Genomic DNA, 72,089 nt, shown 5'->3' on the forward strand with positions numbered 1-72,089 from the left:
TACCTGCTCTGGCCCAGACTTTTGCCTGTCGCAAATATCAAGTTGCCGGTGATCGCTGCCCACCTTTTTGGATCGTCAAAACAGTTCACTGCACGCACTCCTTGAGGGTTGCAACGTCGTCCCGAGCTAAAACTCGCACTCACGAGAATGCCGCTCGAGTGGTCTCGTACCTGCTCTGGCCCAGACTTTTGCCTGTCGCAAATATCAAGTTGCCGGTGATCGCTGCCCACCTTTTTGGATCGTCAAAACAGTTCACTGCACGCACTCCTTGAGGGTTGCAACGTCGTCCCGAGCTAAAACTCGCACTCACGAGAATGCCGCTCGAGTGGTCTCGTACCTGCTCTGGCCCAGACTTTTGCCTGTCGCAAATATCAAGTTGCCGGTGATCGCTGCCCACCTTTTTGGATCGTCAAAACAGTTCACTGCACGCACTCCTTGAGGGTTGCAACGTCGTCCCGAGCTAAAACTCGCACTCACGAGAATGCCGCTCGAGTGGTCTCGTACCTGCTCTGGCCCAGGCTTTTGCCTGTCGCAAATATCAAGTTGCCGGTGATCGCTGCCCACCTTTTTGGATCGTCAAAACAGTTCACTGCACGCACTCCTTGAGGGTTGCAACGTCGTCCCGAGCTAAAACTCGCACTCACGAGAATGCCGCTCGAGTGGTCTCGTACCTGCTCTGGCCCAGACTTTTGCCTGTCGCAAATATCAAGTTGCCGGTGATCGCTGCCCACCTTTTTGGATCGTCAAAACAGTTCACTGCACGCACTCCTTGAGGGTTGCAACGTCGTCCCGAGCTAAAACTCGCACTCACGAGAATGCCGCTCGAGTGGTCTCGTACCTGCTCTGGCCCAGGCTTTTGCCTGTCGCAAATATCAAGTTGCCGGTGATCGCTGCCCACCTTTTTGGATCGTCAAAACAGTTCACTGCACGCACTCCTTGAGGGTTGCAACGTCGTCCCGAGCTAAAACTCGCACTCACGAGAATGCCGCTCGAGTGGTCTCGTACCTGCTCTGGCCCAGGCTTTTGCCTGTCGCAAATATCAAGTTGCCGGTGATCGCTGCCCACCTTTTTGGATCGTCAAAACAGTTCACTGCACGCACTCCTTGAGGGTTGCAACGTCGTCCCGAGCTAAAACTCGCACTCACGAGAATGCCGCTCGAGTGGTCTCGTACCTGCTCTGGCCCAGGCTTTTGCCTGTCGCAAATATCAAGTTGCCGGTGATCGCTGCCCACCTTTTTGGATCGTCAAAACAGTTCACTGCACGCACTCCTTGAGGGTTGCAACGTCGTCCCGAGCTAAAACTCGCACTCACGAGAATGCCGCTCGAGTGGTCTCGTACCTGCTCTGGCCCAGGCTTTTGCCTGTCGCAAATATCAAGTTGCCGGTGATCGCTGCCCACCTTTTTGGATCGTCAAAACAGTTCACTGCACGCACTCCTTGAGGGTTGCAACGTCGTCCCGAGCTAAAACTCGCACTCACGAGAATGCCGCTCGAGTGGTCTCGTACCTGCTCTGGCCCAGACTTTTGCCTGTCGCAAATATCAAGTTGCCGGTGATCGCTGCCCACCTTTTTGGATCGTCAAAACAGTTCACTGCACGCACTCCTTGAGGGTTGCAACGTCGTCCCGAGCTAAAACTCGCACTCACGAGAATGCCGCTCGAGTGGTCTCGTACCTGCTCTGGCCCAGACTTTTGCCTGTCGCAAATATCAAGTTGCCGGTGATCGCTGCCCACCTTTTTGGATCGTCAAAACAGTTCACTGCACGCACTCCTTGAGGGTTGCAACGTCGTCCCGAGCTAAAACTCGCACTCACGAGAATGCCGCTCGAGTGGTCTCGTACCTGCTCTGGCCCAGACTTTTGCCTGTCGCAAATATCAAGTTGCCGGTGATCGCTGCCCACCTTTTTGGATCGTCAAAACAGTTCACTGCACGCACTCCTTGAGGGTTGCAACGTCGTCCCGAGCTAAAACTCGCACTCACGAGAATGCCGCTCGAGTGGTCTCGTACCTGCTCTGGCCCAGACTTTTGCCTGTCGCAAATATCAAGTTGCCGGTGATCGCTGCCCACCTTTTTGGATCGTCAAAACAGTTCACTGCACGCACTCCTTGAGGGTTGCAACGTCGTCCCGAGCTAAAACTCGCACTCACGAGAATGCCGCTCGAGTGGTCTCGTACCTGCTCTGGCCCAGACTTTTGCCTGTCGCAAATATCAAGTTGCCGGTGATCGCTGCCCACCTTTTTGGATCGTCAAAACAGTTCACTGCACGCACTCCTTGAGGGTTGCAACGTCGTCCCGAGCTAAAACTCGCACTCACGAGAATGCCGCTCGAGTGGTCTCGTACCTGCTCTGGCCCAGGCTTTTGCCTGTCGCAAATATCAAGTTGCCGGTGATCGCTGCCCACCTTTTTGGATCGTCAAAACAGTTCACTGCACGCACTCCTTGAGGGTTGCAACGTCGTCCCGAGCTAAAACTCGCACTCACGAGAATGCCGCTCGAGTGGTCTCGTACCTGCTCTGGCCCAGACTTTTGCCTGTCGCAAATATCAAGTTGCCGGTGATCGCTGCCCACCTTTTTGGATCGTCAAAACAGTTCACTGCACGCACTCCTTGAGGGTTGCAACGTCGTCCCGAGCTAAAACTCGCACTCACGAGAATGCCGCTCGAGTGGTCTCGTACCTGCTCTGGCCCAGGCTTTTGCCTGTCGCAAATATCAAGTTGCCGGTGATCGCTGCCCACCTTTTTGGATCGTCAAAACAGTTCACTGCACGCACTCCTTGAGGGTTGCAACGTCGTCCCGAGCTAAAACTCGCACTCACGAGAATGCCGCTCGAGTGGTCTCGTACCTGCTCTGGCCCAGGCTTTTGCCTGTCGCAAATATCAAGTTGCCGGTGATCGCTGCCCACCTTTTTGGATCGTCAAAACAGTTCACTGCACGCACTCCTTGAGGGTTGCAACGTCGTCCCGAGCTAAAACTCGCACTCACGAGAATGCCGCTCGAGTGGTCTCGTACCTGCTCTGGCCCAGACTTTTGCCTGTCGCAAATATCAAGTTGCCGGTGATCGCTGCCCACCTTTTTGGATCGTCAAAACAGTTCACTGCACGCACTCCTTGAGGGTTGCAACGTCGTCCCGAGCTAAAACTCGCACTCACGAGAATGCCGCTCGAGTGGTCTCGTACCTGCTCTGGCCCAGGCTTTTGCCTGTCGCAAATATCAAGTTGCCGGTGATCGCTGCCCACCTTTTTGGATCGTCAAAACAGTTCACTGCACGCACTCCTTGAGGGTTGCAACGTCGTCCCGAGCTAAAACTCGCACTCACGAGAATGCCGCTCGAGTGGTCTCGTACCTGCTCTGGCCCAGACTTTTGCCTGTCGCAAATATCAAGTTGCCGGTGATCGCTGCCCACCTTTTTGGATCGTCAAAACAGTTCACTGCACGCACTCCTTGAGGGTTGCAACGTCGTCCCGAGCTAAAACTCGCACTCACGAGAATGCCGCTCGAGTGGTCTCGTACCTGCTCTGGCCCAGGCTTTTGCCTGTCGCAAATATCAAGTTGCCGGTGATCGCTGCCCACCTTTTTGGATCGTCAAAACAGTTCACTGCACGCACTCCTTGAGGGTTGCAACGTCGTCCCGAGCTAAAACTCGCACTCACGAGAATGCCGCTCGAGTGGTCTCGTACCTGCTCTGGCCCAGGCTTTTGCCTGTCGCAAATATCAAGTTGCCGGTGATCGCTGCCCACCTTTTTGGATCGTCAAAACAGTTCACTGCACGCACTCCTTGAGGGTTGCAACGTCGTCCCGAGCTAAAACTCGCACTCACGAGAATGCCGCTCGAGTGGTCTCGTACCTGCTCTGGCCCAGACTTTTGCCTGTCGCAGATATCAAGTTGCCGGTGATCGCTGCCCACCTTTTTGGATCGTCAAAACAGTTCACTGCACGCACTCCTTGAGGGTTGCAACGTCGTCCCGAGCTAAAACTCGCACTCACGAGAATGCCGCTCGAGTGGTCTCGTACCTGCTCTGGCCCAGACTTTTGCCTGTCGCAAATATCAAGTTGCCGGTGATCGCTGCCCACCTTTTTGGATCGTCAAAACAGTTCACTGCACGCACTCCTTGAGGGTTGCAACGTCGTCCCGAGCTAAAACTCGCACTCACGAGAATGCCGCTCGAGTGGTCTCGTACCTGCTCTGGCCCAGGCTTTTGCCTGTCGCAAATATCAAGTTGCCGGTGATCGCTGCCCACCTTTTTGGATCGTCAAAACAGTTCACTGCACGCACTCCTTGAGGGTTGCAACGTCGTCCCGAGCTAAAACTCGCACTCACGAGAATGCCGCTCGAGTGGTCTCGTACCTGCTCTGGCCCAGGCTTTTGCCTGTCGCAAATATCAAGTTGCCGGTGATCGCTGCCCACCTTTTTGGATCGTCAAAACAGTTCACTGCACGCACTCCTTGAGGGTTGCAACGTCGTCCCGAGCTAAAACTCGCACTCACGAGAATGCCGCTCGAGTGGTCTCGTACCTGCTCTGGCCCAGGCTTTTGCCTGTCGCAAATATCAAGTTGCCGGTGATCGCTGCCCACCTTTTTGGATCGTCAAAACAGTTCACTGCACGCACTCCTTGAGGGTTGCAACGTCGTCCCGAGCTAAAACTCGCACTCACGAGAATGCCGCTCGAGTGGTCTCGTACCTGCTCTGGCCCAGGCTTTTGCCTGTCGCAAATATCAAGTTGCCGGTGATCGCTGCCCACCTTTTTGGATCGTCAAAACAGTTCACTGCACGCACTCCTTGAGGGTTGCAACGTCGTCCCGAGCTAAAACTCGCACTCACGAGAATGCCGCTCGAGTGGTCTCGTACCTGCTCTGGCCCAGACTTTTGCCTGTCGCAAATATCAAGTTGCCGGTGATCGCTGCCCACCTTTTTGGATCGTCAAAACAGTTCACTGCACGCACTCCTTGAGGGTTGCAACGTCGTCCCGAGCTAAAACTCGCACTCACGAGAATGCCGCTCGAGTGGTCTCGTACCTGCTCTGGCCCAGGCTTTTGCCTGTCGCAAATATCAAGTTGCCGGTGATCGCTGCCCACCTTTTTGGATCGTCAAAACAGTTCACTGCACGCACTCCTTGAGGGTTGCAACGTCGTCCCGAGCTAAAACTCGCACTCACGAGAATGCCGCTCGAGTGGTCTCGTACCTGCTCTGGCCCAGGCTTTTGCCTGTCGCAAATATCAAGTTGCCGGTGATCGCTGCCCACCTTTTTGGATCGTCAAAACAGTTCACTGCACGCACTCCTTGAGGGTTGCAACGTCGTCCCGAGCTAAAACTCGCACTCACGAGAATGCCGCTCGAGTGGTCTCGTACCTGCTCTGGCCCAGACTTTTGCCTGTCGCAAATATCAAGTTGCCGGTGATCGCTGCCCACCTTTTTGGATCGTCAAAACAGTTCACTGCACGCACTCCTTGAGGGTTGCAACGTCGTCCCGAGCTAAAACTCGCACTCACGAGAATGCCGCTCGAGTGGTCTCGTACCTGCTCTGGCCCAGGCTTTTGCCTGTCGCAAATATCAAGTTGCCGGTGATCGCTGCCCACCTTTTTGGATCGTCAAAACAGTTCACTGCACGCACTCCTTGAGGGTTGCAACGTCGTCCCGAGCTAAAACTCGCACTCACGAGAATGCCGCTCGAGTGGTCTCGTACCTGCTCTGGCCCAGACTTTTGCCTGTCGCAAATATCAAGTTGCCGGTGATCGCTGCCCACCTTTTTGGATCGTCAAAACAGTTCACTGCACGCACTCCTTGAGGGTTGCAACGTCGTCCCGAGCTAAAACTCGCACTCACGAGAATGCCGCTCGAGTGGTCTCGTACCTGCTCTGGCCCAGGCTTTTGCCTGTCGCAAATATCAAGTTGCCGGTGATCGCTGCCCACCTTTTTGGATCGTCAAAACAGTTCACTGCACGCACTCCTTGAGGGTTGCAACGTCGTCCCGAGCTGAAACTCGCACTCACGAGAATGCCGCTCGAGTGGTCTCGTACCTGCTCTGGCCCAGACTTTTGCCTGTCGCAAATATCAAGTTGCCGGTGATCGCTGCCCACCTTTTTGGATCGTCAAAACAGTTCACTGCACGCACTCCTTGAGGGTTGCAACGTCGTCCCGAGCTAAAACTCGCACTCACGAGAATGCCGCTCGAGTGGTCTCGTACCTGCTCTGGCCCAGGCTTTTGCCTGTCGCAAATATCAAGTTGCCGGTGATCGCTGCCCACCTTTTTGGATCGTCAAAACAGTTCACTGCACGCACTCCTTGAGGGTTGCAACGTCGTCCCGAGCTAAAACTCGCACTCACGAGAATGCCGCTCGAGTGGTCTCGTACCTGCTCTGGCCCAGACTTTTGCCTGTCGCAAATATCAAGTTGCCGGTGATCGCTGCCCACCTTTTTGGATCGTCAAAACAGTTCACTGCACGCACTCCTTGAGGGTTGCAACGTCGTCCCGAGCTAAAACTCGCACTCACGAGAATGCCGCTCGAGTGGTCTCGTACCTGCTCTGGCCCAGACTTTTGCCTGTCGCAAATATCAAGTTGCCGGTGATCGCTGCCCACCTTTTTGGATCGTCAAAACAGTTCACTGCACGCACTTCTTGCAGAATTGCAACGTCGTTTCGAGCTAAAACACGCACTCACGAGAATGCCGCTGCATTGGCGGCCGCCATTACAAACAGAGTCCCCATGCTCGTCCTGGCTACCTTGACTTGAGCGTTCGCCTTGCGTCGGCGCGTCGGCTTCCAGTGATGTTCGGTGTCCGGCAAACGAGAGTGGCTCCCGGTAGGATTCCAGCGGCGGGTAATCGAAAGTGGCTCTGGTATAACTTCCAGCAAAAGTGGCTACGCCGGTTTCTGGTGAAAATGAGTGGAAATTAACCCGTTTCCACCGAATCTAACTGGAAGTTTTTGCCGGATTTTAACCGTAAGTGGCTCCGGTAAAAGGTCCAGCGAAATCTGGTCACTGGAAGTGGCGGCCGGTAATGTTTCCAGCAAAAAACTGGTGAACTACGCTGGTTTCTGGTGAAAATGAGTGGAAGTTAACCCGTTTCCACCCAATGTCACTGGAAGTTTTTGCCGGATTTTTCAATAGGGTAGGTTCTCTATAAAGGCATTCGATAATCCGGGGTCGGTAAAACGGCGTTCGCTAAAACGAGCTTCTCTAAACCGCATGCCACCGCTTCCAGGGATTTTGGATTCGCGGGTAGCGAGAAGCATGCCTTTGAGATTCGCGTCCGTCTGAAGCGCGATTGAGCAATTTAAGTTTGGAACTGTTGGGATTCACCTGACTATATTGTTCGGTGCCGATGGAATTTGGATACTGCGACTGATGGCATTGACTTCAAGATCAGATATTTGTTTAAGGCTCTCCCCAATCACTTATACACGTAATCGAAGATAAAAATGCCCGAAAAGATTTTCGGCGCATATTTAAGATAATTTGGGGGTGCATTTACTTAGGATGTATACCTTTAAAATAAATCTTTATATGAAGCGGTTCTGTAATTAAGTAAAGCCACTTGAATCGTCTTCACTTGGCCTCTAGGATCACGAATATCGAGATTATTTTACAATCTGGTGCACGGGGGCTGCAGAAAATCAATTTCAAAGTACCGTTGAAGTCCTTCCTTCCCGGAGCGTTACGCCATAAAGGAGTTTTTGGAATCTCCATTCTCGCGCATCTTCAGCACCCATCAAAGCTATGCACGCGCACTCTTGCTATTTTCAAGAAGGTCAAAAAAAGACGTTACGACTGGTGTCTGGCAAGCTATAGCAACACGCACTTGGCGGTAGGGTGACCACCTTCCTGCCGGCGAAATGCGGGACACCCTGACCGGGAAATGTGTGTGTGTGTGTGTGTGTGGGGGGGGGGGGGGGGGGTAGTAAGAGAAGAACGATATTTTCGTGACTCAAAAAAAAAAAAAAACAGTATAAAAGGAAATTCACCAACACGCACAACCCGAAATTCTGCGCTGTCCGAAACCATATTATACACCTAAAACTTCTGTTTAGGCAATTAAGCTAAAAATAATTTTTCTCTCAGAGTGATATAGTGTGAACGACTTAATTTTCGCGAGAGGCTAATTTTCGTGAATTTAGCGAGTCGCCTACGATTCGCGAAAAATGGGTTCCGTGAACAATTCTCGTAATATGTAATTACATTGGAATCTATATGGAGATCCCACCGCTCCGAAAAAATTAGAACCCGCGAATTATTCCAAAACTTCACCTTTGACCTAAATCGCGAAATACTGAGCCCGCGAAAAATAAGTCGTTTACGGTATTTTGTTTAATTGTAGTTGTAAACATATTTATTAAATGCGTCTAAGTTGAAAACATAAAAATCGACTGCAGCAGACCCCAAGGCATCAAAAGGAAATAAGAAACAGTAAATCTTCTTCGTATTTCCCGTGGATACTTACTCTTATACTAACATGCTCCAAAACAAAAATAAGAACCTTATTTTGTTGTTTTTTTCGACCGTTGTGAGTTGCATTGCCTTCTGTGGCCGTCTTCACTACAAAAAAAAAAAAAAAAAATATATATATATACAGGGATGGGCAGTATTTAAAATACAAGTATTTGAAATACGTATTTAAAATACTTTGTGTATTTTGTATTTAATTACAAATTGGGTAATGTATTTGGCGTGTGTATTTAAGTACTAAAACGTGGGTATTTCAAATACATTTGTAATTAAATACAATTTTGTGGGCGAAAATACATTCTCAAATTTATTGTCACTGTCCAGAGCAGGAAGAAAACTACGTTCTGCACCGAATGTAGTGTCTCTCAATCAAGCACAAGCGTTTAGTGACTTTGTGATTACGGTGCTAGTTTAGGGCAAGAATAGTGACGAAATCGACGTTCACAGGCAGACTGGCTAAATAAGTGCCTGTAACAACTTGTGATGCTTTCCAGCCTGATTTCCATCCATATTTTTGCCTGGAACATTCTAAGTGCGCGGGTCGTCCAGATTTTTGTAACTGGTGCGAGTTGCAACAATAAAAAATTCTCTAGCTAGTGCTGCGCGTCTTGGTCGTCTCGGTTCTTTGTTGGTCCATACCAAAATGTAATCGACAAAAAAAGCTGCTTGAAGCTCTGTACTTTTTTTTCACCTATTACGTCCATGCTGATTACATTTGTTTTTTTGTGATTATATTTCTATTACGGTACTAGAGCCTCGCACACTAACTCCCGAGTGTGCGATGCAAAGGTAAAATGAGATACCCAGAAACCCGTTGCAGGTGCCCTGAAGTCGCTGACGCAGATTTTGAGGAATGTATCTGGAAAAGTATTTGGAGGAGACCAAATACATTTGGTTGTATTTGTATCTTGTATTTAAATGCTTTTTTTGGAAATGTAATTAGATTTGTAATTAAATACTTTTTTGACGAAGTATTTTGTATTTGTATTTCGATACATATTTGCATGTATTTTGCCCATCCCTGTATATCTATATATATATATATATATATATATATATATATATTTCTAGACAACCTTTTCACATGACACAGTAAGATTTGCAAATAATCGCAATAGTGTATTTTTCAACTTTTGGAGGGAGATTTTTGCTCGCAATATTTTGCCACCAAGGGAAGAGGCAGAACGGCGCATGCGCGTCTGTCTCCTGCAAGAACGACGATCGCTTCCCGCAGAGCTTGGACAGAAAATGGCATACCATCGAGATTGACAGGTTTATCAGCGACCTCCGCGCTTCCCCGTACCCCGTTGTTCGGAAGCGCCATAGTTTGCGTAGTTTATGTTACGTCGATGTAAAATGCGGGACATTTTGAAGATTTGAGAATTTCTTGCGGGACGCGGGACACGAGCCCTCAATGCGGGACAGTCCCGCGAGTCGCGGGACGGGTGCTCACTCTACCTGGCGGCCGAAACATCCTTTTATGACGATACAACTGGTCGGAGTTTTTTCCGTATTTTCTCGCGTGTAGTTATATCTTCGGGGAAAACTAGAGTGATATTAGGGAGTTTTCATAGCCAGCGTTTCTCCCTCCGCTAAGCTTTCCGCGACGAAGAAACCGATACTGCGCCTGCGCGCCTATGGCCATGACCGTAGAGTTTTGGATATCGCAGCGGATTGCGTAAAGCGTTGCGGGGCGGCAAAAACCATCTACGAAAACTCCCTGTTCAGATTCACGGAATAAATATACTCCAAAACTCACCGCTAACTCGTTTTTTTTTTTCTTTTTTTTTTTCTTTTTTTTTTCTTTTTTTTTTTTAAAGCTGAAGCACTTTGAAGAAATCTGTGTTAGGAGCGGATTACAGCTTTTTGTCCGTGAATTCAGTTATCCCACTTATCTTGGGCAGGAGTAAACGTAAACTGCCGTAGTTCGGTTTGGACCGAGACGCGGGAGCCGTGATCCGTCATGAACAACACAAGTGGACTGACTAACGAAGACAGGACTAGGGATGCCGCGAACTTTTTTCGAATCGAAGTTTCGATGATCGAATCAAGCGCTTCGAAAGTTTTCGAACTTTTCATATCGAGAAATTCGACGGAAGTTGAATTTTCGAACTTATTAAACTAAGAAGTTCGACGTTTTTCGAACTTATTACGCTGCAAAATTCGATGCTTGTCGAACTTCTGAACTTTATAGACTAAACAATTCGATGATTTTCGAACTTTCGAACTTCCTGCACTAAAAAGTTCGAAGGTTTTCGAACTTCCTGCGTTAAAGGGACACTGACAGGGTATTTATGCTCGCCGAGGTTTTTAGTTGTACGTGTCATATGAGAGCTCAACTACCCAGAACAGAATTTGCGGCTCGAAATTCGGTTTCTTTCCGCCCGAAAACCGCCGATCAAGAACTGGCCGGTTCGAGTCTCGCTCACTCTCTTTTCCGCGGTCACGGGCCGTTTTCTAAGGTATCGATGCGACCACCAAATTTAATCAAAGTCGTGGGTCACTGAAAGCACACACTCAATATTAAAAATAGAAAAAAATATAAAACCCATTTTTTGTGGCTTCTAAAAAGCTGTAAATACGTTGATTGAAAAAAAAAAAGTTCCACAGACAACCGGAAGCATTCTTTGCGTGCGTCGTTTCGCGAATCGCGTATCGTGGGACTCGCAGGGACGGCGATGGCAGCGGACGACGGGCGTGGGACCTCTATTTCAGAACTGTCGTTCGCGGTACCGGCGAATTTTGTCTGCCTTTAAAAGAGAAATTTGGGACTGGTCAAAAGAATTGGTATATTCATCCCGTACGACACGCCCGACCACCAAGCCGATTTGCACGAAGACGTCGCCTAGCCGTCGCTCCCTTCTCGTGGCTGAAGACATCACTCGCGCAAACGTCAAGCGCGACGTGTCTACTTCGAGTGGAATATGCACGCGTACGATTTCTTTACTAGGTGAGAATGTCGCCAATGCGTGGTGCATCCCGACTTCGACCCGGGAGTGCTTTTGCTAGAGGAAAATCGGCAGCAAACTTTCCAACTTACAGTTTATCGGCTGAATTATTACTAAGGAAAGAGATCCCCAAGACAGTAATGCCCCAGTAGTTCAGTGGGAAAGACGTCCGTTTCCCACGCGGTAGGACCGGGTTCGATCCCCCGTGTAACTTTTTTTTTTTTTTTTTTCTAAATATTTTTTGATGTCTACATTTCTTTTTTTTTTTACAATTATTACTGAAGAAACAAAAAAAATAAGAAACAAATGTTGTGGACGACACGTCGCTGAATTAGATATCCTTTTTGACACCTGCGAACTCAATGTAATCACTTTCCACAAAATGCAAGGAGCATATAAATCAGGTAGCGTCCGCTTTCCGAGGTGCCCGTAAATGGTCTACAGGAATTGCAGCCAGCCATTGGTACCGATCCCGTTGATCTTTCGGAAACTCTGTCGTACAATGCCACTTCTGTTTCGGACGCGGGACATGTGAGCCAGCTCTTCACGCAACATCTTGGGTGTATTCTTTTCGGAGCCGATCAAAATTCACCACGGGCACTCACTACTCATCTCCAACTCCTCAATGTACAAAACAACTCATCTTGGAGTAGAGAACAACGAGCGGAACATACATAACTGCAAAAGAATCCCACGGCGAGCAGTTCCCATACGCCGCATGTCGTCTGCTACCGGAAAAGAGAAAAAAAAAAAAAAAAAAAACACGGTCGGGTGTAGCCACGTGACTTCCGCCACTCACTCTCTTCTCTCCACTTCTCCGACCTCCGTCGGGTTTCGGTTTCGGTTTCGAGCAGTTGCGTCTTTTGATTTTATTAAAAAAATACGCTACTCTGTTGCAAAATATTAATTGGGTAGTCCTCCGACACCATAATGAAGCGCCTGGCAAAAAATTAAAAAAAAATTTTGGGGGGTGTCAGTGTCCCCCTTCGATAATTTTCGAACTTTCGAATTTATTAATCTAAAGAATTCGAAAATTGTCGAACTCTCGATTCCAGAAAAGTCAAAAGTTCGACGAACTTCGAAAGATCGGCGGGCGGTTTCATTTGTATTCAAGCAGTAAGGTACATTCGTAATTTTTTTTTCTTTCGCAATTTTACATGGGTGCCGCATTCCTTGCGAAAGACAATGCCGATTATTTCAATCATCTGGCATGCTTGGTTTTAGAAAAATATATCCCGAAGGAGCGAGGAAGGACGACGACGGACGCGCTATAGCCGAAGCTATTTATGGTAGAGATGTTAAACTTTTCAAGAACGATCTATGTATAGCCTAGGTAAGTGTCGTCTTAAGATATGATTATTGTTGTTTAAGACGAGTTTCGAAAAAAATATCCAAACATGTACCTGCGGACAATTATGCCCTAAACTTGGTAATTTTGTTCGCCTACATTGTTTGGGGTATCGCATTTAAATTAACACCAGAGACAGTACGTATCATTACCATCTGCAGAATACAAAATAATGCATTTATTTTTTTATTTTTTTTTACGTTGAGGAATAAATTATCTCGTGGGGGAAGATTTCTAAAATTGTTCAAGTTCAGTGCGTCATAAAAAATTTTTTTCTCATTTTACGTTTTTGGGACGTGTTTCTTTTGGCCTGTACACATTTTGGTAGGAGAAACTTCGTTTCACACGCACACGCACTGGCACCGTTCGAGTTCTCTCCCAGAATGCATCGCACTCACAGAGTGTTGCACGGAAAACTGGACTCAAACGAACTCGCCAAATGCACCGAGTGCAGAAGACTGATGCTGCCGCCATCTATGTGGTAGAAAAGGTACAGACTTCAAACCGAAACTAGCGCCTTTCTGTTCCGAGTGATGCGTGGGAATGCGAGAATGCAGTCGCTACCAACGTTTATCTACAAACGTTGGCAACTGCAACCTGTAGTTTATAGTTGCGATGTCTTCAAGCAGCTCGGCTGCCATAGAGATAGTTACAGACGGCGTAAATTTCCGCAACCAGCTGTCCACAAAGCAACTGGTTGCGATCTTTCAATCCTTATAACCGTTTACACTGAAGAAGACTGATGATGCTGTCCGAGCAGAAGCTTGATCCGTTTGAGCATGGTATTATGCGTGAACGACTGAAAGGGTACGGCGTAAAACTAGCCTGTTGGAATATCCAGCAAAACTGGGACTTTCGATTTGGATCGTCATTGTGGATTAGATATTAGCCTTGGTGAAGGCGTCGAGAACGAGAGCTTTCTCGAACAAAATACGACGGGGCAAGTTAGCTGCGTAGGTAAATGTTAAACATGATGATGTTGCCCAATCCTCGGGTAAAGTCACCATCTTTAGCTTTCTCTGCTGCTTATTGGGCAGTCAGAGGTTTCTGCTGGAGGAGTTTTATCGAATAATGTTAAAATTTTCACCCGCACACCGGATGGTGATAGACATTTCGGGGGCCGCTGTTGCGTTTGTTCTGAGCATTTCTTTACACAATGGTATATTTCAGCGTTTGTACGGCAACAGAGCGATTTAAAACCTGCAAATAAATCACGGGTTGTCGATTGCTTCCTTCGTGAAATAGCAGACGCTCACAATTCAAGCTCGCGTTTGATTTCGTTGCCCGCGGGACGCGATTTCTATCAGAAAATCTACTTTTTTTTCCGTTCGGTTCCGCGACACATCGTAGCAGACGAACCCTCGTCGTCTGCTCCCGCTCCTCGCCGGCCCCGCCGGAGCGAGGCATGACGGGATTGCATTTTGGCGCACTCCCGATTTTCTCGGTGCAGCGAGTGCATGCACGCGTGGGGTGTCAGCGCTGAAACGAACTCGGAGTGCAACCACTCGTGGAGCGCCGGCCGAAACGAACCCGTTCCACGCTGCGACGGGGCACGCGTGGGCACGAGTGCCGTGAAACGAACTCGCTAATAGTTCTGGGCCTCTGAATATGCAAGAATGCAACACTTCCGGCGGGTTCTTGATAGTTTTTTTTTTTTTCTCCAGCTTTTTATTTTTGCATTTAATGTTATGTTTATTTATTATTTTTTACCAATGGCACAGTTATTTAGGTCGAAAAGACGTAGCTTTGAACTTTCGAGCCACCGAGCATGTGACAAGTAGTGGTAGTGCCTCCCGACGAGTTTCTAAAGGCCTCTTCACTCATGCAGCTGGGCGCTACAAGCATAGCGCTGACCACTGTGGCGCTGACCTCGTGCTAAGCACGTGCCGACGGGAGCGTTCACCAGCTTTGTATCGCACCGTCAAAACTGTTGCTCATGGCATACGATAAAACGCGAAACACATGTACGACGAAACCGTCCGATCCGACGTGCGGACTGCCGGAATGACCTTGGGGGGAGAGGGTTTTCGTAGCATCGGAGAGCGTGGAAAACCCTCGCCTCCGACCGTCGTATTGCGCGGTCGGACGTCGGATCGGACGGTTTCGTCGTACATGTGTTTCGCGCAGTACGATCCGACGTCCGACCGCGCAATACGACGGTCGGAGGCGAGGGTTTTCCACGTGAGCAGCGTTACATCAGCGCTTCGCTGCATGTGAGAGACCATCTATACGCGATCTTTTATGCAGTGAAGAGCGACAGTAGCTATACATATGCATACATAATTTCAGATTAAAATAAGCTCGACCATGCCCTCTTTCCCCGTATTGTTTTCTTTAACAGTCCGAAATATCTGGGAGGAAGGGGGGGGGGGGGGGGGGGAAGAGACTGGAGCTCCCCCCCCCCCCCCCCCCCCCCACATTTTTCCTCTTCCGACGCCACTGGTATGGTAGAACGCTCCTCGACCTCAAGTTGCGTCAGCTTCTGTGCTTTTTGCTCGGCGTTTCTTCCGCCCCAGAAAATAAACCTCCAAAGCAATTACAAACAAAGAAATTGTCAAGGTGCAGGCGAGTTGGTGTATGTTGATCATGATGCAAACTCCAGAGACTGGAAATGAAATTCGCAAGAAATAGTGTAAGAAGAAAGAAAAAAGGGGACACGACAACGTCTCAAACTCAGCTGAGTCGAGTTTGAGACGTTGTCCTGAGCCGAGTTTTCAGCTGAGTTTGAGACGTTGTCCTGTCCCCTTTTTTCTGTCTTCTTACACTTTTTCTTTCAAATTTCATTCCCAGTCTCGGGACTTTGAATCCTGTACAAACTAAACTTACTATATGCCAGCATCACTCGGGCGGCGTTCGATCAGATTACTACCAGCGTGCAAAGGGGTAGGGGGACAGTTTGCCAGATCACTTCAAGGTTTTTCTCAACCTCAACCACCTGCCTGCCCCTGGCCGTTTCGAATTAGATGAGTATCACTAAACAGTGCGTACGTAGGATCACTACTTCGTAATGCACGTTAATGACCACCCCGGGCTGGCGGTCACAATTACTGATCTATTGTTACACGTCACTGCACTGGCAAACATTCCAGCACATCCGGGGCACTCGTCGTCTCATTTAATTGCCTGACCAACTTCGAGCAGTCTAAATATCACACCCAAACTTTTCTAAACCTGATTTCGTGAAAACCAGTGAGGCGTGAAAACGTTATTTGAAACTGAAACTGGTGGCGGAATATGAAAACCGGAGTTTGAACTTTGCGCACTTGGACTTCAAAGTAATCAAAAACCTTCGAGGTGTTTTTTTTCTTCGAATTTAGCCTTAAAAGAGAATCGAAACCTTCAAACTTTTCAAACTTTATGTAGAAATAAATTCGAAATCTTCGAATTTATCGAACTTTAGGTCTTTAAAAATTCGAAACGTTTGAATATTAGATCCAAAGAAATTCGAAACAATCGAATCTCTCGAATTTTCAAATTAAGGAACTTTGAAATCTTCGAATTTATCGAACCTCAAGTAAACAAATATTCGAAATAATCGAACCCGAACTTTTAGAAACCGTGAAAGCTTCGAACTTTTCTAATTCAAAACCCTATGATTTTTCAAAGTTGCGAACTTTTCGAATTCGAACCTCCCTACGGTCGAAAATATCGAAACTTTTCGAAATCGAACATCAGTTCGGTTAGAAAATATTGAAACCTTTCGAATTCGAACCTAGGGTGGTTCGCGGCATCCCTAGACAGGACAAAACAACTTTGCAACTGGCAGCATGAAGACTTATTCCGCCGACCACATCAGCTGGAGCGGCAGCCTGGGTGAAGGGAGGGGAAAGGGGAGGGGGGGAGACAGAGAAGAATAGAAAAATAAAAAAAATAAACCAAACGTTTGGCAAAAAGAAAACAAAAAAAAAACATTTTTTTTGTTTTAGGTGGTTCTGTTGATAGATCTTGTTTTCGGCGGACATTTCATTGAGAGCCGGTATCTTTGTCGCAGACTAGACTGACAAGCTCCTAATTATAAGCAGATGCGTCTTAAGGAATGCACGTCAGACATGGTGACTTCCGCCCATAGCCCCCGACTGGAAGTGCGCCATACGCCGCGACTAACAGAGCCGTGACGTAACACCTAACAAGCGAAGATTGCCGGCGACGTTCCCTTAGCCGATTTCGGCACTGTGTAGTGGGAGACAGCAGGTGTATCGCTGGGGCGCGCGTCAACCCACCCGAGCCCCCTTGTTCATGCTGCTTCGTTGCAACAGTCTGAGGATGGCTTATTACAATATATTAACCCACCTTGAGCCACCCGTATGGGCCGTCTCGCGAAGCACCGCTAGCACCCCAAGTATGCCCTGGCCCTGCTGTCCCCTACTGCACCTCGGTTGTTAGGTGTTGCGTCACGCCGCCGCCGTGATCTGCTTGCACCAGGGAGAAGAGGGGTTTTGGAAATGCTCGCCTTGCAAAAAAGTTATGAGAGGCTGCATTCACCCCGATTTGTTCTTTATATGACCGCTGCGCGAAATGCTCACGCATTTCTTCGAGAATCTGCGTTTGCACGTCCTCTACCCCAGTACTAACCCCTGCAAAGACAGCAGTGGCTGGTGCTCATGTTCGACCATGCAAACAATTTCCTCACTCATCCTACCGCCTGCCTTTCACTGTGTAATGTATGCTACACATAAAACAAAGTAAATGCAGGCTTACCTGATACACCGCTTGGGCAAGTATTTGGGGGCATATGGCCAAACATACGTTGCACAAAGTGGTAGCCAACTAAAATTCTACCCACTACCAAAGTAGTGCTCTCATTGCTAAGGCAACCCAAACATTTCGTGCAGTCACGAACTGGCTGCCATGCCAGTCAAAAGCCACTGCCAGTTGCTTAGTATGGGCCAACCACATTCTTGTTAACCAACTATGTGAGCACGTATACTAGACAATGAGCCCATTCCCTAGCCAAAGCAAGCCCATAGTTGAGCCAACCCTTTTCTCCTGGAGATGTATGAAGTATGTTCCCGTATGTTGGTGCCAGCCTGACTTCGTCGACTGCCCGTGTGTTTTGCTGGAAGTACAGCAAACTAGAACATGGGAGAATGAGCCATGTCACTCCATTTCCAGTAAGTTGAAGGACACTGCAGACTGGTAACCTGTACGGACACTGTTGTTACCATGTGCTCGTCAAAAGCGAGTTTCAGCAAGTTATGCTTTTCTAGAACAATACGGGCATCGAAAGCTTGCGTAGTTATTGTAACCATGCTCTGAAATACAATCAACTTGGCCAGTTAAGCTTAAGGCACTGTATGAGCATGTGCCAAAGCTACCGGGAAGGACCTTGAAAGCTGTAGGTGTGTTCCTCACCTGCAAGAGACTGCACAGGGCGAAACGCCGCTCGAGAAAACATGCCGATGACAGTGCCAGTAGAATTTCGTAAAATGCTTCGGCGTAACCAGCGACACAAAACACGGGCTCTGAGCAGAGCTTGGTTGCCAAATGCCACTGCAGTGGCCTCGCTCCCAGGTTTATTCCAAGGACGGCGATGGCAACGTACTGCCCAAACTGCCGTTGCAGTAGTCGCCAGCTCTCAGAATGCCACTGGAACGGATGCTAAGAACAATCGTCATACGCGCGATGCAGCATCGAGGCAAACACGTGAGAATGAGCCAAAACAACTAAAAAACAACAACTCGGTTTCACGAAGAAGACGTCGGCGGGACGGTTAAATCCACTGATTCTTTTGTAACGGATAAGCGAAAAGCTTACGCTGGAGCACCAAGGGCTGCCCGAAAGTAGACAGATTGCAATCGGAGCTGCAACCTCGCACAGTATGACGTTGGCACGTGCACCAAGCCATACTTGGCTCCTAAAACAAGAGTTTGTGGCTCGCAAGTGACGCAGTGCCAAACCGCACAGTTTGCTGTCCGGGCCAGCTAGTTAATAAGTTACGCATGAGCGAGCGACCGAACCTACTGCAGCCAGGAAATCGCCGACGAATCCCCGACACACCCGGTGAACGAATATTCAATGTACCCATCGAACTGCCGACGAATACGGATGCACCCAGCAAATCACCGGCGAATCACAAACGCCCCCCGCAAACCGCCAACATATCCCAGATGTGGCTGGAAAATCGTTGACGAACATCCGACGCACCCGCTGAGTCACCGGCACACCAGTCCGGTGAATGTACCGTCATCCACTGCGGCTAGAGTCCGAGGAACTCGCGTTCCACAGCGGCCGCCATCTCCTCGTCGACCGAGCCCACGGACTCGGCCTCCGACGAGTCGTCGTCAGCACGGGACCCCCGATCACTGTCCTCGGCCGGCCTGCACCGGGCCGACTTTGCGGCCGGCTCGTCGTCGTCGTCGTCTTCGGCCCCTTTCCTGCGCCGCTTGCGCCAGCCGCGCGGGCAATGTCCGCCCGAGAGGCTCTCGGCGGAGGAGTCCGAGTCGCCCGGGCGGGCGTCCCCCTCCCCCTCGTCGTCCTCGTCCCCCTCGCTGCAGGCGTCGTCCACCTCCCGGTCCATGTCCCGCAGCTGGTCCGAGGACATGCTCAGGTGCGGGTTGCTCTGCTCACGCAAAGGGGCCACCGGCCTGCCCACAGTGGACCCACATTGGCCCCACGTCAGTCCTCGGCATCAATAAGGCCGTCGAGCAGACGGTGCAACTCATAGAGTCTGTCTCACCCTTTTTAATGCAGGAGTGTAATCCAACTAAGATTGTGAAGTGAAGCGTGCCATAATACAGTAGAAAGTAGCAGAGTTTGCCAGCTGCCAAAATCTTTTGGAAGCACCAACAAAACTTGGAGGACGCTTAAGCTTCGCCTTTAAGAGTGGAACGCGACAGCGTTATCGGCCTCGTTCGTATCACCTTCTTATTCATTTCTCATGCTGTTCCTGCCAGTGAGCAGGAAGTGCAACAGACACGGTGACCTAGTCAGTAAAGTGTCTGGCTCGCAACTGAATGGTCGTGGGTTTGGATCCCACCTAAGATTTTTTTAAACTTTCTTTAAGGCAAATGAATTAGTTTATAAAATGAAATTATTTGACACATGCAGCAACATTTTCGCTTTAGATCAGGTCATGTTTTTTTATCCCTTTCATTCCATGCGTGACGTCACATTTCTTGTGAGTGTTGTTTGAAATTCCCCGGCAAGGTCATGTGGCTGTGTTGTCATGACCCTATCGACCAATCAGGATTTTTGCGTCCGTAATTTTCTTGTCATGCCACCGACACCGGCTTTTCTGCGACACAAGCTCCTTAAGACATTAAAAAAGGATGGGGTAGGAAACGAGGATAAAGCAATGCCTCAAAAAGACGAGGCTGCGCATGCCAGGAAGGCAGAGTCTGCACGTCAGTGTCGGCTCATTCCTCATGAGATACAACTGTGCATGTGACAGTTGATACATTGAAATACTGCGGAAAACTGTTTTATAAGGTACATTGCTCAGAAACCCGAGCAAAAGCTCACCTGTCTTTAGGGCTTCCAATTAACACAAAATCTTTACGTCAGCGGCGCTCAGAAAAACTAGTTTCCAATGTAACGCCTCTTTGTGTTACGTCTCTTTCATGTCACGCGCAGAGATGAAAAAAAAAGACCAATATAAACGGAAGGATGGCACAGTGCATTTAAGCAGAGGCAGCATCAACAGCAAAGTATTGGCTAAAATTAACTTTAGTTTCCTTTAAGGGGACACCCCCCTGGGGGGGGGGGGGGTCAACTTTTGAATCCTTGTTTTAAAATTAATGAAATTTACAGGGTAGGCTGGTGGTCATGCTAGAGGGTGTATAACAAAATTTCAGGTCTGTCGGTTAAATGAGAAGGAAATTAGAGTAGCTTCCATCAGCAACACACCTACATTTTTTAGTTAATTTATTGTGAGAAAACTATCACGATATTCAAGATTTTTATTTGCTAGATATGTAGCACAAGGCCTAGAGGGTGCGGCTAGAGTTCCTGTATAGCTACCTACGGTAGCAGAGTTGCGCTTTCAGCCTCGGCAGGTGGCCGTAGCGCCGGCTTTCCCGCACGCCCTGGATGCTTTGCTCCTCACGTGACTAGGTTTGGAGAATAGCGGCGCCGCGCACGCCGCCGCGCACAGAAAACAGGAGAGGAGGAAAAGGAGGCAGAAAGCAGGGGAACATACTTTGAGGCGCGAGAAACGTCGGCGGGGCGACCGTAAAGGTGGCTTTCTTGCACGGCGTGGATTCTTTGCTCCTCACGTGATGGATCTCGGCGAATAGCGGCGTGGCAGCGCGGGGAAAACAAATGCGCAACTCTGCTCCCCCTTCGAAGGAGCATATACAGGAACTCTAGGTGCGGCTATTAAACGTTTTTTCTAAAAGGTAATTTATTTGTATAAATTTTCTCTTCTGCAAAAATTGTCAACTTTTTGGTCTTCTGTGTTTTCGACAAAATGTCAACATTTTTTATAAAAGACATCTGTAAAGTGACAAAAAAGTTCCATAGCCGCATTCCTTATTAAATTTCATTTAGGAAAAGGGAAGAATGAGCCTTCCCTGTTTTGCCATTATCAAACGATAGATTGACTAAAATGGAATTCATACCAAAAAGTGGAACGGAGAAAAATGCATTCAAAGTGCTCCAAACCTTACCTTTTCTTTAGCTTTGGTGGACAGAAAATAATTTATAAAAAAATTAACTATGCAGTGAAAAGTAATTAAACTTTTTGGGAATACTCTCTAGATGTTAGTGGATGTAAATATGTCATTTTTCAAAATCAACCTTTTTTGCAAAATTCCTTTTTTCTGGGCAGTGTCTCCCCTTAAAAACACCAGGCAGATTAGGCTAGAAAAATTATTGTGTCAATGTAAAGGAACAATCAAACTATATTTTGCCATTGGCTAAGAACCATAAAATATGTGTCCACTCCAAATTTCTGCAAAAATTGGAGACACAATGTCAGGTGCATTTGTTGGGTCCAGATGGCAAAAAAGAGGGCCGGCCAACGGCAAGGAACTTTCAGTAAAAAAAAAAAAGTATTTCTCAGGCTGGCTGTTAGAAAGAAATGGCAAAAATATGAACGGCATTTACACCAATTCCTCATCAACCCGAAGTCAATTACCCTACAAGCTTGTCGTGCCAAAGATCCACACACACTGCATGTTTCCTCATCATCACTGGGAAACTCGTATGGCGCATACTACCCAACCAACACCGTCCCCAAATTGATGACATCTGTCCTTACAGCTTCCACGAGTAATTCGTACAGTCACGTGATCACAACTGGTAGAGCGTGCCAAAAGACTATGTTCGATATTTCGAACGTGCGACTCAAAGAGAGAACGCCACGAAGTGACACGCAAGGTGACGCACCCGGCTTCTGCGACGTCCCGCTGCTGCTGCGGTCCGTTCCGCCAGATCCGCTTGCCCGTGACGGCGTCGTAGACGGGCGCGGCTGCCTCTCTCGTTGGGTCGGCGGCTGCCGCCTCTTCCCGACGAGGCTCGGCTGCCCTGGCGGTCGCTGCATTCGGAAGGCTGTTTGCACGAGGCAGTCGGTCGTTCCTTGCAAAGTGCAACTCTAACATCCGAGTAGGCCAAAAGAATCGAATCCACTGTGCCCGATTTGACCGGACAAGCACCCATGTCTAGATTAATCCAGTTTTTAGTGAAAGTGGACTGGGTGCTCCTCCGGTATTTTACGGTAAGTACAGTGTTTTCCAAACTACAGTCCGCAGGGGCAAATTTCGGGTGAAGGATAAAAGTTTTTGATTATAGAGTCCTGATTACAGTACTGCACGGGCCTACTTTATTAGGCCCTGCCCAGACCTGACCTGGCGAGAGCTCAAAGCGTGTGCCTCATCTCTTAAATTCAAAGCTGCCCTGGGAATGTGTTGGTGCATTTGATTCGTTTAGCCTGATATACACGAAATGTGCCGTCATATTGCAGTCACGTGGTAAACCTTCGAAAGCTTACACAAATATAAAAGACATAGCTTATCTTTGATAGCCAGAAGGCATTTTTTCCTTCTTCACGAGTTCAAAAAGCGAAAGGGAAAGACAATAGTACAGTTCCCTGTGACCAAATTGACCTCGTTTCGTTGCCCGCTGGCAGATGTCCCACTACGCTGACGGAATCCTTAGGATTCTTCTCCGTATCTTCCTGTAGGCTTTCTTAGTCCAAGACAGCTTTCTTTATTTCTCAGCTTTTTTCTTGGTGGCGTCGTAGCGAGTTTGCACTTCGGCTTTTCCATTTCTTTCAAATACAAATGATCAATACGTTAGCAGTCTCCTCTCAACGTTTTCGAAAGTGTGCTACACCATTGCCCGAGCCTGGCCTGGGCCCAGCCCGGGCCCGGAAACAATCTGTGCTATCCGGCTGGAGCTTTTGGGTTGGCCCGGCCGCCATGCGGAGCTCTAGTCTGCACACCGTGTGCGCAATTAGTGCCAAGTCCGAACGTAAAAATGATAATACGTGGCACATCTTGACAAATGCCCACTGTATTAGCTCACAAAGAAGCTTGTATCATACTCAGATTAACATTGATATACTCTGCTATTCCTAACCTCCTTCATGTCCTATCATGGTAAACAATTTAAAAAACAGTATATCCTTGTATAGTACACACATGTAGGTAGGTAGTCCACACCGGGTAAAATTTCAACTTCTAGACACTGTAGTTCACCGACTACAGCCTGGAAAATAGGTAAAGCACAGCTATTAGTTCCACTACAAGGAAAGCGCAGCTACAGTTAGTGGCAGGATCAGAACGGCAGGGAAAAGTTTTTGTAAGCCCAGCCCTCTTCACTCGACGGTTGGTGGCTCACAGCCTTTTCACTTCCTCTGCAATGGGCACTACTTGTTTCAATAACCAAGTTCCATAAAAGTTACTACAACATGAAATTCACAAATGGTATAAAGGTGAAATTATTAAAAAATGTGGGAGTACTACATTCGTGTAGTTGTTGGATATGGCTGCTGTGAAGTACTACTGTATTTACCCGTATAATGAATGCACCCCCCATAACGGGCATCAATTTTTGGACTTCTTTTCTTTTTCTTGCGTAATGAACACACTTTTAATTTTTAGCTCCGTGAGCTTTGAACTGCGTCCAACTTAGCTAGCCGGCTAGCCACCAAGCCCGCCGAGCCAATTTTCCTTTGCTGCCAAGCGGCCAGGCCAAGTCAAGCCGAGCTGCTCTCGTAATTGCTGCAATTGCGTGGTTGCGGAAGTCATCAACCGTGAATCCGAGCGGCGCACATACCTAGCGAAGTTGGGGTCAAGGCATTGCCCAGCCCCGGACGTGCTTCGTCCATCGAATGCATTGATGTCAATAAACACGCCGTCGTCTCTGATCTACTTTCGGACATGATATTGTGAAAGTGGTTAGGACTAAGAACGGTCGCGCCGCTCTCCATGTTAAGCTAGCTTCGTAGCACTCTTTTTCTCTGGCAAATGGCACGCCAAAACACCCTAAAAAAGGTCCACACTTTATAAAGCATGGTTACTGTGGCGCACCCACGACCAGCCATGGGTGTGCCTCTGTCAATGGAGATGTGCCACGGTACCCTGCCAAGTCATACTGGCACCTAAAATGACATTTGCGCAAAGTGTGTAAATGCAAAAATTTTACCCTGCGTAGTGAACGCACCGTCCAAATGTGTGTTAATTTTTCGGGAAAAAAGTGTGCTCAATATGCGAGTAAATATGGTACAACCAATTGCCCATCATATATGGTGCACTGCATATGCAATGCTGAATGAATGTAAACAAACTGTCTGTGTTGTTTATCCATAAGCTATGTGAAGAGCGAAATGCGGTTAAACATGTTTTGTCCTTTCTGAATTCTTTGTGCATTATAAAATCAAACACAAAAGTATTTGCCCCTGTGCTGCTTTCCCCATAATTTAGCTGCTTAGATTGTCTGCACTGCAATTTCTACTTTTTCAACCGACAACTTGTGGCCAATTGTACCGGCAGAGGGCTTCTGTCATTAAAAGGAAGTGCGGTGAGGTGTGTTTTGGAGCATCCAGTTATGTTTTTAGTTATAAAGAGGACTCCACTTTTTTGCTGGTTGCAAGGTAAGACTATCCAATTCAATAGACAGTGTATGTTGGGGAATGCCCTGCCATTCTTATTGTGTCCGTGACCAAAAGTACTCGCACATTTGTTTTGAGGCACATCTAAAGACAACCTTGCTCCAATCAAGTTACAAACCAAAATGTTCCAATGGAATTGCCGAGATACACCTTTGTAGTAAATTGCATTTGTCTAAACAAATAAAACAATTTGGCCCACAGAGTAATATAAAGAGTCATTTGACAGCTCCCAGCTGGATATGATGTGCACTGTTCCCGTTCTTGGCAAGTGTGCGCCCATGCGCTGAACGCAGCGTCGTGGACACACCGTACCGGCCCTCCGCTGGACCATTGGTTCTCAAATGGGGGTCCATCGAGCTTTTAGGGTCCCTCAAGGTCCTTTTAGGGTACGATTGGCGGTTAAGGTTTTGAAAGCCTTTGGCCGTCGGTCAAGTCGAGCAAAAAAACCTCTTAAAGCGATAGATCTACGGTTGACACTTTGCAGAAATTTCAAGCTCGTGGGCTGTCGTCGCCGCTATAGAAAAACCCTTCTTCTCTCCCCTCCTGATGCGAGAAGAGGGAAGAAGAAACCCTTCTTCTCTCCTCTCTAGGAGCAAGGAGGGAAGTCGGGACTTCTTGTCGGCCGTGCCATGCAAAGAGAGTGAAGAGGGAAGCCCTGGCATCCCACCAAGAATGGCGCAACGAAGGGAGAATCAGGCTGGCGAAAACGAGCGTGTCGAGATAATGAATGCTTAAAATAGAAAGAATAAAAACACAAAGGACTTTCATGGACCACACTCTTTCAAATAGAACGGAGAATCTTCGGGTCGTCTGCTCGAAAGACTTGTTTTCAAACATTACCCGCGTCATGCGAAATCCAACTTCGGCAATACCCAGTTGTTACACATGTTGGATGGTTTTAGAAACTTCCTCCGAGCTTACTAATTTCACGGATTGCTATGAGAATTAACCATGTCACATCTCCATCCTTAGGTACGTGACGGCACCATTCCACTCATGTGGCGCAACTGTGCTACAGCTATCACTTTTGTTTCTTCACACATTCTTTACTGATGCTGGCTGTCTCCAGAGGCTGAATAGACCAACCCATACATGCCAAGTGAGCAGGGTTGATTATTGTCCATTTCAGAGCTTCAAAATTCATTTGCACGCCTAGTTTCTTTCATTTACTCTTTTGTCATTGTGATCGTTCAATACCGTTCCCCCTCCTCCCAGTGGATGGGGTCCCCCATCAATCCCGCCGATCCAGAAGGAATGCCCGAAGCATAAGTGGGTGAGAACCACTGTGGTAGAGGTCAATTCCGACGTAGTGTACAGGTGCCAGCAACAAGCAAGGGGTACCGAGAAGGTGGAGGGGGGCGTCCTCACCTGCTGTCGAGGGCAGCCTCTGGGCCCTCCTGGCCTCCGCAGGTGCCTCAGCCTCCAGGGGGAAGAGTGCCTCGTGCACGTGCTCCCAGCGCTCGGCGCAGCACCAGAGCCAGGCGGGGCTCACCACGTGCAGCTGGCGTGTCCGGCGTGCCCGGTTCACCTTGGCCGTGCCTGGCCGGGCCGCCACCAGGTGGGTCACCCCGGGGCACAGGTCGGAGGACACCCGGGCACCCAGGGCGCGTGCCGTCTGCCACGCCCGGCTCTTCTCGGGCTCCTGCGACCAGGGTTCAGAGGGTGACGATTGGGTGACCGGTGTACACCCATTTCGCTCGGGTGGGTTTGAGGGGATAGGCGGGAGAGGCGGCAACACTCCCCTCGAGCTCCCCAAGGGCCACTTTGAAAAGAAAAAAAAGAATGGCATCGCCAACTTTTTGAACTCTTTGTAGGTAGAGTTTTTTTTTTCCCCTGAAGATGTCTCCAGTGGTCGGCTTTTGTTCCCAGAGGAATAGTACTAGAGAAAGGGTCAATGCTCAGATTTGTTTCTTAAAGGGACACTGACACCTCTTAAAATTTTTTTTTCATCTTTTGTCAGATGATTTATTATGGTGTTGGAATACTACCCAATTGATATTTTGCTACAGAGTCACATATTTTTTTAATAAACTGCTCGAAACCGAAACCAAAACTCCCGCACCGCACGGAGAAATGGAGAGGGTAGAGTGAGTGGCGGAAGTCACGTGGCTACACCCAACCGTGCGTTTTTTTTTTTGTTTTTTTTTCTCTCCGCACGTAGCAGACGATAGGCGTTGCGGGATTAGTTCGCCGTGCGATTCCTTTGCAGTTAGCTATGTTTGCTCCGCTCGCTGTTCTGTACTTCAAGAGGAATTCTTTTGTACATTTAAGTGTTGGCAATAATTAGTGAGTGCCCGTGGTGAATTACCGTGATCGGCTCCGAAAAGAATACCCCCAAGATGTTGCGTGAGGAGCTGCCTCACATGTCCTGCATCTGAAAGTGGCATTGTGCGGCAGAGTGCACAAGTTTCCGAAAGATCAATGGGTCGGGATCAATGGCTGGCTGCAATTCCTGTAGAACAGTTACGCGAAGCTCGGAAAGCGGACGCTACCTGATTCATATGCTCCTTGCATTTTGTGGAAAGTGACTGCATTGATTTCGCAGGTGTCAAAAATGGAATCCCATACCATTTAGTTCAGCAATGTATCGTCCAAAACAATTGGTTTTTCCAGTGATAATTATAAAAAAAGAAATGTAAACATTGCAAAATGCTTGACAAAAAAAAAAAAAAAGGTACTTCCACACTAGGGATTAGACCCGTGCCCACTGCCTGTGAAGCGGACGTCTTTCCACTGAGCTACTCAAGGAACTCTTTTATGCGTAGTAATGAAGCCGGTCGACTGTATGTCCAAGGTTTGCTGCCAATTCCCCCTCAATACATGCCCTCCCGGCTTGAAGTCGGGCAGCACCACGCATAGGCCCCATTCGCACCTCGTAAAGAAACCATCGCTTGCGTATTCAACTCGAAGTATGCACTTCGTGCTTGACGTTTGAATGAGCCATGTTTTCAGCCACGAGAAGGGACGACGGCTCGGCGACGTGTTCGTGCAATCGGCTTGCTGGTCGGGCGTGTCGTACGGGATGAATATCAGTTCTTTTGATCGGTCCAAAATTTCTCTTTCGATGGAAGACAGAATTCGCCGGTATCGTGAACGACAGTTCTGAAGTAGAGGTCCAACGCCCTCCACTGCCATCCGCTAGTCCCACGATACGCGAAACGACGCCTTGTTGAGAATTATGCAGTGAACGCACAGAATGCTTCCGATTGTCTGTGCTACTTTTTTTTTTTTTCAATCAACGTATTTGCAGCTTTCTGGAAGCCACAAAAAATGGGTTTCATATTTTTTTCTATTTTTAATATTGACTGTGTGCCTTCAATGACCCACGACTTTGATTAAATTTGGTGGTCGTGTCGCAACCTTAGAAAACAGCCCGTGACCACAAAAAAGAGAGTGAGCGCGACTCAAACCGGCCAGTACTCGATCGGCGGTTTTCGGGCGAAAAGAAACCAAATATCGAGCTGCAAATTCTGTTCTGGGTAGTTTTGCTCTCATAAGTCATGTACAACTAAAAACCTCGGCGAGCATAAATACCCTGTCAGTGTCCCTTTAACAATCTAGCAGGAGCACATACAGTGCTAGCAAGCTGCTTAGGTTCAAAGGCGCCTTCGCATACCGCCAGAGCCGCCAGTATGCGAATTGAGCCCCACGTGTGTGGAGCGTCTAATTCGAAAACTATAAATATCCCAGCAAAGCAAAACACTGCGCGAATATAACGAATGTAAGGACAACAAATAGCAACTCCTCCCACGGTGCACGCAGCTTTCCGTTTAAGTGCTCACCTTCAAATGTGTAATCACTGCCGTACATGTACAGCGACAACTGTCAAAGGGCTAAGAAAGAAAAGTTTAGTATTTAGTAAAAAGCCAAATGTTAGGTCAACAAAATAGATCTTGGCAATGCACCGACTGTGACATTGCATCCATCCGTGATGTCAGATCTCTGTGCAGACCCCTCCCACTACACCAGCCAAATGCCCACCACCCTTTCCCAACCCGACCCATAAATCCAGCCAATGTCACTGAATCTGTTGAGAGCTAGGGTTTCATAAAAAGAACTTGCCTCGATATCTTGCATAAAGCCAACTGATGTAGTCTACGTCAACCTGTCAACCTGCTTCAATCTGTTGCGTCATCCGTTAGGCATTTCAGAGTAATCTGTTAGGGAATGAGACACACAAAGCATTCTGTGCGGCTTTATGACAAGTGTCAAGGTAAGTACCGCATGTTCCAAAATGCATGAAGCTGCAGAGTCTGCAAAGGCAAATTTGGGGTCAAAGGTCAAAGCTTCTGCTTAGAGAGTTTGCATGCCGTGTATAGTTTGCATTTGGTGCCTAGTCTGAATGTAAAATCGTTCAGCCTTTCCACTCTCGTGAACAAGGAAGACCAGCGGAGCTGTACTCGATACACTCTGTGTGCTTCTTTTTCGTCGTCGTCTGTTTTTCAAGCTGTTTCCTACGATGAATTCCCACCAACGCGCCCAACTATCCATTCTTCTATTGTAGCTGGAAAGGTTGCCACCATCTACAAGTGAGGGCAGAAACCATACTGGTTGTGTGCTTGCCGCTATCGCTAATAGATGGCGGTAGCCGTCCAGGTAGGTTTGTGTCGATATACACCGACACAATCCTGGGGAACCTAGCCCTTAACAGCTCCGCTGTAAAATATCATACACAGCACACCTTGACAAATGCCTGCTGTATTAGCTCACAAAGAAGCTTGTATCATACGTAAATCGACATTAATATATTCCGTTATTCGTAAAATCCTTCACGTCTTGTCACAGTGAATGATCTAGAAACAACAAATCCCTGTAAGTCCACACCTGTAGATAGTCCGCATCGGGTAAAATTTCAACTTTTAAACATGAACAATCCGCAGATTATAGCCCGGAAAATATAATATTTTTCTGTCCTTCCTCCTACACATATCGTAAAGTTCCGAAAGAATGCCCACCCAAAATGAAGAGATAAATACTAGTAAAAAATGTTGGGTAAACGATGTTTGGCGATGTGACGAAAAAATTTATTAAAATTGGTGAACGGCCACTACACACAAAACAAGAACCGATATCAGAAAACCGATACCAAAAATCGTAGACACGGCAAATTCGCATTCTATGGTGCAATAAGTATTCGGGGACCGCTACGAACTCGCATGTCACGGGAATAGATACCGCAGCGTGCGGACACAGCAGATTCGCGTTTCAAGGTACGGCAGGCACGGGAAACCACTACAAAGTCACGTATCATGGGAACCAATATTGCGCATACAAATCGTAAACAAAAAAAAACATGAGGGAATGAGCTACAAATTTGGATGTCGAGGGAACGGATACCGCAAATTGGCAGCAGATTCGCACGTCACGGTGCGGTAAACCTGAGGAAACCAGCGGCAAACACGCTTCTAGCACATACCGACACCGCAGATCGCGTGGTTAACGCGATTCCCATTGTACATCGCGCAACCGATATCCGGCGGGAATCGGGGGTTGGGCGATGTTTCGGGATTCTTATGTCATGGATATTGAGCCAAAAAACAGGATGGGTGATCTCTTGGGGGCAGGCGTTTGTACGGAACATTATGGTACATATCAGCTGGAATAACACTTTTCTTAGCCGCTTCGGCAGAGCAGATGTAAAGCTTCGAACTCTCGAGTGTGAGCTGACTGGTTCAATTCCTGCCAAAACACAAAATTTGTTTTGAAAAAAAAAAAAAAAAAAAAAAAAGCTATGTTTTTTGTTACAGCCTTTCGTGATGCTCTGCCATTTAGAGCCCCACCCTTCCCTCTAAAAAATATTCTGCATTAAAAATATCGCCAAAAATATGGCAGCCAATGTTTAGCCAAACGACTTTGCTCCGAAGAAGCCGAGTCTCTCAGTAACACGTGGGCTGCCACTCGACACCTCCGAGAAGCCGCCAGACCAACCTCAAAAGGCGCCTTGAGAAAACGCACCTCACGAGTTGCTCGCACCACGAGCGTCCCCAAGAAGGGCGCGGAGGGGGCACTTGCCTGGTTGGTGGGCACCACCCCGGAGAAGACCAGGTGGGAGCCCTTGAGCACCTTGCGGCGCACGTAGGGCACCACGTGCTTCAGGTCCGGTATGCGGTCGGCCCTCGAGGAGCCCATCTGGTCGTGCAGAGCGTAATACGCCTCGTGGATCGTCCGCAGGATCTCCTCCAGGTAGAGCAGGTAGTCGTCCGAGTCCTCCACTACCTCCCTCTCCTTGAGGGGCTTCTCCTCCTCCTCCTCCGGCGTTGCTGCCAGGCCGTTGTCCTCCATGCTTTCCCGCTTCGCCCGGTCCTTCTCGCCGGCATCGCCAGACGTTTCCTCGCCGGACTTCTCTACGAGTTTGAGTTCCACATCGCCAGGTGTATTCTCCTCGTCGTCCTTGGGTGCTTCGCAAGTGTCATTTTCTCGCTCAGCTTTGTCCTCCTCGCCAGACTTTGTGACAGGTTCGAGTTCTGGATCACCGGATGTTTCCTGGCCAGACTTCAACACGCGTTCGGGTTCCGCATCGCAGGTTGTTCCCTCACTGGACTTCTCTGCCACGGTTTCAGGTTCCCCAGCCCCACCTTTGTGTTCTTCCCCGCACTCTCCGTCATCCCTGGCTTCTTTGCCGTCGCCGCTCTCCAACGACTGGGGCGGATGGTCATCCTTGGCTTCGTTTGCGAGCTTTTCCTCATATTCCACCGATCTGACACCGGTCGGAAGGTCGCCGGTTTCCCCGACCGTACCTCCGTCGCAGTCTGAAAGTTCTCCGAGTTTTCCCGTCTTGACAGCGCTTTCGGCGACGGCACCGCTACCGTTGTCGTCAACTGTCGCTTTTCCTGGAGTCCTCTCGGAAGGACCCTCTCGAAAACTCGAGACCTGCCCCGGTTCTTTACTGGAGTCGTCCTCCTCCTCGACGACCTTAGAATCGTCTTTCGGAGACCCCGGCGTATCTTCGGGAGAGACGCACGTTTCTGGGACGTCCTGATCGCCGTGCTCTCGGTCAACGGGTTGTTCGGCATCAGGTCGTTCGGCGGACCCCTTAGACGAACCCCGCTGCCCGGCCGTTGCACCTTCGGTTTCTGCGCCCCCGCACCGTGTCGGGAGGCTCTCCTCCGCAGTCCGCCCGCCGGCCCTGGTCCATTTCGCGTTCTCGGCGGCTTCCTGCAACGCCAAATGCTCTCGTGACAATCTGCACATCGGACCGTCTCAACAGGTCATCCTAAAGGCTGGTGGTTCACACACGTGAGTTTGACAGTGATGGACTGCGCTAAGACCGCTTGTGACGGCTTATGACGAGATAACGCAGTGGCGCCATCTGTCAGGCAGCGCTGAAACCCTTCCAATCTGTGAACATCTTACATATTATATTTTCACCGTGCACTTAAATAGTTCCGACAATGTTATAAGCGGGGTTGCAAGTTTTTGGAGTTTATTTTTTGTCAAATGCAGAGGCCACTTTTCAGAGTTTACGTTTTGCCAAAATATCAAAGACTATCGGTGTTTATTTTTGTTAAATTACCAATTCTCAGAAATCCTGAGTTTTATATTTGGTTATTTCCTGTTTTTCAAAAATAAAAATAAATAAAATCAGGGTCACAGAAAATATTGTAAGGGTGCAGGCAAGCTGGTAAATATTAACCATGTTGAATTAACGTGAGACTGGGATAGAGAAGAAACATCAAATCGTAGAAGAGACAGAAAATCTACAGGACGACGTCTCGACGTCATCCTGTCTGTTTTTTGTCTTTTCTAGCTTTGGATGTTTCTTCTCTACCCCAGTCTCTGGTTAATCCAACATGGTTAATATATCCAGGTTTAAATGTGCTGCTAAATTTAAAAAAATGTGCTCATATAAAATTTTATTTCTTCAGATGGGTTTGGCATTGGTACCTTATGAAAACACAACCCATCCTCCCTCTAAGAAGCACAAATAGTATGGTCCAAACTGGAAACTATAACAGTGGCATTTGTTGTGACCCAGAAGTACCGTACAACGGCCCGTTTTCCCAAACGAGCCTCAAGATAAAAGGTAAGATCTCTTTCTGTCAATGATTACAGATTTGAGAGGAAACCATTGGACCCCGTGCTCCGACCAAAATAATTGTAAAATATCTTCGGGGTTTCTTTTCCTTTGTACTTTCAATGCCGGGATATTGAAATTTGGCATTTATTGACTATACAAATTGCCGAAAATTTTACCCGCAAGTGTTTTCTTAATTTACTATACGGAAACATGAAACCCTAGTTAAAAAAGACCACTTCTGATAGATAGGAAGGGATCTCGCAAACTGCAAAACCTTCAGCATAGTTATATGCCGAATAGAAGGATTCCAGGGGTGCCTGATAGATGATGCCAGTGTCTTCTCTAGTGCTTTCTCATCGTAAGCCATTACAAGCAGTCATTGTTCCGTCGATCACAGTCAAACTCAAATGTGCGAACCGGCCTCGACGCACTCTCCGCTAAATTATCTGAGCATCAAGACGAATGCTGCGACCTTAGTTACGGACACTGCATGTGCAGGCATCTGCAGCAGAAACTGTCCCGAAGCAAAAACCTTAAATAAATGCCACTTTGCACGTGCAATAATCTTTTTACGGAGGTAACTGTTAGTGCCCCTTCCCGGCAAAAAATGTTCATGCACGAACGCAAAGCCCCACTCTACGGCAGACACTGCTCTCCCTTGCCCCATCATTCCTGACACACATGCCAACTGCAGCAAGATACTCTCTCTCTCGCTCACCTCCCTCGCCCCCCCTTCCCTGCTGTAGGCCTCCGCTGTTCTGAAAAACCAATACAATTGTGAGGAGAGCGCTCTCCACCTCCCCATCGTTCCCCACATACCCTCCGGCGACGCTCTCCCCTCCTTCACCCCACCACCCCCCCTCCGGCAGTCGCTGTTGCGAAATACCCTTGTGGTCGCACTGCGCGTAAACACTCCCTCGCCGCCTCACTGCCACCGCCCAGGTTCTGTTGTCGTGTGCTCTCCATGCCTCTACGGAACAGCTCGCATACACTGCTACTTTCGCTTCTCCCATCTTAGGCGCGATCACAGGCACCCCCGTCCTAGAACATTTCAGCAAAAAAAAAAGAAAAAGCGTGTCTTTTTTTTTTTTTTAGCACATGCAACTTCTCGCACAATCGTTCCACCAAAGCACACATCTCCTCACACACGTCTCCTACATTAGTTTAACTGAAAGCAAAACATTGTACAGCACACTGGCTGAAGGCAAATCTCCTTCCATGTGCCTTTCCAGGTTGCAACAAGTACTGCTGTCAATCACAGCACACTTCAAGCTGTCGGTTGCAATTTATTTTTTATATTGATAATACAAGCATGTGCAATGCGTCCACCCATGTTCCCGGCATTCTCCTTGGCATACGGGTAATTTGGCAAGAAGTCTATTGAGAAAAAGCATTAGCTTGTGGCAAATGTCACAAGCTTCTGCATTACTTCGCTTGACCCATCGCAAGAACACACTGGAATAGTTTACCAAACCAGCCGGCTCACACGCTCGCCTTGCGTCTAACTTTTGCCGAATCAAAAAATAGGGGAAGCAAACGTTTTGTTCAATTTTCAATTTGCCACGTTGAGATGCCCACAACATATTTTTTTTGCCCCATGCTGTTTTGTGACGAGAGTAACAACTACCTCGCAGGCTGGATCTGTGGGCAGACTGAGCAGTGTGCTTTGTTTCTTTGCCTGTCCTCAAACCAACGGATGACTTAGAAAGAAGATAATATTAGCCCATGTGCATGCCCGTCTTATGTTTACCAATTATTTAGCGCAGGGATGAAAGACCTAGGGACAGCAAAGGGTTTTCGACTGGTTTCTGGGCTACCATTGAGAGCGGTTGCAGCAGAGAGCTATTCACCGGCACTGGCAAGATGAGAAATGAGAAATAAACAATGTTCTATTTCATTTCGATGTTGGCTCTACCGTACTAACGCTGATATCGAAACCAAGAACCCTTAACCTCTGCTGTGCTAAAAGCATATCCTGCCAAGCGCCGTCTTCACAGACCTTCAGATCCAGAGCTCACCACAGTGACCATCAAACCCTAAGCAAATCAACCGTTTCCATCGTCAAGTACACGAAATTTAGAAAAATGTTTGATCCTGCCTTGCGAGTCCAATCTATGAAGCAAGCATCTTTCAAAGTATATGATTTCCTACCTAGCATTGAACCGAAACAGGAACAAAAACCAACAAACAACTGTTTGCGTTAGCTCCGGCTCCTGCGACGCCATTTGTCGCCTCTTTGGGACCACTTTCAACGTATGGGCGGTATAGGACGGTAAACACGCCGGCTTAGGATGCATTTCAGCCACTGTACTCTGGATGCCAATGATTAGGTTAGGTTAGGTTAAGTTAAATAAAGTCTAAATGGGTTAGGTTTATTTACTTATTTACACTCAAGGTACAAAGTACAGGGTTAGACAAGGTCAGGTTAGGTTAGGCCACGTTTGGTCAGGCCACACTAGGTTAGGTCAGTTCACCGGATAGCCAGTGTGACCTAAAATCTCTGACTCCTGAGAAAGTAGCACCTTTACCTTCTCTGCCTGCTAGCCGGACACAAACAGATGCTAACATGCAGACGACCAAACCTCGCAAGGCAATTGGCTGATTGGTCTCAATTTCCAAGGCAATCGCCATTTTGGTCCATTCAAGTCTTCAAAGCTTCGAAAGGGTCGTTCTGAATTAGTCGCGTCAAGGCCGCAATGGTGCATCATCGTACCGAAAGCGTTCTTCGCCAATATAAGCATCTTTGGTACTGTGCGCAATCAGCCCATTGATCGAGCTAATCTTCACGAATCTCTTACAATAAGATAGTTTTTCTCATGTATTTAAAGAGAGGAAAATTATTTTTCAATGCTGCCAAGCACCCACGCCACATGTGGTGGCGGTAATACGAAGATGTACGCTTGTTTCGCCGGTGTGCGCGTAGCAAAACCTCGGTATACAAGAAAGGTCTTTATAAAGCATCCCTTCACCGGGAATTTGGATCCACTCACCAAGAACTGAGGGGTATAGGAGAAGCTGCTCATTCCACGAACCAAAATGGCGACTGTACGGGGAGCTTGGTGCTACTTTCCCAGGATCCGACGACTTTAAAATGGCCCGACCAAAACCCCTCGGAACGCAAGGTCACCTGCGAGGTTGGGGGAGCATTGATGTCTCCCGTGTCCTTGAAGAAGAGGTAGGGCTTGACGGCCACCAGGTTGGGTGCGTAGCTCCACACGTCCTCCCGGTCGTCGATGATGCAGACCATCGAGTCCCCGCACGGGAACAGCGCCCTGCACGCGTGCGGCATCCGCAGTGAGGGGACCGGACCATCACAAAGGATGACAGAAGGATAAGCAGACACGACCAAACCATTCAAGTTGGAAGGCAGCCCAGCTTAAAGGGATGCTGAACCGAAATTTGGGGAGCTCACAGAACCAGACTGAAGTGATAGGTGGGACACTGCAAAACACAAAAACATTGCTTATGCAGTGATATTTCCAACACTTGGCTGTATTTTTGGAAAAGAAGCGTGCGATTGAATGCGGCCGACGGGGCTGACGAGACACGTCACGGAACGATTGTCATTCCATCTCCTCTCCACTCCGTGCCATCAAATGGTGAACTGAAGCAAAAAGAAGAGAAGTAAGGCTGTTTCCCCTCATTTTCAACTGTTCCAGAAGGATTGTGACTCCATAGTCATCGCTTGATTGCGCCCTTCTTTTCCAAAAATACGGCCACCCGTTTGAGATATCGATGTATGAGCGATGTTTTGGAGCTCGTAGTGTCTTGTTTAATGCTTCTGCAGCCTTACCTTGAGAAATCCCAATTTCGGTTCAGCATCTTTTACATCTACCCGTTCAGTGCTTTTACTTTTGATGTACTATCACGATCAATATGAGTGCGAACACCGCTTCGCGTGGCCCGCGGTACTATCAGTGCCCTCTGGCAATTGCTCTATGAAGCATCATTGCACATTGTGGTCAAGACATATCGTTTCTAGCGATCGCCGCACCACTCTGCACTTCCGGGTCGTCTGCTAGCGAAAAACGGTCGGCAAAACTGCGAAACTGTTCACCAATGACAAAGCGAAATTTTCGCTAGCAATGTGCGCCAGGAGGAATTACTTGTATATTTTTAGCGTCATCTTTTTTAATATGAAGTTTTAGTAGATTATTCTCATGACTCCGATAACAATACCCATACTTCGCCGACACCTTTAAGCATGCATCATATTGTTATCGGAGGTATCAAAACAATCAACTAAGACTGCCTATTATTTACTTCCCATAAGTTTTGTGAGAGCTAAAGACCACCAATGCGCATAGGCAAGAAGTTAGCACGGTGCGAGCGTGGGTAATACACTTCATCGTAGAAAACAGCGCGATAAAAACAACGAGGACGAAGACACACATTGGACGTCCTTGTTTTTTTTTTCGTGCTGCTTTTTTTCGCTAGCAGACGGCCCGGAAGTGCAGAGTGGTGCGGCGGTTGCTAGAGACGATATGTCTCGACCGCAAGGTGCACTGATGCTTGAAAGAGCAACCGCAAGGGGGCACTGATAGTACCGTGGGCCTTGCGGAGCGGTGTTTGCACTCATATTGATTGTGATAGTACATATAAACATATTTTATGATAAACCATAGGTTAAGCCTTCGCTCCATAGGATGTACAGTGTTTTCCGGCGATTCCGGAACTCTAAAGCATAAAAGCTATGGGGACTGTATGTGCAGTTTTAGCTGCCAGGGTTGCGACGCCTGGCAAAGACACCCCACTCATTGCCTCCTCAAGAAAAAAAGTCGGTTTTATGCGTAGTTTGTATGCTGTGAGAATCAGTTTTTGCAAAATATGGTTGGCAGAAAAAACAATGCATTTGTATCGTTTCTGCAACGTGGGTGATTGGCCAAAATGGCTACCCACCCGAGGAACGAAAAAGCAATGCCCCCAAAATAGTAGCCCCCCCTCCACGAATAAACAAGCTCAAAATGGCCGCCCACCTGAGGTTGCCCGTCTTGGAACAGGGGTTGAAGCACTCGTCCCGGGACAGGATGCGGTGCGAGAAGAAGCGCCCCTCAGGGTCCAGCAGCGACGCAATGGCGTGCGCGTACGGACGCGCCCCAAACGTGCAGATGTGCAGCTCGTACAGTTCCGACACCTGCGGGGCACAAGGTCCTCGGGCGTCCAGGCACAGTTGCACTCCATTGGAGTCCTCGCGTCTACTCTCGGACCACCTCTCTCCATGCGAAAACATCTTAGGCCGTGACGTGGCAGTAAATCTATGAAACCAATTTGTTCTAAGAAAAAGTGTGATGAAAATTTATGACAAATCGCAAGTCATTGTGTTGCATACATGAAACATTCACAAACGCTTAGCGATTGAGTTTCCAGTTGCCAGACAGACATGTTCACGGCGCTCTATAGTTGTTCCAAGAATGAAGCGATACTACCGCTAACTGGGTTGATATACCCGGTGATCTTCCAGAGCCTTCCATACTCTCGAGCTCCTCTCCCTCAAGGCGCACAGGTGGTGGAGCTCCTCCTCGCCTACCCCTCTGGTCACGCGACCTCCCCATAACCAACTGGCGTCGAGAACCTCGCTCCTCCTTTCCCACCCGTCGACCAATCAGTGTCGAGCCTCACGGCCACGCTTTTATCTGGGCTTCACGAAATGCCAAACGCCTAGCCGAAGGAGGTTTCACGTTAAAATGTGAATTGGATCTGCTATGTTGTCATTGCCTGCAATTCTAAGTAGAGGTGTGGTGCCTAGAACGCGTCTTCGACTGGTGCGTTTAGACATTGCCCACGGATCAAAAGCGAACCAAAGTGGCAACGAACGATGTATCGAGGGCCAGCGTGTCGTGCAGTCGGATGTCGCGACCCTGGCGGCTGGTAAGAGAAGTTTAGAGCAAAAAGCGATTGTCAACGTCGTCGCTGAATCCTGACTCCTGGCTGTCGTAGCTTCCGTGAACTGTCAATCTGGAGAACGACCTGCAGCAGAACAGGCGTCTGCCACGTCAACCAGCGCTGCCGTGACGCCGCCGGGATTGCACTTCTACGACATCATCGGGAAGAAATCGAAAGACCACATTTGAGGGCGCTCCAGGCATTGCAGTAGAGGTACTGCAGTGCACGCGCATCAATGCGTGCCAACCCGTTTGCAATAAACCAAGTCCGAACATTTCACATTTTCGTCTCATACCACCAGTTTTTGACCAATTAAAAAAACAAAGCATTAATCAGTTCAGCTTGTCAAACTGCATCTGGTGAACCAAGAACTATTTTATATGTTTTTTGCCTAACAAAGTTCTTGACACTGACACAGACGAGAAAGGAGCGTTCAGCTGCATTCAAAAGGCGTAAGGCGGCTTCAAGACCTCTACAGCCTCTGCCATAGAGCGGCACAACCACAATGACATGCTTGTGAGCAGCAAACAAATTCAGGGAACAGTCTATAAAGGTCCGCTCCTAACTCAGTTTCTTTTAAGGAGCTTCGGCTCTTTTAAGCTACAGTTACAGCTACTTGAGCTGAAATGCAGTTAGGTCAACGAGAAGCTTGACATCGCTTGCGTCTAGCTTTGCCACCCCTCACCGCTGTGCTAGGAGCGGCGGCTGATGCAGTCTGGGTTAGCTCGACAGGCGTGGAGAGTTTGTGCACTTTTAAATGCGACGGCAATTCTTTCGGCAGTACCCCCCCCAGGAAAATTCGGATTTGTAATGCAAAAAGAATGGGCACGCGCGGGAGAGTGATAAGGGGATAAATTGAGAAGAACACAATTCTGAATGTCCCCCGATAAGAATTGAACCAAGGACCCTGAGATTGAGAGGCTGACAAGGAACCACCACGCTGAGGAGGGGGCTCGTGAAGTGAAGATTAATAAAAGTGATCGCATTTCTCTCGCCAACCAACACTGCGAAATGTGCAAGTAGCTTGAGCAGCTAGCTTCAAGCTTTGCTCCAACTGCACAAGGGCTCGTGCGACCGAGCCACAACTGAATGCGAGGCACTTTGGGCACACTTTTGAAAGCGGTCTACGATATAAGTCTCGCTTCAGGAAACCACATGAATAGAACAACTTTCTTCGACACAAACCGTGCTGGTGCAGAGTGAAAATTATTGAAGCAAAACAAAACAGGGCGGGAGGTGGCCCGTTTTCGGGCACAGCGTGCGGCAAAAGGGACTGAAAGGGATGAAGCACCTGGTCGAGGAAGTGGCGCGTTCCCGGCCGAACCCTCGTGTGGTACCAGGGGGAGTGAGGTCCGTAGAGCTGAAAGTGGTGCACCCCCTGCAACACACAGAGTTCGCACAATGAATCCACATATTTTGGCCACCTCAAAACGACGGAGCTTAGAAGGTTGGCGTTGCTGGTATCAGTGGGCACGGGTTGCGGCCGTCGCTTTGATGAATGGAAAGGGGTGGCAAATTACGACTCGTGACGTCGTTAGTCGGTCATTTTATATGCGCGGCATTTATACGGCTAGCCCTAGCGCTTTTGTGTCTGAGCACGGGGCTTCCACAGAGCGTGCAACGCTGAGCGTGCGGTATGGACGTTACGGCGCCTGGAACGCGCATCTGACTGGAGCATTTAGCGTTACGTCGAAAGTGGCCACAAATGAGCTCGCAGGAGTGCCACGCTGTCTGATGTCGCTGTCCTGGCGGTCGGCACTACGAGTCCCAGCGAACGAGAGCGTTGGGGCGAAAATCGAGAGACCGCTCTTTGGGACGCGGCAAACGGAGCAGTCGAAGGTGCGTTATCGGCACCTTGCTAACGGTGAGGACTTTTATTAGAGCGGGGACTCTCTTCAGTGCGCGCTCGCCAGCGGCGAAGTGGAGTAGACGTACAACGAAGGCTCTTGCTGTGGGCTTTGCATACCACCAGAGGTGGCGTGGGAGCGAGGATGGCGGGCGCAGCGGGGTGGAGAGGGGGGAGCGAGAGACGAGGGGCCTAACAGCGGCGGGAAGCTGGTTGCCATTCAAGACGGTCAACCGGTGGTTCAGGCACTGGTTCGCAAAAAGCCCAGTCAGTGCAGTGTGCGCAACAGACTGTGGTTTCGAGAGGACATGAGTGGGTGTTCTAAATGCTACACATTTATAGTGCCCCTGGGAAACGCCAAAGACACGGCCAATCTTTTAGGTACGGCGACTCCGTTGCAAGCGATTTCGTAGCAGCTTGGCCTTTCGTACCCAGAACGTTGCTATAGAAATTGCCATTTTCCTCGGGTAGCTCAAAGATAACTTCTTGCAGCACTTCGTACAGAGTGCTTCATTTGAATTGTTTGGCGCGGGTTGAATCCAACTTGTGTCTTTGGAAATGTCAGGATCGGTGTAACCCAGGCTAAAGGAGCGCTCTTTTAACGACGACATCATCGTTCTCGCACATTTTTACCCCCCAAAAATTACAACTGCAGGGAAACATTAACACAAAAATGAGCACCCATCAAAACCATAAAAATAGTGGGCGGCCGAGAGTGGCAAAGTCCGACAAATCGAAAGCCACTAATGGATAAGTGCATCATGCTTGCCAGAGGACGGAGGTATGTTGGTTTTCAATTCAGAAAATTTTGGTTTGCTCCGATTTCGATAAAAACAGCTACGAGGGTTACTTTTCGAGGTTTATCGGCGTACAGGGTGCGGCCAGTATTTGAGGACAATTTTTGTGTGTCAAACTCCCAGACAATAATTACATCTGCCTCTCTTGGCACCAATTTAACAGGATGCGTAAGTTATTTATCTAGTATTAAAATCAAGAAGGCGTCACCTAGGAAAGGGAAACACACGCAGTGCTTTATCACAATATCGCGGAACATTAAAGGGGCACTAAAGCAGTTTCAGAGATCTTCTATTTAAGGGGGGACACTACCCAGAAAAAACAATTTCTGCAAAAAAACATTAATTTTTAAAAATGTTATATTTACATCCACCAACATCTAGAGGGTATTCCCAGAAAGTTTCATTAGATTGTACTGCATAGTTATTTTTTTATAATTTATTTTTGGTGTACCGATGCTAAAGAAAAGGTAGAGGTTGGAGCACTTTGAATGCACTTTTCTCCATTCCACTTTCTGGCATAAATTTCACTTTAGGAAAACTATTGTTTTGTTATTACGTAACTTGGACTCATTTTAATAAGTTTTTCTGGGGTGAAATTTTAAGGTGAAGATAACTATGAGCTTGTATTTTTTAATTTTGTCATTTTTCGTGCTCAAAAACAAAAATTTTGCACAAAGGATGGAAATCTAAAAAATTGTATATGTGTTTATGTGGCTTTTTGGTCATGAAAGATGGTATAAATTAGAAATATAGCTCCACAGTTATCTGCTCTGAACAGTCCTAATGCAATATAACACATGAAAACAGCAAATTTATAAGTAATTTCAAAACAATAGTTTTCCTACAACAGGGTTCGTACAGGATTCAAAGAAAGATATTCAAGGATATTCAAGGAATTTCAAGGCCCTGTGGGAGTATTTTCAAGGACCTAACTCGGTGCCACACATGACAGATTTCAATAAAGCACTCATGTCAAAAGATCGTAGGTATCATTTTTATTGCACTAAACAAAAAGAAAAAAATATTTCTTGCAAACTTGTTTGCATTGCACTAAGCCAAAATAAAAATTGTTTGCAAAACCACTTGTGGTAACTTCAGGGAAGCTCCTGCAGCTTTTCCTGTATTTGTTGGCTGATGCTAAGCAGCTCCTCGGCCTTGCTTTTGCAGTTTTCCTAAGACTGTTTGATTTTACAATGTATGTGAGGTCATTTGCTTTTTCTGCTTTTTCTGCGTAGGCATCTGCTGAGGCTGTGAGATCAGCTATAGTTGCTTCAAGTTTCCTCTTTCTTGCTTTCATGGTGTCTATCTCTTCATCAATGCAGCGCTTTTTTGCCTGCTTCACATCTTCACGCTGCTTCTTTTTTTCTGCTTCCAAATATGCACTTCCAAATATGCACAGTTCTTTCGTAAGTGGGATGTTGAGGACACCACCTGCCTTTTCCACTGCATCACACATAATCCGTTGAGAGACGTAGGAAAGGTCCTTCAGATTCTCTACCGAAACCTGGCGGTTTACACTAAACCCTCGCTCCACAGTTGCCTGTCCATGGCTTAGGACAAGCAAGAGTTTAACTACTTTCCAGAGCTCTGTATACGATGGATTAAACTTCATGAGCTCAGAGAAATACTCATCTATCCTGTTCACGCTCTTTTCAAAGAGTCGCAGGTGATGTTTCTGTTCCTGCAAGAACTCGGTGTACTGTGCCAGTACCGTGTCTCGTTGGTGATCAGTCATCCTCCCTGCGGTGATGAGGACGTCCAACACTTTTCTAAAACCAGGAAGGCACTCATCTGGCCTTGAACACATCTGTCGTGGGTCCAATGAGGAGAGGCCCCTAACCACTGGGAATTTCAAGGGGCTTCTCTCTAGGACTTTCTTTGCCACGGCGATCAGGAACTGTTTACATTCCATCCGGAACTGAAACACGTCCTTCAAACTGGCTTTGGCTTTTTTGACGATCTGCTCAGCTGTATGGCCTACATCCACCTTTTCAATTGGAGTATGATTGTCCGGGTTCTCAATGTCCACCCTCAGGAGGCCGGTGAGTCCTTTTGATGCTGACAAGACTGAGCACTTCAGAAACCTTGTTAGCAGTTTCCGGACAACAGTTTCCAAATCTCTTGCAAGGAAGAAGACCATCGGTCTATCTGTTTGATACTCTGTTAGGAATGGCTTGAGTGCCATGGCAACACCCAGTGCAAAGTTGAGCTTTGCCGGCACCAAAGAGTCGCTGCAGAACTCAACGAAGTTCTGAAAAGATCCACATTTTGGCAGGTTTACTTCTTTGCTTCTTGCAGCCTCAACAAACTTTTTGATGTCGCACCACAACAACAAGGCTCTCTCAATTACCGCGACGTTCTCTACCCAGCGGTGAGGAACAAACTTTAGGGGAGATGTTTCCTGCCCAGTGACTGTTGTAAAGTCTTCCCTCCTTGCTGGAGAGCTCTCAAACAGTGCGCTCAGACTAGACAGTAAGCAATCTAATCCCCACCTACTTGATGCAACGCCTGCCCTGTAGGCGTTGTGCATTGTGTGGAGGCCACAGGTGCCAATGTCCACACACAGAACTTGGTACGCTTCTTGCAGGTGCACTTGGAAGTTCTTAAAGAACTTCAAGTTGACATTGGGACCATCCATCGATATCTGAAGGATCTTCTCAAGAGGCAAAGGTTCGAGTGCGCTCAACAGCTTTTCTTGTATGTCCTCGGCCGTGGAGTGCCCCATAAACACCGAGTTGTAGTACCTTGTTGTCACCTTGTGAGACGAGTCCCAACACCTTACGTGCACATCCATTTGTTTGCGATGCAAATAGTCGTTTGAAGACTCGTCAAAAAGCACCACGTAGTGCTCACACTGGTCGATTTCCCGCTGCAAGGCCGTTAGAAAGAAAGGTCTCAGTCCATGGCACGTCACATAGGCGCATTTCTTTCCTCCGCAAGAAAACGCTTTTGCCACCTCACTGTCTGGGAACATGTGTTGGAACAACTTGCCCGATTGTGATGATGAGCGGTAAGAACAGTGGGATGTGACGACCTTCAGAGTCCACAACACTTCGGCGTTTGTCACCAACTCGTGCGTCTTGCAAGCAGCGTTTATGTTTGGCAACTGCGGTGGAGGCGGGACAGCGGATCGTTCACTCGTGCCCGGAGCCAGGTAATTGTGCACCGAGCTGTTGGCTGCGATCTTCATGATGCCGGTATGTTTAGCGCTCTTCATATGGCTCTTCAATGCCGATTCGCCCATTGCGGCGACATCGAAGGTTTTTCCGCACGGCTTGCATCTTGCACGATGCTGATTTGTCGTATCTGGAGCCACCCAGTCCTTATATTCATCACTGCACAGCCACGCGCCTTGAAACTTGCTTTTGCCGGGCATTTTGCAACGACCGACGACAAAACATGAGGCCAATGGCGGAAACAGTGCCCGGATGAGATTGGATTCGGGGTATGATCTCTATGGATTCGGGTCTGCTCCAATGTGGCCAACCATCCAATGAATATCGGCTAAATCTAAACAAATAGAGATAACTTAAACCAAAACGAAACAAAAACGATAAGCATATAAAAATAAACAATACATACCCGAATTTGTTTTTTATAAATAGCCATTCACAGATTTTCAAGGTCTAGCCAAAAAAATCAAGGGCTTTCAAGGGCCCTGCAAACCAAATTTTCAAATTCAAGGGTTTTCAAGGTCTAACGAAAAATCCAGGATTTTCAAGGGCCTTGAAAACCCAATTTTTAAATTCAAGGGTTTTCAAGGGTTTTCAGGACCTGTGCGCACCCTGTACAATAGGTGACCGGCGTTTGGCAGCAACCTCAAAGCACTCTGGGTAGTATTCACTTCCAGTTCGTAGCTAGCAGCCGACGCAGCCCCATGACGGCTATGGAAGCGTGTGCGGGCGTTGAAACCCGATCAACCCGGGCCACCTTCCTCTGCTGCTGGGTGACTTACGCACTTCTGAACGTCTCAAGTTACTTCTACGGATATGTTAAGTAGTAATCGATACGCAGAAGCATCGAGAACGGCCAAGAAAGCGCAGAGCGAGTGCGGCCGGCGGCAAGCTGCACTCGCACCGCGCTTTCCGGATCTTCGCATGAAAACTCAGGTTAGATGTTTCGTTTTCCTTTTGAGCCAGCATTTTTCATTTGGGTTCTGTTTATTTTTGATGGTTACGTTAGATCACATCAGCGATTGAAATGGGCGCGAATGCAAGCCGTGGGACGCGGCCAGCTGAAAGTCCCGATCAGAAGTCTGGCGTACTTTCTCATTTTATTAGAACACCTGAGTCTGGGGGTAAGAAAATCTTCAAGCAACCAAAAATTGAAGACAGGGAAATAATTCGGTCAAACGGCGTTTCTAATATGTTTTCTCACGCGATTGAAACGCCGCTTCCGTACAAAAGTTAGTTTCGACGACATCTGACTACGTTGACAATCCTTGCTTTTTAACACTCACGCGTTTTTGGTACTTCAACAAAGTTTTCCCCCGTGAACTACGATAACCCCCCTTCCCGCACGTTCTTTTAATGATGTCCAGTAAGCAAGCATGCATAAACGAGTACTGATTTTGATATGAGCTACGCAGGGTTGCACTGCCGCTTGATTATCAATCAATATGAAGGTGCTGCCCATTTGCTTTTGTTTCTTTATATTACAAAAAGCTGACCTGTCCTTTTGTTTATTTATATTATAGCAAGCCACCCATTCACGCTGCTTCGCGGGAACAGTCTGCGGCGGCTCATCACAGAAAATGTTAATCCGAGCTGTCGATGTAACGATTAAACGGCTTGGCGATGGCACTGCATGTCGACGAAACGCAGTGCCATGAACTGATTGCCTGTGAGATCGCATCCCGCTTTCTCGCGGATGCCTTGTACGACAAGCAGTGCTCACCCCTTCGCGGATTAATCGAGACCTTTTTGGTGGGTGCCAAAAGACTGTTAGAGACCGTTATTTCCCACGGCCCCTACCTGAAGAAAGAGAGAACAGGTTGTACTGGCCTGTAACAATATTGGCCGCACATAAACGGTCACCGACGTTTGTCTGTCACAAGGCACCTCGCTCCATTACTCGCTTAACAGCGACGGCCCATCGTTGCTTCCATGCTTTGTTTCACGGGAACTGGAACATTTTATGCCCTCTATGGCTAGCGTTAGAACAACGTACTGCGGAGCTGTAAACCATTTTCACTGCGAATACAGCACGGCTTCCACGCCTAGAAGCGCTCTCGATGCAACTGGCCGAACCACGACCGGCACCGGACGAACCGGAAGCGTGAAGTCACGTGGTGCCTCGCTTCGGATGACGAAACTTCCGGCTCAAACGCCGGTCACCTATTGCAGTTTTTTGTACTTCACCCAGGTTAACAAAGGTTGGCAGAAATGTTCTCAACATCAACAAAAACAAGCCCCTGTAAATATAATCTAAATCAGACAACTGGTTCAAAAATTTACTTTTTTGGGTAGTGTCCCCCCTTAAGGTCGAAGCTCAATGTATGGGCTCAAAGTATTCTAAAAAAAACAAAGGTCATGTTAATACATGTTCGATTTCTATATTCAAAATGGGGGACATGGTTACAACACGCTAGTGTTTTTGCGGCGCACAAACCAGAGGTCTACGTCGGACGTGCAACGATCGATCACGAGCGATCAGCCATCGGATGTACGACGATTAATTGCGAGCAATTGCTTCCCGCGTGCTGATTGTTCACATTCGAAAATCCGACCATCGCTGGTTGGCCCCTCACCGCGCAGGAAGCACTTTCTCGTGACTGGCTGTCGCACGTCCGACAGCACCCTCTGCTTTCAGCGCCGAATCGCAGAAAAACAGGCATGTCGTGATCTTTAATCCCGTTTTTAATAGGGAAATGGGACACGTATCAATGTAATCTCAAATTTTTTAGGAAGCTTAAGTATAAAGACTGAGAGCTATGACCGTGAATAGACAATCTCAGAAACCACTTCAGTGCCCTTTTAATCCACCGTGCTGTCCGGGGGGTGACCGGTCTCCGTTGGCCGTCTTTGGGCGCGTAGACTCACCTGCATGTCTGCCGGCACATTGTCGCTAGTGGTGTGCACCAGCGTCTGGTCCAGGTCCACAAGCAGCACCAGCTTGCGCGAGCGCCGCAGTCGCTCCTCGTCCGCCTTGCCCAGCTGCCGGGCTTGCTGCGCAGAGAAGCGTGCGTCGGCACCTGCCTGGCATCGCGCAAGAAATGGTCCCGCCGGCATCCACCGAATTTGCCGCCTCGACTCTTAAGCTGCCTCGGCAAGGCAAAGCGCCCGCCTACGTATCCCAGGGAGGCAGGTTTGAATCTGAGCCGAGGTGCCCGCAATCCGGCAGAGGCTTATTGCGGAGAAGGCGACGGTCAGCTGTGTAACTGAGATTTCGGTCGCGCATCAAAAGGTCCCCGGATGGTCGAAGTTCATCTTTGGCTCTTCGCCGCAGCACGCCGGGTGCCCTTCGTTGATTTGGCGCGTGAAGTCCCAAATTTGGTTTGATTTGCATCTACGCCTCCTTGATTCTCGTTCGTCAACGCAATAAAAGCCCAGCCTCCCGCAAAAGCAGTGCTTTCTGCGAGAGGTTGCGCAAAAATGAAGCGGAGCGTTTGGTCCACTAATACCACCTGAAAGGCAAGGCCTTTCCTCCTCTAACGTCATCACTAGTGAACTCACCCAGCGCCGGCTATCTCATGTCGGTGTCGCCTCGAGCATGTCTCGCAGCATCTCGTGAGGGGCAGGACGCCAGCACGCGACGATGCCAAGGCCATGCTCCAAATGTAATCTATCTCTTTCCATAGTATAAATGTTTTGCATCTCGACGTTCAAAAAACTACTTGCATTCGGTGTCCGTTCCGCCCGCGTCGTCGCGTGACGTGACACGTGGGAGTCATTCGGATCTACTCGAGCAAGATTTGGCACAAGGCCCAAGACGTTTGCATCATCCGCTTCGCCATGTCCTTTCGTCGTGCATCGGCCCGTTTGCCGCTTGGGGAGGGTCCAACATCTCCTTACGATGACATAATGTGCGGGCCTCTTGTTTTCTAGGCGGTATAGGCCCACGACACCTGCAGCTCCACGGGGAAAGCTAATGAGGTCGGCTTTCTACGCGGAACTACGAGCTCGTCGGGCCAATTGTACGCTTATCTTTTGCCACACGATCACGCTTCCACCCATGCTCAAAGAGCAGGGTTAGGCGACGAAAGGAAGGCGGTTGATTGGTCTAGCCAACGCGTGGCTTCCACCACACTGTCAGCTTAGGGGTGAATGGATTTGGCAACTACCGGTATGTCTGCTAGGCTCAAGGTACCTAAGACTGTGGGGTCTACGCTTAACTTTTTAGAGCGCAGCTCTTAGGGGCCCGTTTCCGGCTTGAGCGGCGTCGGCGTAACCGCGAGGTCACGTGACCCTCCCGAGGTCACGTGACACCCCTAGGTCACGTGACCCCCAGAAGTCACATGACCCCCTGAAGTCACGTGACCCCCTTGAGGTCACGTGACCCCGAGGTCACCTCACCCCTTGAGGTCACGTGACCCCCAGAAGTCACGTGACCGCCTTGAGGTCACGTGACCCCCTAAGGTCACGTGACCCCCTGAAGTCACGTGACTTCTGGGGATCATGTGACCCCCGAGGTCACGTGACCCCCAAAGGTCACGTGAGCCCCTGAGGTCACGTGAGCCCCTGAGGTCACGTGACCCCCGGAGGTCACGTGACCACCTGAAGTCACGTGACCCCCCTGAGGTCACGTGACCTCAAGGAGTCACCTATCCCTCAGTACGCTTCCATCTTCCTCCTCAAGAGCTGCGCTCTAACCGGCGTTACAGGAAATTGTAAACGGCTTTCATTTTTGTCGAGGATACGGCAAAGTCTGAAACAATGCATCGTCTGCTAAACTATGCCAATGAAGTTAGGAACACAATACGGCTTGGATTGACAGCGAAAAGGCCCGAGGACAATCCACTCGCCTCTTGGGAGACCCGTAGCTCTGGCACGTTATGGATCATGCTGACCGAAGCAGGTGTCAGATCCCCGAGTCTGGAAGAAAAGAAGGCCAAAGATGGAATAGTCTGCAGACAACCTTGGCTCCCTAGAGTCTCCTCTCTGGCGATTTCAGGAGACTCCTCAAATGCTCGTGCCTCTTCTGCCCAAATGAAAGCAACAAATACGTAGGCTCCTGCCAAGCTCTATCGAACATTGAATACGTTCACAGGCAACACGTTGTCGCGTCACGCCACAACCATCACGTCACGCGACATAATAAACTTTCGCGCTAAATTTAGTGGAATGCCACTTGACATCGACATGCCACGTGACACGACGTGGTAAGCTTTCCCGCTAAATTTAGGGAGAAAAGAATGTGTGTTATGTCTGTCCCCGACATCGCACCTCCCTTCAGAATTACCCTCCAAGCCAAAAGACATATTATATGTTAAAAAGATGAATGAATGCCTTCAGCAGCCAAGCAGCGGTGGGATCTTATGTTGGCTAGGGTTGCTAGAAAGAACGGCACACATTCTTGCGAGGCCGTAGGTATGTCACTGAAGTCGCTCATCAGTGGTCTAGTTCCCCCCCCCCCCCCCCTCCTGAAATCTAACCGACCCCATATTATACACGTGCATTTTGACCCGCCCCCCTCCCCTTACCCTCTTGAACCTCAGCCCTTCGCCACCCCTTCCCCGACCCCGAAAAAAATTCCTGGCTACACCCCCACCACTCCCCTCAGCTATATCAGCACTACATAGGATGGCTACAGTGAACCTTATACTGTAAAGCAAGCAAGAAAAATCGGTGCCTGCGCATAGACAGCCCAAACTTCCACCAAATGTGTATTGCGGTGGTCGGTTTTAACTTCTGAAATTTCGAGGCTGTAGCTTCCTTCGTGTAAAAATGGGATCAACAAACTTGCCAGAGTCAACGGTGGAAGTGTTGGCAGATGCCCGAGGTAGTGATTTATGCATGTGCTTCTGCGGCGCATTCTCTTTAAATGGAGTCTAGCTATCAAATAAACGCACCAATAATAAAAAAAAGAGCCCATAAGAGAAAAAAAAGAAAGAAAGTGGATAAAATAACTGATGGTCCCTGATCATCGTATGTGATAATGTGATAAATGTAATGTGTGGCGCCATGACTTGATAGGTGCATCGAGCAGGCGATGCACTCTGTTGTCTGCTAGTTGCACCTATCAAGAGATGGTGCCACAAGTTACATTCATAGCTAACTTAATCATCTGCAAACATGTCCACCAATGACCTCAGCAAGTTTGCTGGTCTTATTTTTTGCATTTTTGCACAAAGAAAACTATGCCTCAAAATTTCACGAGGCAAGAACCGCCCGCTTCAATGTATATTCGGTGAAAGTTTGAACATTTTATGTGCTCAACGAGCTGGAAAGACCGGTGCAGACACCGGCCTTTCCAGCTCGTTTTCCAACTTTGGATCTAATGCAGCCATTCTATATTAGCGAGTGCTGCATGAACAATAACGTTAGCAGTGTTTCCTGCTCTGAATTAGCAATTTATTAGTGCTGCAAAGTGTGTGCAAACCATGCTTTATAAAGCCAAAGTCCGAGGAATATTTTACGGTCCCTTCAAGTGCTTCCGCCTGCCGTGAACGACCCTGAGCAACGGAAAAAAGCAAGCAGAGTGAGACCCCTCATCCCAGCTTACTGCCTAAGGTCAGCTCCGCACTCGGCGCACAGGTCCTTCATGACCACCGGGTGGCTGCACTGGGACAGCTCCAGAAGGACGTCCCTGCAAAAAGAGGGAAGCATGTCAGCCTCCCTGGGACGAGCGGTGAAGGGCAACTCCGGTCAATTCCAAAAGTCCTGGGATTACGGGTGATTATAAGGTCAAAACTACTAATAAACAGTTCCATGTTATTCGTTTTCCGAAAAATTATATAGTTTTCTCACAATCCTCGTTTAAACGAAAATCCCTAAGCGAAACCGAAACCTTGGTCCTGCTCGTCCACTACTGGACATCACGTGGTAAGGAGACTTCGGCCACGTCATCGACGAAAGCGGCGGACGGCGCCCCACACTCTTTATTTTGTCTCTCGCCCTCGCAATCTGCACCTTGAAAAGTAAGAAAGAAACACAAGATTTTTCCAGTTAAATAAAGTTAAACTTTATTTTTGCGAGCTGAATATTTAGCGAAAGGTGGATTTCAGGAATATCATGCGATTTAGGATATGCAGTGTGCTCAATACCATGGGCTATTATATTTGTGTCATTGATTTTTTACGATACTTTCTAAGTCACAAAAATGAGGTCCTCATGAAAATCAAGTTGTTTACAATATTTTTTCAACTAATTAGTTAGTAGGCACGTTCAGTTTCTACGCGTTCAGAGTGAATATATGGGGTAAAGACACCACAGCATTCTGTGCTCCAGCCTTCCAGTAGCGTTTATTTCTTCTTCAATGCACAGCAATTGGGAAAGATTATGCTTCTTCGAGTGACAACAATTTTGATACATTTGCAGAACGATGCACATGTTTTGAGCAAGATACCTTACAAAACGAATGCAAAAGAACAAAAAACCAGAAGTGTGCGGGGATTCACCAATAGGGTGTGGCGGAGAATTTGTTTACCAACAAACACCCGTGAGCAGCGACAATATGGGCAGATCATTGCCAGCAATTAGTCAATTTAACGATGGTTTCACCATTACAGCCTGTAGCTGTGACCGTTTCAACAACTGCTTTTGATAACTATGTAATAGGAAAGCATTCATAAAATTATATGTCGGCTACACATGAGGCACGACTACAATTAAATAGCATCAGTCAGGCTTTATTGGGTAAATTCCTGGAAAACACATAACATGCTACTGACTGGGCCCTCTACCATGAAACTTACCTGTTTTTTCCCGTTGTGGGAACGAAAAACACATGGCCATTAAGCCAGACAACGTGCAATGTCCAACGCTGTTTGTTGCTCGTTACGGTTGGCCAAACCTGTCACACTGAAACAAGGTTCCCTCTTCTACGTTGTGGCACTATTCCTGCCATGTGAAAGGGTTGCCAGGCAATGGATCAAACAACGAACAAGTCGGCCGACTGTTGACGAAGTTGCACTGCTGTCGTTGCCATGTTCCCTAAATGTGTCGGGCCTCACTCATAGTTGCCGCTTCTAGTAGCATTACTGGGCTGCCAATCCTTTCGTATCTCTCTTCATTAACAAATTGTTAAGGTTGCCCTCAAAGGTAACTGTGTTAGGGTATGTTTAGACACCGACGGCTACCTAAAATGGCATGGTAGATGAAAAATTTAGTCAGTGCACAGCAACTGCTAGCCTGGCATCCTTAACATGCACCATGCAGTAGTGACAAGGGGACGCAAGCCGGCACGGCGCTCGTTCAGATTTATCTTTGGCCCTTCTGATCATAGCCCTGAGTGCGTTTGCCGATTGGTTCGGAAGCTTGCATCAGCAACGTGCACTTGCCTGCATTCCGCAGGAAGAAAAGTTTTCGAGGGAAAGGGAGGCTGGGGAGGAGGAAGCAGACGGAACTTTGGAAAGAGGAAAGGAAAGGGTTTTCTCTCCACCATTCGGTTTGCTTCCTCCTCCCCACCCAGCCCTCCTTCCCCTCAATTTTTTTTCTTAACCAGTATAACTGACTATAGATAATATTAGGAATGACACTCTTGTGGCACTTCAGGGCTGGTACGTACATTTGCGTTTGTATGCGATGACTACACGACGACTCCTTGCGTTCCCCTAGGACGTGCTGCGCGTACCTCGGTCGCCATAGCAACCATTTCGTCGCAAGCAGGTATAATCGGTCTCACACGAAGACGCAGGTGCCTGAACCAGCTTTTAGTCTTGTTGGAAGCGAACGCGGCGACTAGAAGCAAATCTGAACTGTCCCGCTCTTCGCGCACTCCACCACGACCATCCGGCCAACGACGGCTCGTTCGAACCAAGCAACGCAGGTTCTTTGGGCCGCGCTAGCAGGCGTTCTGAACGCCGTGCGTTGCTGAAGAGACGGGGTACGGCAGCGCGGGAGCGTGGACATACCCGGGCTGCACGACGCAGCCTTCCTTGGCGATGAGCGTTCGCACGGTCCCGTCGTGGGCGGACTTGAGCTTGCACGGGGTTGCGTTCAGACCCCCGTTGAGCCGGCGGTACATGAGCAGGCCCGTGCCGTGGGAGATCCGACTGCCCGATCGGATCTTCCATTGGAGGATCTCTATGGGCACCTGGCCGCTGTGCAACACCTGCCCGCTCCAGGGAGCAGCCATCTTTCTTTTCGAAGGACCGCGAACTGGGAGCGGCTCGCGTTGGCTCTAACCACAACTCTTTGGCTAATCCAGCGTCAAATGCTGAGTTTCGATTTCAAAAATATACGAAAAAGTCAGACGAAGAGGACGGACAGGACAAACATCTTTCGAAAGATGTTTGTCCTGTCCGTCCTCTTCGTCTGACTCTTTCGTATATTTTTGAATTTATTACCAACGCGCTCAATCCAAGTTCTCGATTTCAGGTAGCCCCTTTTTTCATTTGAAAGAACAATCGTACGCAAAATTTCAGACTAAAAAAGCAATCTAAGAATAAAAAAAAGATAGAAAAACACAGTTGTGACAATATTAATCTCTTGAGAAGGGGAACAAAGGACAAACACATATCTCTAAACACAGCTAGGTGACTGGTGCGCGACCGAAAAAATCCGCCTGGTTCTGGTATGGTGGCTACCCTAGTTCTGGTATCGAATGTGCAGAGACCTCCCCATTTCCAGCGGAGCTAGGGTGACCACCCGTCCCGCGACTCGCGGGACTGTCTTGCGTCCCGCGAGAAAGTCCCAAATCTACAAAATGTCCCGAATTCCACAATGTCGTAAAATCAAGGAGGTTAGAAATGAATAACGCGCGAAACACATGTACGACGAAACCTTCCGATCCGACGTGCGGACTGCCGGAATGACCTTGGGGGGAGAGGGGTTTCGTAGCATCGGAGAGCGTTTAAAACCCACGCCTCCGACCGTCGTATTGCGTGGTCGGACGTCGGATCGGACGATTTCGTCGTACATGTGGGTTAGTTGGTTCATACTGACGAAAAGGCAAACAGCGCACAGTAAACGGGGACTGAAGGAAGTGCAAACAGGACAAGCGCTGACTCTCAACTGAAATTTAATCACATGAAAACAAAACAAAGAAAACAGCAACTCCGCCCATGTCAGATGATACATTCACCACGTGTCCAAAAAATCATCTCTTTACTACTCAAGCCCAGTGACGTTTGGCTTACGCAGTTCGCGCCTGCTTTTATAATTGCATGCGCCTCTAAAATTTCTCGAATCACTCTGTCCCTTCCATAGCCAATGATACCCGTCTGACTGAAGATAGGTTCATACCCACATCCATGACAATGCAGTGGCAGCTAGATGCCCCCCTACAGCTCCCACCACTGATCGCAACGACAAGTCAAGGCCCGTTCACACTCTTACGACTGCTTGCGACCTCTTAAAGGGGTATTCCACCGATTTTTTGAGCTACCTCAACTAACTATATTTTCTGACTCCCCGGCCTTTAGCCTTTCCGGTATGCTATTTAGCATAGCGAAATTCATAATAGGTAATGTGAAATCGGCAAATGAAAATGGTGCAAAAACCAATATTCAAATATTCGCGCACTTTTCAGTACCGTGACGTCAGTGGCAGGCAGGCTTGCCAGTCGAGCAAGTAGTCTAAAAATTGAATATGCCAATCATTTGTTCCGTGCTGGAGCGTGGATACGGGAGCGAGCTTCCAAAGTACTCATTTGACACCAAGAAACTGCTTCAAATCCGTTGGGAACACTGATCTCTATGACAATTGCTGGATCGCGCTTCCCCGCTTGTTCGCTGCAGCGCAAGTGAAGCCACCGGACTTCACTCGCTTGGGATACGATTTGCCGTTTTTGCTAGCCTTTGCTGCGGTTTTCCAGCGTGCTGTGGACACGTTTTCTATTAGTTCGTCGTCATTCGCCGAAGAAGTTTTTTGAAGACTCTGTGTATTGTTGAGACTTGCCGTTGTGAACACGTGGAAAATTTTACGAAAGTGCAGTGTCGCAGGAAAAAGGCACAACACGTCGAAAGGAAGGGCTGGCGGCGTGTTCATAGCTTCCTTGGCACGCCGATGTGCCGTGTCTCTGTGCCTTCGCACGCTTGGATACCGACCAAGAACCGACGCCGTGTGTATGTGTTTAGCGAGTGCAATCTGCGTAAAGCTGTTCGTGCCTCTGGATCAGCGTCTTTTCCCCTCGCGGTTTAGGAACGAGCTTAATCCAGCGTCCACTAGCAACGGAAGATGGGGGGAAGGTACGTCTTTTTTTCGTCCTTAGACGATTTACACAATACCGTGCACAACAGCTCCTCATCACTGATCAGTACTGGCTTATTATCAACCTACTTAATTGCACTTGACGTTTGAGCGCGGCTCGCCTAATTGTAATTGGTCAGCAGATTGCACACGACCATATCGGCCGCGCTTCAAAGACTTTCATTCTCGCCGTCTTGTACTTTTGCTTTCGAAAACCCCCCTGGCTCCACAACGTTGCCCTATTCGTGCTCCCACGGAATCTATTAGAGTAGATTTGGGACATAGCCATGGTTAATATAGTACATAAGAACACGTACAGATCTCTCCCTTTTATTGATAGCAACTCACCGGAACAGCTGGACGATCCAGAACTCCGTGGCCGATATATATAAATGATCTAAAGGCTTGTACACGCGACACACGTTCAGAACTTTGGCGCGGCGTCAATTCTTGACCGGTATCCAAGCGTGCGAAGGCACAAAGATGCATCACTCGGCGTGCCAAAGAAGCTTTGATCACGCCGCGACACCGGCGACACTTGTTTTCGACGAGTTGTACCTTTTGATACGGCTTCACGCACATTGCACTCGCAAAGCACATCCACACGGCGTCGATTTTTGGTCGGTATCCAAGCGTGCGAAGGCACAGAGACACGGCACTTCGGCGTGCCAAGGAAGCTTTGAACACGCCGCCAGCCCTTCCTTTCGACGCGTTGTGCCTTTTTCCTGCGACACTGCACTTTCGTAAAATTTTCCACGTGTTCACGACGGCAAGTCTCAACAATACACAGAGTCTTCAAAACACTTCTTCGGCGAATGACGACGAACGAGTAGAAAACGTGTCCACAGCACGCTGGAAAACCGCAGCAAAGGCTAGCAAAAACGGCAAATCGTATCCCAAGCGAGTGAAGTCCGGTGGCTTCACTTGCGGGAGCGGCAAACGCGATCCAGCAATTGTCATTGAGATCAGTCTGTCTATGCTAGATCGCAAACTCAACGATGAAGTTAACTCAATCGGTCGCTGATTGGCTGCCCTTTTGGTCACGTGATGTGACGTTGCGATTGAGTTTTTCCCTACGGATTCCGATGGAGTTCGAGCTATGCTGTTGAAATAATGAAGTTCGCGGTGACGTCAAAATGTCGTCACGATTGAGTTTGCCGATGGAGATAACTTTGTAGTAGTCGGGCAGCAAAAGTTGCCAAAGTCAACGAAGATGGCGACGTTCAAGCTCGCGGACGGGGCGGACCAAAGCGGACTATCGCTACGTTTTTATGTGTTCGCCGTTCAAGGTTCGTCAGGGACGTAATCGGGGAATACTGCCCGACACTCGCTGGTGCTGACATTTGCCGTGGAAGGTTTGGCGGCGTCGCGAGGGGCCCCATGTGGTGACCGCCGAGCAGCAAGTGCTCTCTTTGAGCGTTGCTGGCGGCACATTTTGCTGCGACGAAGACGTCATCGTGCGTCGGTGTGCTGCGAGTCGCATTCTTTGGATGCTACAGAGGCGATAATCGATAACCCGGGGCTGAAGGTGGGTGGGCTTCGCGCGCCAAGTGAAGACGGAAAGACGACGACCAAGAAGTTCAGCGATGCGAATTCAGCGGTGTTGTCGGTAAGTGCTCAATACACATTTTCTCAATGCGCTTGCACGAGAGCTCTCGGTAGAAAACGGGTGCCTCGTTCACCGTGATGAGTGTCGTGTGAGATAGTCGCACGGATTCAAGCTTACTCGTGATTGCATCTGTATCCAAATGTCTCGGGCCTCAACATCTGGAAATTGTTCTGCTGCAGCACGTTGTGTACGTTTTCATTTTACGATTGCAGGTTAAAACTGGTACAGTATCTTGTTCTTTGCTTGTGTTGTCTGAAACGTTTCTGCTACTTTTCTGCCACACCGGATAGGGCACCTCGTCAAGCTGCAAGCCATGCAGCCTGACGTTTGACATTATATGTCCCATCTCCCACCTTTGTATATAAAGGAAAATGAAGTGATTATAAACTCACTTGACACCTCTTTGCTCTGAAGGCATAATTTTGGGTATTGTGCAAGACAAGTGGAATATCTCCACTTTTTTTTCAACTTTTTTATTATTACATTTTCAGCCTTTTTGGGATGCTATGCAACTACTATCTCCAAGTAGAGGCTGCATTAGCATATAGAATTTCTATCTAGTCTTGATGTGCTTTTGGACAACTGAAAAGGTTATGAAACATTCATGTCAGATACCGCCTCACTTTTGTGTGCAGGTGACCGACAAAACCCTGAAGCCATGCTTGCACACCAATTTCTCGCAACCCCAATGGATGCTCTGCTGTTCTGAGGCCAAGCTTAACTAAAAGCATTGCTTAGGATTCTGTCGTAGAGCAGTGAATAGGATGCTGAAAAGCAGGTTCCGGTGGTTGCAAAGGTGCTAGGCACAGCAAAATCATTTGACTTTCTGCACAATGCGGGCTTGTATAGCTCTATTTTGGGGCCTCTCCCTTGAGCCCCAAGAGTCCGACCCCGAGGACGGTGTAAGCTTTGACAGCAGCAGTGCTCAAAATCTGAGAGGTGGCCCCCTCTGCAAGTATGTGCTGCCTACCAAGATCTCCCTGCTCAAACTTGAAGCCTGGCAGCTGTTGAGGCTATTACGAGCATTGTCTCTCGTCACATCTGCAGAATATACTTGTGTGTATCCGCTTGCAATGTTTTGTCATACTTTGTAACTTGCCAAATCAAGTAGACATGGTAAGTCCCTTTGGCTGCCGAGTGGTTCTTACTAAAAGACAGGTCAAGTGGAGTTTTGGTATGGCACCTAAAAATGGAAGTTTGTAATAAGGTGATGTTTCTGAAAAAGCTTTTTAACACAATGTTTTTGGCAGGTTAACCTTGCAAAAATGCAAACCGCATAAGTGAAACGTCGAGGCATTAGAATAGAGAATAAAAGAGGGCCTCCTCATGGGTGGCATCTTGTTTCCCATTGACTGCATAAGCATTCTGGCTCTAACAGTATATTGTTCCAAGCATAGAGGAAGAAAAGGTGAAGAATTAACTGTGGTTGCTGGTATCTGGACGATTGAACTTGCACCGTCGTGTCACCGTTAATTGTGAAATTTCTGGTTCCCTGTATATGAAATATACATCGACATCTGAATTCGAGATACGAGTCCCGGCACATAAACAATTGCACCGAGATTTCCTGACCCAAAATTTGTATTCGATGTATGACAATTTTGTCGGGTATGACCAAGGTAGTGCTGCAAACCTTTTTTCCATGCTATACTGAAATCATGACAGACGCAAAATGGTGCCTGGGGAGCATGTTTTATTGTGCATGGAAATTCTGCACCCCCATGAGGGGCAGCACGAGTGTGGTCAGTGAAGATGACTGCTGGCTATCTGCAGCTGCTTGTCCCTCCACAGCCTGCAAACAAAGTACACGAAAAGGGTGAATGTTTATAAAAACAAGCATTTTTAAAGACTATGTTACAGAAATTGCATAGAACAAGAAAATCACAGGGGTGTGGTGAGCACTAGTGTATGGCATACCACTGCTTTTATCTTTTAGAACTCTTATGCAGTGCTGGAAATATCAAGAATGCGAGACTCCTGAAAGACAATTTGTTTATGCGGGCACCTTCCTAACCAAGGAACTGCTGAGATCAGCAAGCTCATGCTGTGGGTCTTCCAGTACAACACGCAACCTATGAAGCAAGCAGCCTTGAGCAATGTGCACCTAGCATGATCCAATTACTTTGCAGGAGACAGGCCTGCTCTGTTTATCACATGAAAAATGGAAAGCGAAAAGTTGGAAATCACTCACTTCGAAAGACAACACAAGGTCCTAAAATGAAAAGGAGCGAAAACAGAAGAATCCTGCATTCACTTTCCTTTATGCTATAACTGTCTGTCTGTAATAACTGATTCCCAATGACAAGTTAACTGTTGTTCCCGTCAATGTTTTTGGTGCTGTGGAAGTCCAGCTCTTCCGCACTGCATTGAGCAAACAACAAAGACTGTGAGCCCAAGCTGCTCTGGGTGTAACTCAATAAAGCAAGGACGAAGAAACTTGGCCTGGAATAATTCATTAGTACCATACGACAGAGGTTTTCTTTCGACGGTTCTCCAAACAATGCTTGCCAGCCAATTTTAGACCTTGACTGCACTTCTCTACATCTAGGGCACTCATGCTGTAATGTTGGGTGCCCAGCAGCATGTGCAATGCAACCAGCTACTCCCGCTGAGTGGGCGAGAGGTCCTAAACAGTGCAGCTGGGGGCAGTTCAGGCCCTCACCATCCAGGGTGGCAGTGTACAGCTGCAGCTGAAAAAGATTAGCACAAGTGACCGATGACCGGAGTAGCAAAATTGCGACAGGCAGCGCTATTGTTCCCGAGCGCGCCGATAGCAAGTGCCAGTCATGTTCTATGTCTCAACGTTGGTGGCTGCCAGAAAATTGAGGGATAAGATAGCTTTCGGAATGCAAGCTTTAGGATGGGCTGCTTTGTGCCGGCCACCACCGTGTGTCGCGATTTTGCTGCTCCGGTCGTTGGTCGCTTGTGCTTATCTTTTTCCGCTGCAGCTCTACCTGATGACTGGTGCACAGCTGACATGACACAGTTTCAGTAGCAAGCATACATGGTTTGCAGGTAATGTCATGTCAGTATAAAAGACAAGACCTTTGAGTACTTCCAAGGGCACCGTGTTGGTGACCACCACTTGGTACATGTCAGATGTGGTCAATGGCAGAGGCTGCTCATATTGCCATGCACGTCTCCGAGGAAGCTTGCCCGTGGCCAAATGGTTATTGTGCTTAGCTTGCATTCAAAGGGCTGAGGTATGATGCCTGGCCGCACATGCACCTTTTTGTTATTTCTGTAAATGTTGCATTCTGGTTTAATTCAAGAATCCCATTGCTTGTTCAAAGTCAGAATGTTCTACGCACCGAACTTTCTATGCTGATTGTTCCAGAAGTCCACGCATATACATGAGGGGCTCTGCGTGGCGATACAGAGAGAGTCTCGCTCTTGCGCTCGATCGTGCTACTCCGCCGACCTTCAATGCCTGTGATGCTACCTCTTTGTATTTTTGTTTTTGGCACAAGTTTGCCAAATTAAACGTTTAGTTTCTGTTCATTCGTCACCTGACCATCTGTCATTCGCGAAATTTTGGTGGATGTGCGGGACATTAACAAAAAGGTGCATGCGCGGCTAGAAATCGAACCTTGGCCCTTTGTGTGGGAACCAAGTACGAGAACCATTCGGCCACGGGCGCGCTTGCTCGGAGACGTGCGGGGAAATATGTGCTAGTGCAGGCACTTGGGCTAAGCCTAGGCAGAAGTTTAAACCGTCAAGCGATGATGACAAAGTTTGTCCGTGTTTTTCCAGTTCAGTACGCAGAAAATATTGCTCTGTGTGGTGGCGAGAACCATCTGCTACTTGCTCTCAACTGTGACAGATTGTGATATCTAGCCAAAGGTGGAGGACGTGAATACCTGAGTGCAAAAAATGAAGAGAAGTATACAAAACTGCACGCCGATGATTTTGCCGAGTTCGACAGGCAATGCCCATCCAGGTGCGTCCTGCTTCCACAGCCCTTTGCAGCAAATATTTTTAGAAGTGGACCTTTTATATAAATAGCAGACACCGGTTTTGGATATGGTAAGCCAGTTTTGTCTTAGTGTCATTCCCTTGTCAATTTCAGGGCAGTGGGTAGGTGTGGTGCTGCCGGGAATGTTCGGTGGAAGCAGATTGCTGTTGGGAAACAGGACCGGAGGCACCGTCTTTTTCCTGAAACAGTCTCATTAATTGGATCTGTGTCTTGTCCGACACAAAACTCTAGTAACCATGTGTGGATTGTCTCTGCACCATGTGTACACTTAAGTTTATGTAAGTCTTGCTGAGGTGTCACCTTGCTAGAAACATCAACACGGTTGGACCTACAGTCACCTTGGGAGCTACCGACCAGGCACAATATGGTAATGACAGCATCTTCTACATAGTTATGCACAGTGCAGGTCATGTTCACATTTTTGTGCAATTGCTGAGATGGGTACAAAAGCTGTCACTTTGGGCCACTGGAGCCAGTGCAGTTCACCATGATCACAGTGTAGCAAAGCTGCAACCCCACAACATCAATGGCCACCAGCATGAGGCTACCGACGGCACTCATGCATAATACATGTCCTGACACAGGCGCAAACCACGTATTATGGAGATGAATCCAGACTGTTTTTTTATACCTACCATTTGGTGGTGGTGGAGCTGCCATCTGTGCTGGGTCCTCACTAGCACCTTTGGCCACAGCAGATGAGTCCTGCATCATCCAATCAAACACAAGTTAACGCACAACAAATTGGCAGCCTTTCTGGTTCCACGTTGATGTAATGCCCAATTGCCTACACTTTAGAATTCAGGTATCGGAGTGCCTCGTGCACAGCTCTAGAGAAATTAACTCGTCAGCTTGAGCGTTACGATCCGAGCTTTCAAAGAAACATCACGAGGCAGCACACTCGTGCAAAGTCAATAAGACCAAAAACAACACAGTGTCTGTTTACTACAAGTAGCAAGTTTTAGAAGACCGTTACCGTGTTCTGCGGTGGCCACGGTACGGCTAGTAAGGCTTTAAGCGCGCTGAAAAGCATGCTTCAAAGTTACAGCGCGAGCTCCCAGTAGCAATTTCGCTGCGCACGGCAACGGTACGCTAAAACCGCCCATTGAGATGCCATGCACTTACTTACCGACACTGCAGCCGAGATGCCGAGTGGCGACGGACGAGGCGCGTCCGCCCTCGAAATCATGCGCCTTCTTCCGTGTCTTAGCGAGGAACCTTTCTCATATGGGCCAAGATTGTCCTACTCCTCGAGTTCAGCGAGGACACTTGGTTCACGTCCTCCACCAGACTGCCGAGTGGTAATCGCGACGTGAAAAGGCCCGACTTGACAGCTTAAGTTCCAAAAGTGAGGCAAATCTTCGTACAGACAAAACGAGCACTTTTCGTGCGACATCCACCGTCGGCCATGACGATTCATCACGATCGCGATGCAGCTCACGCATTGCGATCATCTAAATTGTTTCACTTACGTAAAAAGACATGATTCATGCGGCCTAGACTTGACATCGGTAATTATATTTAGATTGTACCCCATTATACATTTTCAGAAGTTAAAAATGTTGCTTTTACAAGACCCTTCGATGCGGCGTTGCGCATTTCCCTCTAGGGACATATTTTGGGGACAAATCCCGATGAAGTTTCAACTCAATCGCCACTCTCCGTCGACGTCATCAACGCGCCGCGATGAAGTTCCCTGCCAGTTGAGTTCGCCGCCGATTGAGATTAGGCTCCTCCCACCGGCGACGTCACGATGAAGTTTCTTCATCGCTTTTTCCAGCATAGACAGACAGTGGTTGGGAACAAGTTCTGTAGTCAAAAAAGTTAACCCCTGCCTTCCGCTGACGTCACTTTGTTGTTGTTGCCAGTAGAAACTTTCAGTTTGAAAAACACGGTGAAGACCAAAACTGTAAATTCAATAACTTCGCGAAAAAACAATATTTTGACCTAATATTTGGGATACTATTTTAGCAATGTTTGTTGGTTATCATGTCGTATTACACCTGAGACTGCGGTGGAAGAAATCGGAAGAACTTTCAGTAGAAGGAACAGACACAGAGAACGTCTCCGTTCTCTGTGTCTGTTCCTTCTACTGAAAGTTCTTCCGATTTCTTCCACCGCAGTCTCAGGTGTAATACGACATGATTAGCTACCACCAGCTCGCCTGCACTCTCACCGTCTTTTCACTAATTTGTTGGTTAGTTTAGCAAAACTTCAAGCAAATCGGAGACAATGAAAAAAACGGTGGAGTACCCCTTTAAACCTGGGTTCCTTAAAACTTCTTAAACCAGAGAACACACTGGCGCCATCTATTGGGAAGCAGTGTAAACTCGGCGGTCCGGCATTATTTTTTTTATTTCTCGCGCAATATCCTTTCTTTTTTGGCTCGAAAAACTTTTGTCAATGTTATAAACGAGCCTTTCTATGGGTATTACGCACATTTGACCTCGGAAATCCCGCAAAACCTTCGCTTTTGTGAAATGCAGTTCTAGGGTCACCGCATAGATGGCGCCACAATGCCAGTGGGTCCCCTCATTCTAGAAACATTTAAGAAGTTGTAAGAGATCTCGTCTCTCTCAGTCGTACTCGGTCGCAAGAGTGTGAACGGGCCTTCATGCTCGCGCAGTCTGTGATTTAAAGGGATTGTCCGGTCAAATTTTGTATCCGAGAAAACAATTGAATATCATTGTTATTGCCTCGAGACGGATCGTACGTGCAATATCTGAATTTTATATGTCCCTCTGCGTGAGTAATTGAATTTATGCTGCTTCAATCGCATTCTAGCGTAAACGCTGTTTTTGTTGGCAACATTGAGGCTCTGACGTCACAAAACACAAAGCGATCATTTTCGTCTGCCTCAGCGTGCTTCGTTTTTGTTGTTGTGCTCGACTTTTTTCGTAGTTGGGTGAGATTTTTGTTGCGCGGTTGGGTGCCACAACCACCGGGCAGCACATGCAAGCCAAGACATGACGTGTCACACTTTTCCGCGAGATGTGCAGTGTCGAGCGAAGTGGATCGTCGCCGTGCGTAGGGACTATAGGTTCCTGTCAAGATCGAGATCCCGCTTATGCAGCAATCATCTCACAGAAGAGAGCAACGAGCTGAGCTCTAAGCGGACAGGAGGTTCGCTGAGGTATACGTGTGATGCTGTGCCAACGATATTAAACTACGTCCATCCACTCCTCACCCAAATCGGATCAATCAATTTGATTATGCTGCGATACCGAAACCAAACATCTGGAAACGATACCATAAGCTGTATTTAGCACGCGTGCAGCCCGATTCTGTTTGACACGCTTGCGAAAGTGGAGCGTGACTACGATTCACCAAGCTTGTCCAAGTCAAGTGACGACATGCATTTGAACGATTCGCCGTTTGTGTCCGACCCGCGGACATCACCTCTGAGGGAACGATCCGCAGCCTCATCACCGATCCAGTGGATCCGCTGACATGTGTAACCAGAGGCCGCTTCGTGTACTTAGGTGCCGCTTCAGAGGCGAAATCTGCATCCTTTGCTTTGCAAGCGCCTCTAGTTCGATCGGTGGCCGTCGCAGTTGTGTTTGCTCGAAACGGCATATACGTTTGCTCGAAGCTTGTGGCTGTCTGCGAGTAATTTCCTGCTAAAAGGCGTGACTTTTTTTGCACATGCTTGGGAACTGCGTTAAAGGGACACTGAGAGGGTATTTATGCTCGCCGAGGTTTTTAGTTGTACGTGACATATGAGAGCTCAACTACCCAGAACAGAATTTGCGGCTCGAAATTTGGTTTCTTTCCGCCCGAAAACCGCCAATCAAGAACTGGCCGGTTCGAGTCTCGCTCACTCTCTTTTTCGCGGTCACGGGCCGTTTTCTAAGGTATCGATGCGACCACCAAATTTAATCGAAGTCGTGGGTCACTGAAGACACACACTCAATATTAAAAATAGAAAAAGAATATGAAACCCATTTTTTGTGGCTTCTAAAAAGCTGCAAATACGTTGATTGAAAAAAAAAAAGTTCCACAGACAACCGGAAGCATACTGTGCGTTCGTCGTTTCGCGTATCGTGGGACTCGCGGGGACGGCGATGGCAGCGGACGACGGGTGTGGGACCTCTATTTCAGAATTGTCGTTCGCGGTACCGGCGAATTCTGTCTACCGTTAAAAGAGAAATTTGGGACTGATCAAAAGAATTGGTATTCATCCCGTACGACACGCCCGGCCACCAAGCCGATTTGCACGAAGACGTCGCCGAGCCGTCGCTCCCTTCTCGTGGCTGAAGACATCGCTCGCGCAAACGTCAAGGACTACGTGTCTACTTCGAGTTGAATATGCACGCGTACGATTTCTTTACTAGGAGCGAATGTCCCCAAAGCGTGGTGCTTCCCGACTTCGACCCGGGAGTACTTTGCTAGAGACAAATCGACAGCAAACTTTCCAACACACAGTTTACCGGCTGAATTATTACTAAGGAAAGGGATCCACCAGAACACAAATAGTGGGAAAGACGTCCAGTTCACACGCGGAGGGGTCGGGTTCAATCCCCCGTGAAACGTTTTTTTTTTTTTTTTTTTCAAACATTTTCTGATGTTTACATATCTTTTTCTTTTTTTTACAATCATCACTGAAGAAACAAACAAAAAAAAATAACAAACAAATGTTGTGGACGATACTTCGCTGAATTAAATGGTATGGGATTTCCGTTTTGACACCTGCGAACTCAATGTAATCACTTTCCACAAAATGCAAGGTGCATATAAATCAGGTAACGTCCGCTTTCCGTGGTGCCCGTATATGTTCTACAGGAATTGCAGCCAGCCATTGGTCCCGATCCCGTTGATCTTTCGGAAACTCTGTCGCACAATGCCACTTTTTTTCGGATGCAGGAAATGTGAGCCAGCTCTTCACGCAATAACATCTTGGGTGTATTCTTTTCGGAGCCGATCATGGAAATTCACCACGGGCACTCACTACTCATCTCCAACTCCTCAATGTACAAAACAACTCATCTTGGAGTACAGAACAACGAGCGGAACAAACATAACTGCAAAAGAATCGCACGGCGAGCAGTTCCCGCACGCCGCATCGCACGCCGCATGTCGTGTCGTCTGCTACAGAAAGAAGGAAAAAAAAAAAAAACGCACGGTCGGGTGTAGCCACGTGACTTCCGCCACTCACTCTCTTCTCTCCACTTCTCCGACCTCCGTCGGGTTTCGGTTTCGAGCAGTTGCGTCTTTTGGCTTTATTAAAAAAATACGCTACTCTGTTGCAAAATATTAATTGGGTAGTCCTCCGACACCATAATGAAGCGCCTGGCAAAAAATAAAAAAAATTTTTTTGGGGGGTGTCAGTGTCTCTTTAAAAGAACCGCAAAAATGTTCCAAAAGCCGGGTGAATTCATGATTGAAAAGGTTTACTCCGACTTAACATAACAAATTAATAACAAAAGGTACAGACGTTTCGCCACCTATGCAGGTGGCATCTTCAGTATACACTGACACAAATGAGGTGAGGTCGACTGGTCTACTTATCACACACGTCCCCGTAAACGTCCGGCAGGGGGCCACGGTTGGTGTTGCACACCGATGAGTCACGGCGAATGAACCAGGACTCGACGAATTTTCTTTGCCCCCACCTTTGTTCTCGGGCCAGTGTCGTCGCCTTGTCCAGGTCGAAACTGTGTCCTGTCGTCAAGCAGTGTTCGACAAGTTCCGTCTTGGACCGCGTGGCATGGGTGGCCTTGGCAACGTCCCTTTTGTGTTCTTTCAATCTCGTTGCCCTCTTTCTGCCCGTTTCGCCGATGTAGGTCGCGTCACAATCCCCGCACTGCACTTTGTATACGACCCCACTCTGACCGTCTGCAGAGGTGCGGTCCTTCGGTTTCGGGAACACATTCGCTAAGGTATAATGTGGTTTAAAAACAGTTTGTACGCCCAGCGGGCGCAAAGCTCTCCGAACAGCATCTGACACGCCCTGGACATAGGGAATAGATACAATAGACGTTGCCCGCACACGTGACTCACTCCCCCTTCCCCTCTGCATTCGCCTCTGCGTATCGTTAATAAACGTCGCTCTAACGCACCAACCACATTTTCTACCTCTTCCAACCGTAGCTGCTTGTTAGAGCACACTGCATCACAACGTGATAAAAAGGTTCTTACAACGGACCGTTTGTGTTCGGTCGGGTGATGGGAGTCAATACAGTTAAAAGAACCGTATTTAAAGGGGCCCTCCAACAGTATTTAAGCGTCGACTTTTTTTTTGCGGTTTCTACACGCTAGTGGTCCCGGAAACCCAGTGGACAACGAAAGAGTTGGAAAATATTAGCGCATCATATTTTAATTTGACAACTCGGAAACACCTCCTCCGACGGTGGCGCCGCGAGGTGCCGAATGCCCGCGCATAACGGCAAGACCTTTTCACCCTCCGCCGCATGGGCGCTGCCATCTTGGAATCACGTGATGCGGCCGCCATTAGGTTGCTTCAACTTGTTGCTCCGCTCTCCCGCCCGCGCCTTGGCGGATGCGTTGAATTCGTGTTTTTCGTCGCGTTTCACCGCGTCTCTTGCCTTACTCCGTAAACTCTCGTCCGATACTTATACTTACCATGGAATTGCATTATATCATTATGCGTGCAACTTCTGTAGTTGATTTTGTAACACCTTTTGAATATTTTTTACCGTCGGCGTGCGGGATACGCGTGAAAATGTTTTATAGGAACAGGAATCAGCGTTAGCACTTGCGCACATTGAATACATATATTACTTGAAGAGAGCCTCGAGGGGGACCATTTGCAATAGGAAGCCCAATGTTATTATATATATATGAGTACGCATTGGTGTCAAGGAAGAAAACAAAAACACTCGGCGTAATTGCCCAGGTGTTTTTCCTGAAAACATGGTGTTTTGTAGTTCCAACAGATCGAAAACAGTTTCTTTTGATTACACTAGGGAACTAGTGGACAAGGCGCGGGAACAAACATTTAGTTGGAATTATTTTTAATGCTAGAAATAATGGTACCTTAACATTAGACAACTTGTTTGTTCGCAATATCACACCTATATCTGTTTTACGTTCTTAATCGTAAAACAGATATAGGTGTGATATTGCATATACATCTAAGATATATCTAAGCGTGTGCGATATAAGCATTCGCTTTATCGGTTTATTTATGAATTCCACGGAGTTGTATATCCTGCTTGGTTACATGTCTATATAGTCTTTCAGTTGCTTAAGCCATTTTTTAATATAACCATGCAGTTTCAATTAATTTTATTTCAACACAAATATTGAACTTTTATATTTGAACCTAACCTAACACAAATATTTGAACTCCCCGCGTAAGAGACTGCCACAGACAATTTGATAGTGCCTATAGGCACTATCACGTTGTCTGTGGCAGTTTCTTACGCGGGGAGTTCAAATATTTGTGTTAGGTTAGGTTAGGTTAGGTTAGGTTAGGTTAGGTTTTAAAATATTTCTCGAGCGCTTAATTTCTTTAAATAAAACAGGTCGAGACAATATCACTTTTTTATATTATCTACGTGATCATAATAAACTTTTCTAGTCATTATAAAAGACGTTTTCAGTCTTGAAGTTAGAAAGGTTAATGTACGGAAACCAAACATCGAACAGTAAACCAGTCAGTTCATCTGTTCTAGGTGATTCAGCAGATTGTTAATCATGTTGTCGACCTGATTTTTCACTAAGCACTCATGCAATATAGTCTGTTGCAATATAAGAAGATCAGTTCAATATCCGACTTGAGTGCGAGCTATCTACTTCCGTACCGCTCGGTGCACGGACAGCCAAAGCACGGCGGAAGGCAACGAGCGCAGGCTGGAGGAGGAGCTTGTCCAGCTCTCTATTTTTTTTTCTTCTTGAAATTAGTGTTCGCAGGTACGGCCGTGTACAATGGTACTTTTCCCTGTGCATCAGCGCAGTTGTTTCACCGCCGAACCTGGCCGAAATTAATGATGGACGGAATCAGATGCATATAGTGTTAGTAAAAAAAGTTCGCTATTTAGGCTCGAAACCACTTCGTGGTTTGCCAAGTGGCTCAGTACTATTCTTTCATTCGCTGTGTGCTACTAGAAAGAAATTCATATCGCCAAATCAATCGAAAGTGGCATGAAACAGCATCGCAATCGCGTGTACGTTGAAACCGAAACCGACCAAATTGAAGCAACCTAATGGCGCCGAGTGCGCCAGCGCCCTCTACCCGCCGGTCAGGCAACTACTGAAATGAAAAGGTCTATACGTCACATTCTTTGGGTTTCGTGATTGGCGAGAGCCGTCCAAGGAATTTTGAAGCGAAATAAAGTATATCACACGTTAACCGTCATTATTTCTCTAACAAGTCATTTTTATAGAGCTCATAAAGTTGCAAAGTAAAGTTCAAAAAGGGCGAAAACAACGCCTTGTCTCTGCGCCTTGTTATGGTGTACTAGAAGACTCATAGCCTTGTGGCTCTGCGCCTTGTTGCTCATGCGCGCCTCCCAGCGGCGTCCACGACGTACCATCGCGAGCAGACGACAAGTGATCTGTGCAGACAACGTGCATCGTATTTTCACTTGTGCGCCCCCGGTCCCGGTCAACTAAAAGCAGTAAGGGGAGCCAGGGGAATCCTTATTTTCTTTTAGTGCTGTGGCAGACTTTTCACTGTTCGTGTGAAGTGCGGCGACGGGACCGGTGCCCAACGGGACCGCTCACCAGTTTCTCCCCCCTACTCGCCGCGGTGGCTCCGGTGGCGGAGTTGCGGGAGACGAGTGTTCCGCGGCTGTCGAAGCGGATTGAGGCAGAGACGCGGCGCTTGCGTGGAGTGTCCTCGTACGGCGCGACGCCCAGATCCGCACTAAAAATCTGATAAGCCCGGTAAATTCATCGATGATGGCAACCCGATCCCAAAGCTACGATGGTTGCAGCTAGGCCTAATGGCCGACGAGCCGACCGGGCCGACGGGCTATCAACCAGACTCGCGTCCCATTGGCCAACCGCTTTGCTCCAATCGCTAAACTCTTTCATTTTACGTCATGAAGCGCTATGTTTTGCTTATTTAAAGTTGTTTTCTGCAATATTTAATTTGCTAATAACTGACAAAATATTGCGAATTTCTGTCATATTTTTTTCCCTCGGTGTTCCTGCTTTCATGGAGCTCCGTTTCAGCGCGAACTTCAAACCGGTCAAAAAATTGTTTGTGGGCCCTTTAAGTAGGGTAGCCTTGGAGACTATATAATTCGAAACAAAATACAAGACATCCATCGACCAACGCTTGTTATCCCGACCATCCGACAAACCTTTGCGTTTTGTGACGTCACGCAGCACCTACGGATGTCAGCCATTGACACTGGCGAAATTCGGGGTGCAGTTTCGTACATAGGCTCATGAAAGGTTTAATTAATAACGGGAGATCATATATCAAAATAAAAATGATGTTAGTCTACATGAAGGCTCCGTCGACGTAACGTGCGCAAGAACTTAGGTACTTCCGGTTTCGACCGGACAATCCCTTTAACACATCGGCCCGTCTGGCCGACGTAGGCTTTCCCACACGTTAGTGGAATCGTGTAAAGAACTCCCACCTTGCAAACATCATATTGATTCTCATGCTTCACCGAGCAAGCGGGGCCTTTGTCCTTCTTATCGGCAACTCTCGCGCAAAGTTGCGCCAGCTTACACGGAGCGGAAAACACCAATGGCACATCGTACCTCAAGGCAACTTTTTTCAAGTTGTGGGAAATTTTATGGAGATACGATATTACAAGCGGTCTCTTATTTGGCCTTTCCCTCCGGGGACGGGGTTCCCCCTTGAGTTTCTTTAACAAACCCTCCGCAACGCTCAATAACACCGAAGTTGGGAAACTTGCCACTGTCAGGTCTCTCAACCTGCCGGGAAAAACTATCGTTAACCACATGATGACATGACTTCTCGAGTGCAGCTTGTAGGCAAGAAGAGGCAATGCTTCTCTTGACCAGCTTAGAGTGCGATGAATCATACGGAAGAAGACCCTTCTTTGAGCGTGGGTGATAATACCAGCAAACGTGTTTATAGCAATGAATTCTAATCTCAAATCCCAAAACTGTAGGTAAGCCTTATCCTGAAGTTCGTGAGTGAAAGTGAGCCCCTCCGAATGATGTGCGAAAACTTCTAAAACAGACCTCACGACATCTGTCTCACAAACCAGAAAGTCATCCACGTAACGAAACACTTTACAAACGCGGTCGTCATCCAGTCTTTCCGAAATGGCCCTATCGCACTTGGCTAAAAAAAATGTCACAAAGCACAGGCGCCACAGACGAACCGATACCAATCCCCTTCTTCTGAACGTAAAGCTTACCGTTAAATAGGATAAAAGTCGACTCCAGATAAAACTTGAGCAGCTCCAAAAACGCATCAGTACACACACCGCTAGCGTTCTGGAAGCCAATCTCGCCATTTCTTTCAATACATTCACGTACCGAGACAAACAGAGCGCAATGAGGGATGAAATAAAAAAAGACCCTCAGCATCTATAGAAACCCCCCCACACACATCTGTGACTGCACCACTACTAAGGTAATCCATGACACTCTGCGAATTGCGCACCAAAAAAGGATCACAGGTCCCTAACCGACTTAAGTGCTCTTGCAGGAATCGACTGACCTGTCTCTGCCAAGCCCCCTTCTCGGTAACGATAGTCCGCAGGGGTGCATTCACTTTATGTATCTTAACAGAAAATAATACATCAAGATTACCTTTCGGGGTCTTTCCAATTTCTTTTTCCAGCTTGGACAGTTGTAATTCTTTGCACAACTTGGCTGCCGCACATTTGACCCTTTTAGGCTTAAGATCCTCCCTCCCTCCTTATCAGCCTGTAGCAAACTGAGATCGTTGTTTTGAAAATAGGTAACAACACTTTGTAGAG

The 72,089-nt window shown here is 47.9% G+C and overlaps 1 protein-coding gene across 1 annotated transcript; it reads right to left on the bottom strand.

Moving 5' to 3' along the window:
• Positions 1 to 17,610: 17,610 nt before the first annotated feature.
• Positions 17,611 to 53,631, bottom strand: LOC8029080 (RNA polymerase II subunit A C-terminal domain phosphatase). The gene is made up of 11 exons (XM_029995461.4): positions 53,347 to 53,631; positions 50,997 to 51,080; positions 49,297 to 49,366; positions 47,375 to 47,500; positions 39,982 to 40,068; positions 37,784 to 37,941; positions 35,935 to 36,079; positions 30,803 to 31,945; positions 26,159 to 26,432; positions 22,066 to 22,213; positions 17,611 to 19,322 (listed from the first exon to the last, which is right to left on the bottom strand). The coding sequence occupies exons 1-11, from the start codon at positions 53,568 to 53,570 to the stop codon at positions 18,935 to 18,937; spliced, it is 2,847 nt and encodes a 948-aa protein (XP_029851321.2). The 5' UTR covers positions 53,571 to 53,631; the 3' UTR covers positions 17,611 to 18,934.
• Between the last annotated feature and the right edge of the window lie 18,458 nt (positions 53,632 to 72,089).

Source organism: Ixodes scapularis, unplaced genomic scaffold (genome assembly GCF_016920785.2).
Source record: "Ixodes scapularis isolate PalLabHiFi unplaced genomic scaffold, ASM1692078v2 PGA_scaffold4__175_contigs__length_147842914, whole genome shotgun sequence".
In the NCBI taxonomy this organism is placed as follows: domain Eukaryota; kingdom Metazoa; phylum Arthropoda; class Arachnida; order Ixodida; family Ixodidae; genus Ixodes; species Ixodes scapularis.

Bases quoted from the DNA above. Each gene is read 5' to 3' on its own strand.
- LOC8029080 (XM_029995461.4), bottom strand. From the start codon at position 53,570: ATGGCTGCTCCCTGGAGCGGGCAGGTGTTGCACAGCGGCCAGGTGCCC. The intron at 49,367-50,996 runs GTAAGCTGGGAT...CTTTTCTTCCAG, and splicing joins TGCGGAGCTGACCTTAGGCA to ACTCGGGGATCTGACACCTG. The intron at 19,323-22,065 runs GTGCGTCACCTT...CACTGTGGGCAG, and splicing joins CGGGACGTCGCAGAAGCCGG to GCCGGTGGCCCCTTTGCGTG.